Source organism: Botryllus schlosseri, chromosome 15 (assembly GCF_051294905.1).
Source record: "Botryllus schlosseri isolate E-star chromosome 15, Bs_hap1, whole genome shotgun sequence".
Taxonomy (NCBI): Eukaryota; Metazoa; Chordata; class Ascidiacea; order Stolidobranchia; family Styelidae; genus Botryllus; species Botryllus schlosseri.
The window spans coordinates 4887457-4959545 of NC_137250.1; positions in this window are offsets into that span (position 1 = coordinate 4887457).

Sequence of the window (72089 nt, forward strand, 5' to 3'; positions counted from 1 at the left end):
ATCGGCGTATTCCTGGCTATTGTAGTTTAGGAGATATTGGCAGATTTAGCCCTTTTGGGGGGTATGAAAATTTATGAAAAGTTCAATTCCACCAAGATTTCTCTATGTTCCCGAGGGCCTACAGTTACAACTCTGCTACCAGATTGTAGCAATTCAAAAGTTACATCGAATGAGCCTATCGGCGTATTCCTGGCTATTGTAGTTTAGGAGATATTGGCAGATTTAGCCCTTTTGGGGGGTATGAAAATTTATGAAAAGTTCAATTCCACCAAGATTTCTCTATGTTCCCGAGGGCCTACAGTTACAACTCTGCTACCAGATTGTAGCAATTCAAATGTTACATCGAATGAGCCTATCGGCGTATTCCTGGCTATTGTAGTTTAGGAGATATTGGCAGATTTAGCCATTTTGGGGGGTATGAAAATTTATGAAAAGTTCAATTCCACCAAGATTTCTCTATGTTCCCGAGGGCCTACAGTTACAACTCTGCTACCAGATTGTAGCAATTCAAAAGTTACATCGAATGAGCCTATCGGCGTATTGCTGGCAATTGTAGTTTAGGAGATTTTGGCAGATTTAGCCATTTTGGGGGGTATGAAAATTTATGAAAAGTTCAATTCCACCAAGATTTCTCTATGTTCCCGAGTGCCTACAGTTACAACTCTGCTACCAGATTGTAGCAATTCAAAAGTTACATCGAATGAGCCTATCGGCGTATTCCTGGCTATTGTAGTTTAGGAGATATTGGCAGATTTAGCCATTTTGGGGGGTATGAAAATTTCTGAAAAGTTCAATTCCACCAAGATTTCTCTATGTTCCCGAGGGCCTACAGTTACAACTCTGCTACCAGATTGTAGCAATTCAAAAGTTACATCGAATGAGCCTATCGGCGTATTCCTGGCTATTGTAGTTTAGGAGATATGGGCAGATTTAGCCATTTTGGGGGGTATGAAAATTTATGAAAAGTTCAATTCCACCTAGATTTCTCTATGTTCATGAGGGCCTACAGTTACAACTCTGCTACCAGATTGTAGCAATTCAAAAGTTACATCGAATGAGCCTATCGGCGTATTCCTGGCTATTGTAGTTTGGGAGATATTGGCAGATTTAGCCATTTTGGGGGGTATGAAAATTTATGAAAAGTTCAATTCCACCAAGATTTCTCTATGTTCCCGAGGGCCTACAGTTACAACTCTGCTACCAGATTGTAGCAATTCAAAAGTTACATCGAATGAGCCTATATCGGCGTATTCCTGGCTATTGTAGTTTAGGAGATATTGGCAGATTTAGCCATTTTGGGGGGTATGAAAATTTATGAAAAGTTCAATTCCACCAAGATTTCTCTATGTTCCCGAGGGCCTACAGTTACAACTCTGCTACCAGATTGTAGCAATTCAAAAGTTACATCGAATGAGCCTATCGGCGTATTCCTGGCTATTGTAGTTTAGGAGATATTGGCTGATTTAGCAATTTTGGGGGTATGAAAATTTATGAAAAGTTCAATTCCACCAAGATTTCTCTATGTTCCCGAGTGCCTACAGTTACAACTCTGCTACCAGATTGTAGCAATTCAAAAGTTACATCGAATGAGCCTATCGGCGTATTCCTGGCTATTGTAGTTTAGGAGATATTGGCAGATTTAGCCATTTTGGGGGGTATGAAAATTTCTGAAAAGTTCAATTCCACCAAGATTTCTCTATGTTCCCGAGGGCCTACAGTTACAACTCTGCTACCAGATTGTAGCAATTCAAAAGTTACATCGAATGAGCCTATCGGCGTATTCCTGGCTATTGTAGTTTAGGAGATATTGGCTGATTTAGCAATTTTGGGGGTATGAAAATTTATGAAAAGTTCAATTCCACCAAGATTTCTCTATGTTCCCGAGTGCCTACAGTTACAACTCTGCTACCAGATTGTAGCAATTCAAAAGTTACATCGAATGAGCCTATCGGCGTATTCCTGGCTATTGTAGTTTAGGAGATATTGGCAGATTTAGCCATTTTGGGGGGTATGAAAATTTATGAAAAGTTCAATTCCACCAAGATTTCTCTATGTTCCCGAGGGCCTACAGTTACAACTCTGCTACCAGATTGTAGCAATTCAAAAGTTACATCGAATGAGCCTATCGGCGTATTCCTGGCTATTGTAGTTTAGGAGATATGGGCAGATTTAGCCATTTTGGGGGGTATGAAAATTTATGAAAAGTTCAATTCCACCAAGATTTCTCTATGTTCCCGAGGGCCTACAGTTACAACTCTGCTACCAGATTGTAGCAATTCAAAAGTTACATCGAATGAGCCTATCGGCGTATTCCTGGCCATTGTAGTTTAGGAGATATTGGCAGATTTAGCCATTTTGGGGGGTATGAAAATTTATGAAAAGTTCAATTCCACCTAGATTTCTCTATGTTCCCGAAGGCCTACAGTTACAACTCTGCTACCAGATTGTAGCAATTCAAAAGTTACATCGAATGAGCCTATCGGCGTATTCCTGGCTATTGTAGTTTAGGAGATATTGGCAGATTTAGCCCTTTTGGGGGGTATGAAAATTTATGAAAAGTTCAATTCCACCAAGATTTCTCTATGTTCCCGAGGGCCTACAGTTACAACTCTGCTACCAGATTGTAGCAATTCAAATGTTACATCGAATGAGCCTATCGGCGTATACCACGCTATTGTAGTTTAGGAGATATTGGCAGATTTAGCCATTTTGGGGGGTATGAAAATTTATGAAAAGTTCAATTCCACCAAGATTTCTCTATGTTCCCGAGGGCCTACAGTTACAACTCTGCTACCAGATTGTAGCAATTCAAAAGTTACATCGAATGAGCCTATCGGCGTATTCCTGGCTATTGTAGTTTAGGAGATATTGGCAGATTTATCCATTTTAGGGGGTATGAAAATTTATGAAAAGTTCAATTCCACCAAGATTTCTCTATGTTCCCGAGGGCCTACAGTTACAACTCTGCTACCAGATTGTAGCAATTCAAAAGTTACATCGAATGAGCCTATCGGCGTATTCCTGGCTATTGTAGTTTAGGAGATATTGGCAGATTTAGCCATTTTGGGGGGTATGAAAATTTATGAAAAGTTCAATTCCACCAAGATTTCTCTATGTTCCCGAGGGCCTACAGTTACAACTCTGCTACCAGATTGTAGCAATTCAAAAGTTACATCGAATGAGCCTATCGGCGTATTGCTGGCAATTGTAGTTTAGGAGATTTTGGCAGATTTAGCCATTTTGGGGGGTATGAAAATTTATGAAAAGTTCAATTCCACCAAGATTTCTCTATGTTCCCGAGGGCCTACAGTTACAACTCTGCTACCAGATTGTAGCAATTCAAAAGTTACATCGAATGAGCCTATCGGCGTATTCCTGGCTATTGTAGTTTGGGAGATATTGGCAGATTTAGCCATTTTGGGGGGTATGAAAATTTATGAAAAGTTCAATTCCACCAAGATTTCTCTATGTTCCCGAGGGCCTACAGTTACAACTCTGCTACCAGATTGTAGCAATTCAAAAGTTACATCGAATGAGCCTATATCGGCGTATTCCTGGCTATTGTAGTTTAGGAGATATTGGCAGATTTAGCCATTTTGGGGGGTATGAAAATTTATGAAAAGTTCAATTCCACCAAGATTTCTCTATGTTCCCGAGGGCCTACAGTTACAACTCTGCTACCAGATTGTAGCAATTCAAAAGTTACATCGAATGAGCCTATCGGCGTATTCCTGGCTATTGTAGTTTAGGAGATATTGGCTGATTTAGCAATTTTGGGGGTATGAAAATTTATGATAAGTTCAATTCCACCAAGATTTCTCTATGTTCCCGAGGGCCTACAGTTACAACTCTGCTACCAGATTGTAGCAATTCAAAAGTTACATCGAATGAGCCTATCGGCGTATTCCTGGCTATTGTAGTTTAGGAGATATTGGCAGATTTAGCCATTTTGGGGGGGTATGAAAATTTATGAAAAGTTCAATTCCACCAAGATTTCTCTATGTTCCCGAGGGCCTACAGTTACAAGTCTGCTACCAGATTGTAGCAATTCAAAAGTTACATCGAATGAACCTATCGGCGTATTCCTGGCTATTGTAGTTTAGGAGATATTGGCAGATTTAGCCATTTTGGGTGGTATGAAAATTTATGAAAAGTTCAATTCCACCAAGATTTCTCTATGTTCCCGAGGGCCTACAGTTACAACTCTGCTACCAGATTGTAGCAATTCAAAAGTTACATCGAATGAGCCTATCGGCGTATTCCTGGCTATTGTAGTTTAGGAGATATTGGCAGATTTAGCCATTTGGGGGGTATGAAAATTTATGAAAAGTTCAATTCCACCAAGATTTCTCTATGTTCCCGAGGGCCTACAGTTACAACTCTGCTACCAGATTGTAGCAATTCAAAAGTTACATCGAATGAGCCTATCGGCGTATTCCTGGCTATTGTAGTTTAGGAGATATTGGCAGATTTAGCCATTTTGGGGGGTATGAAAATTTATGAAAAGTTCAATTCCACCAAGATTTCTCTATGTTCCCGAGGGCCTACAGTTACAACTCTGCTACCAGATTGTAGCAATTTAAAAGTTACATCGAATGAGCCTATCGGCGTATTCCTGGCTATTGTAGTTTAGGAGATATTGGCAGATTTAGCCATTTTGGGGGGTATGAAAATTTCTGAAAAGTTCAATTCCACCAAGATTTCTCTATGTTCCCGAGGGCCTACAGTTACAACTCTGCTACCAGATTGTAGCAATTCAAAAGTTACATCGAATGAGCCTATCGGCGTATTCCTGGCTATTGTAGTTTAGGAGATATTGGCAGATTTAGCCATTTTGGGGGGTATGAAAATTTATGAAAAGTTCAATTCCACCAAGATTTCTCTATGTTCCCGAGGGCCTACAGTTACAACTCTGCTACCAGATTGTAGCAATTCAAAAGTTACATCGAATGAGCCTATCGGCGTATTCCTGGCTATTGTAGTTTAGGAGATATTGGCAGATTTAGCCATTTTGGGGGGTATGAAAATTTATGAAAAGTTCAATTCCACCAAGATTTCTCTATGTTCCCGAGGGCCTACAGTTACAACTCTGCTACCAGATTGTAGCAATTCAAAAGTTACATCGAATGAGCTTATCGGCGTATTCCTGGCTATTGTAGTTTAGGAGATATTGGCAGATTTAGCCATTTTGGGGGGTATGAAAATTTATGAAAAGTTCAATTCCACCAAGATTTCTCTATGTTCCCGAGGGCCTACAGTTACAACTCTGCTACCAGATTGTAGTAATTCAAAAGTTACATCGAATGAGCCTATCGGCGTATTCCTGGCTATTGTAGTTTAGGAGATATTGGCAGATTTAGCCATTTTGGGGGGTATGAAAATTTATGAAAAGTTCAATTCCACCAAGATTTCTCTATGTTCCCGAGGGCCTACAGTTACAACTCTGCTACCAGATTGTAGCAATTCAAAAGTTACATCGAATGAGCCTATCGGCGTATTCCTGGCTATTGTAGTTTAGGAGATATTGGCAGATTTAGCCATTTTGGGGGGTATGAAAATTTATGAAAAGTTCAATTCCACCAATTTTCTCTATGTTCCCGAGGGCCTACAGTTACAACTCTGCTACCAGATTGTAGCAATTCAAAAGTTACATCGAATGTGCCTATCGGCGTATTCCTGGCTATTGTAGTTTAGGAGATATTGGCAGATTTAGCCATTTTGGGGGGTATGAAAATTTATGAAAAGTTCAATTCCACCAAGATTTCTCTATGTTCCCGCGGGCCTACAGTTACAACTCTGCTACCAGATTGTAGCAATTCAAAAGTTACATCGAATGAGCCAATCGGCGTAATGCTGGCAATTGTAGTTTAGGAGATATTGGCAGATTTAGCCATTTTGGGGGGTATGAAAATTTATGAAAAGTTCAATTCCACCAAGATTTCTCTATGTTCCCGAGGGCCTACAGTTACAACTCTGCTACCAGATTGTAGCAATTCAAAAGTTACATCGAATGAGCCTATCGGCGTATTCCTGGCTATTGTAGTTTAGGAGATATTGGCAGATTTAGCCATTTTGGGGGGTATGAAAATTTATGAAAAGTTCAATTCCACCAAGATTTCTCTATGTTCCCGAGGGCCTACAGTTACAACTCTGCTACCAGATTGTAGCAATTCAAAAGTTACATCGAATGAGCCTATCGGCGTATTCCTGGCTATTGTAGTTTAGGAGATATTGGCTGATTTAGCAATTTTGGGGGTATGAAAATTTAGGATAAGTTCAATTCCACCAAGATTTCTCTATGTTCCCGAGGGCCTACAGTTACAACTCTGCTACCAGATTGTAGCAATTCAAAAGTTACATCGAATGAGCCTATCGGCGTATTCCTGGCTATTGTAGTTTAGGAGATATTGGCAGATTTAGCCATTTTGGGGGGTATGAAAATTTATGAAAAGTTCAATTCCACCAAGATTTCTCTATGTTCCCGAGGGCCTACAGTTACAAGTCTGCTACCAGATTGTAGCAATTCAAAAGTTACATCGAATGAGCCTATCGGCGTATTCCTGGCTATTGTAGTTTAGGAGATATTGGCAGATTTAGCCATTTTGGGTGGTATGAAAATTTATGAAAAGTTCAATTCCACCAAGATTTCTCTATGTTCCCGAGGGCCTACAGTTACAACTCTGCTACCAGATTGTAGCAATTCAAAAGTTACATCGAATGAGCCTATCGGCGTATTCCTGGCTATTGTAGTTTAGGAGATATTGGCAGATTTAGCCATTTGGGGGGTATGAAAATTTATGAAAAGTTCAATTCCACCAAGATTTCTCTATGTTCCCGAGGGCCTACAGTTACAACTCTGCTACCAGATTGTAGCAATTCAAAAGTTACATCGAATGAGCCTATCGGCGTATTCCTGGCTATTGTAGTTTAGGAGATATTGGCAGATTTAGCCATTTTGGGGGGTATGAAAATTTATGAAAAGTTCAATTCCACCAATTTTCTCTATGTTCCCGAGGGCCTACAGTTACAACTCTGCTACCAGATTGTAGCAATTCAAAAGTTACATCGAATGTGCCTATCGGCGTATTCCTGGCTATTGTAGTTTAGGAGATATTGGCAGATTTAGCCATTTTGGGGGGTATGAAAATTTATGAAAAGTTCAATTCCACCAAGATTTCTCTATGTTCCCGCGGGCCTACAGTTACAACTCTGCTACCAGATTGTAGCAATTCAAAAGTTACATCGAATGAGCCAATCGGCGTAATGCTGGCAATTGTAGTTTAGGAGATATTGGCAGATTTAGCCATTTTGGGGGGTATGAAAATTTATGAAAAGTTCAATTCCACCAAGATTTCTCTATGTTCCCGAGGGCCTACAGTTACAACTCTGCTACCAGATTGTAGCAATTCAAAAGTTACATCGAATGAGCCTATCGGCGTATTCCTGGCTATTGTAGTTTAGGAGATATTGGCAGATTTAGCCATTTTGGGGGGTATGAAAATTTATGAAAAGTTCAATTCCACCAAGATTTCTCTATGTTCCCGAGGGCCTACAGTTACAACTCTGCTACCAGATTGTAGCAATTCAAAAGTTACATCGAATGAGCCTATCGGCGTATTCCTGGCTATTGTAGTTTAGGAGATATTGGCTGATTTAGCAATTTTGGGGGTATGAAAATTTATGATAAGTTCAATTCCACCAAGATTTCTCTATGTTCCCGAGGGCCTACAGTTACAACTCTGCTACCAGATTGTAGCAATTCAAAAGTTACATCGAATGAGCCTATCGGCGTATTCCTGGCTATTGTAGTTTAGGAGATATTGGCAGATTTAGCCATTTTGGGGGGTATGAAAATTTATGAAAAGTTCAATTCCACCAAGATTTCTCTATGTTCCCGAGGGCCTACAGTTACAAGTCTGCTACCAGATTGTAGCAATTCAAAAGTTACATCGAATGAGCCTATCGGCGTATTCCTGGCTATTGTAGTTTAGGAGATATTGGCAGATTTAGCCATTTGGGGGGTATGAAAATTTATGAAAAGTTCAATTCCACCAAGATTTCTCTATGTTCCCGAGGGCCTACAGTTACAACTCTGCTACCAGATTGTAGCAATTCAAAAGTTACATCGAATGAGCCTATCGGCGTATTCCTGGCTATTGTAGTTTAGGAGATATTGGCAGATTTAGCCATTTTGGGGGGTATGAAAATTTATGAAAAGTTCAATTCCACCAAGATTTCTCTATGTTCCCGAGGGCCTACAGTTACAACTCTGCTACCAGATTGTAGCATTTCAAAAGTTACATCGAATGAGCCTATCGGCGTATTCCTAGCTATTGTAGTTTAGGAGATATTGGCAGATTTAGCCATTTTGGGGGGTATGAAAATTTCTGAAAAGTTCAATTCCACCAAGATTTCTCTATGTTCCCGAGGGCCTACAGTTACAACTCTGCTACCAGATTGTAGCAATTCAAAAGTTACATCGAATGAGCTTATCGGCGTATTCCTGGCTATTGTAGTTTAGGAGATATTGGCAGATTTAGCCATTTTGGGGGGTATGAAAATTTATGAAAAGTTCAATTCCACCAAGATTTCTCTATGTTCCCGAGGGCCTACAGTTACAACTCTGCTACCAGATTGTAGTAATTCAAAAGTTACATCGAATGAGCCTATCGGCGTATTCCTGGCTATTGTAGTTTAGGAGATATTGGCAGATTTAGCCATTTTGGGGGGTATGAAAATTTATGAAAAGTTCAATTCCACCAAGATTTCTCTATGTTCCCGAGGGCCTACAGTTACAACTCTGCTACCAGATTGTAGCAATTCAAAAGTTACATCGAATGAGCCTATCGGCGTATTCCTGGCTATTGTAGTTTAGGAGATATTGGCAGATTTAGCCATTTTGGGTGGTATGAAAATTTATGAAAAGTTCAATTCCACCAAGATTTCTCTATGTTCCCGAGGGCTTACAGTTACAACTCTGCTACCAGATTGTAGCAATTCAAAAGTTACATCGAATGAGCCTATCGGCGTATTCCTGGCTATTGTAGTTTAGGAGATATTGGCAGATTTAGCCATTTTGGGGGGTATGAAAATTTATGAAAAGTTCAATTCCACCAAGATTTCTCTATGTTCCCGAGGGCCTACAGTTACAACTCTGCTACCAGATTGTAGCAATTCAAAAGTTACATCGAATGAGCCTATATCGGCGTGTTCCTGGCTATTGTAGTTTAGGAGATATTGGCAGATTTAGCCATTTTGGGGGGTATGAAAATTTATGAAAAGTTCAATTCCACCAAGATTTCTCTATGTTCCCGAGGGCCTACAGTTACAACTCTGCTACCAGATTGTAGTAATTCAAAAGTTACATCGAATGAGCCTATCGGCGTATTCCTGGCTATTGTAGTTTAGGAGATATTGGCAGATTTAGCCATTTTGGGGGGTATGAAAATTTATGAAAAGTTCAATTCTACCAAGATTTCTCTATGTTCCCGAGGGCCTACAGTTACAACTCTGCTACCAGATTGTAGCAATTCAAAAGTTACATCGAATGAGCCTATCGGCGTATTCCTGGCTATTGTAGTTTAGGAGATATTGGCAGATTTAGCCATTTTGGGTGGTATGAAAATTTATGAAAAGTTCAATTCCACCAAGATTTCTCTATGTTCCCGAGGGCTTACAGTTACAACTCTGCTACCAGATTGTAGCAATTCAAAAGTTACATCGAATGAGCCTATCGGCGTATTCCTGGCTATTGTAGTTTAGGAGATATTGGCAGATTTAGACATTTTGAGGGGTATGAAAATTTATGAAAAGTTCAATTCCACCAAGATTTCTCTATGTTCCCGAGGGCCTACAGTTACAACTCTGCTACCAGATTGTAGCAATTCAAAAGTTACATCGAATGAGCCTATCGGCGTATTCCTGGCTATTGTAGTTTAGGAGATATTGGCAGATTTAGCCATTTTGGGGGGTATGAAAATTTCTGAAAAGTTCAATTCCACCAAGATTTCTCTATGTTCCCGAGGGCCTACAGTTACAACTCTGCTACCAGATTGTAGCAATTCAAAAGTTACATCGAATGAGCCTATCGGCGTATTCCTGGCTATTGTAGTTTAGGAGATATTGGCAGATTTAGCCATTTTGGGGGGTATGAAAATTTATGAAAAGTTCAATTCCACCAAGATTCCTCTATGTTCCCGAGGGCCTACAGTTACAACTCTGCTACCAGATTGTAGCAATTCAAAAGTTACATCGAATGAGCTTATCGGCGTATTCCTGGCTATTGTAGTTTAGGAGATATTGGCAGATTTAGCCATTTTGGGGGGTATGAAAATTTATGAAAAGTTCAATTCCACCAAGATTTCTCTATGTTCCCGAGGGCCTACAGTTACAACTCTGCTACCAGATTGTAGTAATTCAAAAGTTACATCGAATGAGCCTATCGGCGTATTCCTGGCTATTGTAGTTTAGGAGATATTGGCAGATTTAGCCATTTTGGGGGGTATGAAAATTTATGAAAAGTTCAATTCCACCAAGATTTCTCTATGTTCCCGAGGGCCTACAGTTACAACTCTGCTACCAGATTGTAGCAATTCAAAAGTTACATCGAATGAGCCTATCGGCGTATTCCTGGCTATTGTAGTTTAGGAGATATTGGCAGATTTAGCCATTTTGGGGGGTATGAAAATTTATGAAAAGTTCAATTCCACCAATTTTCTCTATGTTCCCGAGGGCCTACAGTTACAACTCTGCTACCAGATTGTAGCAATTCAAAAGTTACATCGAATGTGCCTATCGGCGTATTCCTGGCTATTGTAGTTTAGGAGATATTGGCAGATTTATCCATTTTGGGGGGTATGAAAATTTATGAAAAGTTCAATTCCACCAAGATTTCTTTATGTTCCCGAGGGCCTACAGTTACAACTCTGCTACCAGATTGTAGCAATTCAAAAGTTACATCGAATGAGCCTATCGGCGTATTCCTGGCTATTGTAGTTTAGGAGATATTGGCAGATTTAGCCATTTTGGGGGGTATGAAAATTTATGAAAAGTTCAATTCCACCAAGATTTCTCTATGTTCCCGAGGGCCTACAGTTAAAACTCTGCTACCAGATTGTAGCAATTCAAAAGTTACATCGAATGAGCCTATCGGCGTATTCCTGGCTATTGTAGTTTAGGAGATATTGGCAGATTTAGCCATTTTGGGGGGTATGAAAATTTATGAAAAGTTCAATTCCACCAAGATTTCTCTATGTTCCCGCGGGCCTACAGTTACAACTCTGCTACCAGATTGTAGCAATTCAAAAGTTACATCGAATGAGCCAATCGGCGTAATGCTGGCAATTGTAGTTTAGGAGATTTTGGCAGATTTAGCCATTTTGGGGGGTATGAAAATTTATGAAAAGTTCAATTCCACCAAGATTTCTCTATGTTCCCGAGGGCCTACAGTTACAACTCTGCTACCAGATTGTAGCAATTCAAAAGTTACATCGAATGAGCCTATCGGCGTATTCCTGGCTATTGTAGTTTGGGAGATATTGGCAGATTTAGCCATTTTGGGGGTTATGAAAATTTATGAAAAGTTCAATTCCACCAAGATTTCTCTATGTTCCCGAGGGCCTACAGTTACAACTCTGCTACCAGATTGTAGCAATTCAAAAGTTACATCGAATGAGCCTATATCGGCGTGTTCCTGGCTATTGTAGTTTAGGAGATATTGGCAGATTTAGCCATTTTGGGGGGTATGAAAATTTATGAAAAGTTCAATTACACCAAGATTTCTCTATGTTCCCGAGGGCCTACAGTTACAACTCTGCTACCAGATTGTAGCAATTCAAAAGTTACATCGAATGAGCCTATCGGCGTATTCCTGGCTATTGTAGTTTAGGAGATATTGGCAGATTTAGCCATTTTGGGGGGTATGAAAATTTCTGAAAAGTTCAATTCCACCAAGATTTCTCTATGTTCCCGAGGGCCTACAGTTACAACTCTGCTACCAGATTGTAGCAATTCAAAAGTTACATCGAATGAGCCTATCGGCGTATTCCTGGCTATTGTAGTTTAGGAGATATTGGCAGATTTAGCCATTTTGGGGGGTATGAAAATTTATGAAAAGTTCAATTCCACCAAGATTCCTCTATGTTCCCGAGGGCCTACAGTTACAACTCTGCTACCAGATTGTAGCAATTCAAAAGTTACATCGAATGAGCTTATCGGCGTATTCCTGGCTATTGTAGTTTAGGAGATATTGGCAGATTTAGCCATTTTGGGGGGTATGAAAATTTATGAAAAGTTCAATTCCACCAAGATTTCTCTATGTTCCCGAGGGCCTACAGTTACAACTCTGCTACCAGATTGTAGTAATTCAAAAGTTACATCGAATGAGCCTATCGGCGTATTCCTGGCTATTGTAGTTTAGGAGATATTGGCAGATTTAGCCATTTTGGGGGGTATGAAAATTTATGAAAAGTTCAATTCCACCAAGATTTCTCTATGTTCCCGAGGGCCTACAGTTACAACTCTGCTACCAGATTGTAGCAATTCAAAAGTTACATCGAATGAGCCTATCGGCGTATTCCTGGCTATTGTAGTTTAGGAGATATTGGCAGATTTAGCCATTTTGGGGGGTATGAAAATTTATGAAAAGTTCAATTCCACCAATTTTCTCTATGTTCCCGAGGGCCTACAGTTACAACTCTGCTACCAGATTGTAGCAATTCAAAAGTTACATCGAATGTGCCTATCGGCGTATTCCTGGCTATTGTAGTTTAGGAGATATTGGCAGATTTATCCATTTTGGGGGGTATGAAAATTTATGAAAAGTTTAATTCCACCAAGATTTCTTTATGTTCCCGAGGGCCTACAGTTACAACTCTGCTACCAGATTGTAGCAATTCAAAAGTTACATCGAATGAGCCTATCGGCGTATTCCTGGCTATTGTAGTTTAGGAGATATTGGCAGATTTAGCCATTTTGGGGGGTATGAAAATTTATGAAAAGTTCAATTCCACCAAGATTTCTCTATGTTCCCGAGGGCCTACAGTTAAAACTCTGCTACCAGATTGTAGCAATTCAAAAGTTACATCGAATGAGCCTATCGGCGTATTCCTGGCTATTGTAGTTTAGGAGATATTGGCAGATTTAGCCATTTTGGGGGGTATGAAAATTTATGAAAAGTTCAATTCCACCAAGATTTCTCTATGTTCCCGCGGGCCTACAGTTACAACTCTGCTACCAGATTGTAGCAATTCAAAAGTTACATCGAATGAGCCAATCGGCGTAATGCTGGCAATTGTAGTTTAGGAGATTTTGGCAGATTTAGCCATTTTGGGGGGTATGAAAATTTATGAAAAGTTCAATTCCACCAAGATTTCTCTATGTTCCCGAGGGCCTACAGTTACAACTCTGCTACCAGATTGTAGCAATTCAAAAGTTACATCGAATGAGCCTATCGGCGTATTCCTGGCTATTGTAGTTTGGGAGATATTGGCAGATTTAGCCATTTTGGGGGGTATGAAAATTTATGAAAAGTTCAATTCCACCAAGATTTCTCTATGTTCCCGAGGGCCTACAGTTACAACTCTGCTACCAGATTGTAGCAATTCAAAAGTTACATCGAATGAGCCTATATCGGCGTGTTCCTGGCTATTGTAGTTTAGGAGATATTGGCAGATTTAGCCATTTTGGGGGGTATGAAAATTTATGAAAAGTTCAATTCCACCAAGATTTCTCTATGTTCCCGAGGGCCTACAGTTACAACTCTGCTACCAGATTGTAGCAATTCAAAAGTTACATCGAATGAGCCTATCGGCGTATTCCTGGCTATTGTAGTTTAGGAGATATTGGCAGATTTAGCCATTTTGGGGGGTATGAAAATTTATGAAAAGTTCAATTCCACCAAGATTTCTCTATGTTCCCGCGGGCCTACAGTTACAACTCTGCTACCAGATTGTAGCAATTCAAAAGTTACATCGAATGAGCCAATCGGCGTAATGCTGGCAATTGTAGTTTAGGAGATTTTGGCAGATTTAGCCATTTTGGGGGGTATGAAAATTTATGAAAAGTTCAATTCCACCAAGATTTCTCTATGTTCCCGAGGGCCTACAGTTACAACTCTGCTACCAGATTGTAGCAATTCAAAAGTTACATCGAATGAGCCTATCGGCGTATTCCTGGCTATTGTAGTTTGGGAGATATTGGCAGATTTAGCCATTTTGGGGGGTATGAAAATTTATGAAAAGTTCAATTCCACCAAGATTTCTCTATGTTCCCGAGGGCCTACAGTTACAACTCTGCTACCAGATTGTAGCAATTCAAAAGTTACATCGAATGAGCCTATATCGGCGTGTTCCTGGCTATTGTAGTTTAGGAGATATTGGCAGATTTAGCCATTTTGGGGGGTATGAAAATTTATGAAAAGTTCAATTACACCAAGATTTCTCTATGTTCCCGAGGGCCTACAGTTACAACTCTGCTACCAGATTGTAGCAATTCAAAAGTTACATCGAATGAGCCTATCGGCGTATTCCTGGCTATTGTAGTTTAGGAGATATTGGCAGATTTAGCCATTTTGGGGGGTATGAAAATTTCTGAAAAGTTCAATTCCACCAAGATTTCTCTATGTTCCCGAGGGCCTACAGTTACAACTCTGCTACCAGATTGTAGCAATTCAAAAGTTACATCGAATGAGCCTATCGGCGTATTCCTGGCTATTGTAGTTTAGGAGATATTGGCAGATTTAGCCATTTTGGGGGGTATGAAAATTTATGAAAAGTTCAATTCCACCAAGATTCCTCTATGTTCCCGAGGGCCTACAGTTACAACTCTGCTACCAGATTGTAGCAATTCAAAAGTTACATCGAATGAGCTTATCGGCGTATTCCTGGCTATTGTAGTTTAGGAGATATTGGCAGATTTAGCCATTTTGGGGGGTATGAAAATTTATGAAAAGTTCAATTCCACCAAGATTTCTCTATGTTCCCGAGGGCCTACAGTTACAACTCTGCTACCAGATTGTAGTAATTCAAAAGTTACATCGAATGAGCCTATCGGCGTATTCCTGGCTATTGTAGTTTAGGAGATATTGGCAGATTTAGCCATTTTGGGGGGTATGAAAATTTATGAAAAGTTCAATTCCACCAAGATTTCTCTATGTTCCCGAGGGCCTACAGTTACAACTCTGCTACCAGATTGTAGCAATTCAAAAGTTACATCGAATGAGCCTATCGGCGTATTCCTGGCTATTGTAGTTTAGGAGATATTGGCAGATTTAGCCATTTTGGGGGGTATGAAAATTTATGAAAAGTTCAATTCCACCAATTTTCTCTATGTTCCCGAGGGCCTACAGTTACAACTCTGCTACCAGATTGTAGCAATTCAAAAGTTACATCGAATGTGCCTATCGGCGTATTCCTGGCTATTGTAGTTTAGGAGATATTGGCAGATTTATCCATTTTGGGGGGTATGAAAATTTATGAAAAGTTCAATTCCACCAAGATTTCTTTATGTTCCCGAGGGCCTACAGTTACAACTCTGCTACCAGATTGTAGCAATTCAAAAGTTACATCGAATGAGCCTATCGGCGTATTCCTGGCTATTGTAGTTTAGGAGATATTGGCAGATTTAGCCATTTTGGGGGGTATGAAAATTTATGAAAAGTTCAATTCCACCAAGATTTCTCTATGTTCCCGAGGGCCTACAGTTAAAACTCTGCTACCAGATTGTAGCAATTCAAAAGTTACATCGAATGAGCCTATCGGCGTATTCCTGGCTATTGTAGTTTAGGAGATATTGGCAGATTTAGCCATTTTGGGGGGTATGAAAATTTATGAAAAGTTCAATTCCACCAAGATTTCTCTATGTTCCCGCGGGCCTACAGTTACAACTCTGCTACCAGATTGTAGCAATTCAAAAGTTACATCGAATGAGCCAATCGGCGTAATGCTGGCAATTGTAGTTTAGGAGATTTTGGCAGATTTAGCCATTTTGGGGGGTATGAAAATTTATGAAAAGTTCAATTCCACCAAGATTTCTCTATGTTCCCGAGGGCCTACAGTTACAACTCTGCTACCAGATTGTAGCAATTCAAAAGTTACATCGAATGAGCCTATCGGCGTATTCCTGGCTATTGTAGTTTGGGAGATATTGGCAGATTTAGCCATTTTGGGGGGTATGAAAATTTATGAAAAGTTCAATTCCACCAAGATTTCTCTATGTTCCCGAGGGCCTACAGTTACAACTCTGCTACCAGATTGTAGCAATTCAAAAGTTACATCGAATGAGCCTATATCGGCGTGTTCCTGGCTATTGTAGTTTAGGAGATATTGGCAGATTTAGCCATTTTGGGGGGTATGAAAATTTATGAAAAGTTCAATTCCACCAAGATTTCTCTATGTTCCCGAGGGCCTACAGTTACAACTCTGCTACCAGATTGTAGCAATTCAAAAGTTACATCGAATGAGCCTATCGGCGTATTCCTGGCTATTGTAGTTTAGGAGATATTGGCAGATTTAGCCATTTTGGGGGGTATGAAAATTTATGAAAAGTTCAATTCCACCAAGATTTCTCTATGTTCCCGCGGGCCTACAGTTACAACTCTGCTACCAGATTGTAGCAATTCAAAAGTTACATCGAATGAGCCAATCGGCGTAATGCTGGCAATTGTAGTTTAGGAGATTTTGGCAGATTTAGCCATTTTGGGGGGTATGAAAATTTATGAAAAGTTCAATTCCACCAAGATTTCTCTATGTTCCCGAGGGCCTACAGTTACAACTCTGCTACCAGATTGTAGCAATTCAAAAGTTACATCGAATGAGCCTATCGGCGTATTCCTGGCTATTGTAGTTTGGGAGATATTGGCAGATTTAGCCATTTTGGGGGGTATGAAAATTTATGAAAAGTTCAATTCCACCAAGATTTCTCTATGTTCCCGAGGGCCTACAGTTACAACTCTGCTACCAGATTGTAGCAATTCAAAAGTTACATCGAATGAGCCTATATCGGCGTGTTCCTGGCTATTGTAGTTTAGGAGATATTGGCAGATTTAGCCATTTTGGGGGGTATGAAAATTTATGAAAAGTTCAATTCCACCAAGATTTCTCTATGTTCCCGAGGGCCTACAGTTACAACTCTGCTACCAGATTGTAGCAATTCAAAAGTTACATCGAATGAGCCTATCGGCGTATTCCTGGCTATTGTAGTTTAGGAGATATTGGCAGATTTAGCCATTTTGGGGGGTATGAAAATTTCTGAAAAGTTCAATTCCACCAAGATTTCTCTATGTTCCCGAGGGCCTACAGTTACAACTCTGCTACCAGATTGTAGCAATTCAAAAGTTACATCGAATGAGCCTATCGGCGTATTCCTGGCTATTGTAGTTTAGGAGATATTGGCAGATTTAGCCATTTTGGGGGGTATGAAAATTTATGAAAAGTTCAATTCCACCAAGATTCCTCTATGTTCCCGAGGGCCTACAGTTACAACTCTGCTACCAGATTGTAGCAATTCAAAAGTTACATCGAATGAGCTTATCGGCGTATTCCTGGCTATTGTAGTTTAGGAGATATTGGCAGATTTAGCCATTTTGGGGGGTATGAAAATTTATGAAAAGTTCAATTCCACCAAGATTTCTCTATGTTCCCGAGGGCCTACAGTTACAACTCTGCTACCAGATTGTAGTAATTCAAAAGTTACATCGAATGAGCCTATCGGCGTATTCCTGGCTATTGTAGTTTAGGAGATATTGGCAGATTTAGCCATTTTGGGGGGTATGAAAATTTATGAAAAGTTCAATTCCACCAAGATTTCTCTATGTTCCCGAGGGCCTACAGTTACAACTCTGCTACCAGATTGTAGCAATTCAAAAGTTACATCGAATGAGCCTATCGGCGTATTCCTGGCTATTGTAGTTTAGGAGATATTGGCAGATTTAGCCATTTTGGGGGGTATGAAAATTTATGAAAAGTTCAATTCCACCAATTTTCTCTATGTTCCCGAGGGCCTACAGTTACAACTCTGCTACCAGATTGTAGCAATTCAAAAGTTACATCGAATGTGCCTATCGGCGTATTCCTGGCTATTGTAGTTTAGGAGATATTGGCAGATTTATCCATTTTGGGGGGTATGAAAATTTATGAAAAGTTCAATTCCACCAAGATTTCTTTATGTTCCCGAGGGCCTACAGTTACAACTCTGCTACCAGATTGTAGCAATTCAAAAGTTACATCGAATGAGCCTATCGGCGTATTCCTGGCTATTGTAGTTTAGGAGATATTGGCAGATTTAGCCATTTTGGGGGGTATGAAAATTTATGAAAAGTTCAATTCCACCAAGATTTCTCTATGTTCCCGAGGGCCTACAGTTAAAACTCTGCTACCAGATTGTAGCAATTCAAAAGTTACATCGAATGAGCCTATCGGCGTATTCCTGGCTATTGTAGTTTAGGAGATATTGGCAGATTTAGCCATTTTGGGGGGTATGAAAATTTATGAAAAGTTCAATTCCACCAAGATTTCTCTATGTTCCCGCGGGCCTACAGTTACAACTCTGCTACCAGATTGTAGCAATTCAAAAGTTACATCGAATGAGCCAATCGGCGTAATGCTGGCAATTGTAGTTTAGGAGATTTTGGCAGATTTAGCCATTTTGGGGGGTATGAAAATTTATGAAAAGTTCAATTCCACCAAGATTTCTCTATGTTCCCGAGGGCCTACAGTTACAACTCTGCTACCAGATTGTAGCAATTCAAAAGTTACATCGAATGAGCCTATCGGCGTATTCCTGGCTATTGTAGTTTGGGAGATATTGGCAGATTTAGCCATTTTGGGGGGTATGAAAATTTATGAAAAGTTCAATTCCACCAAGATTTCTCTATGTTCCCGAGGGCCTACAGTTACAACTCTGCTACCAGATTGTAGCAATTCAAAAGTTACATCGAATGAGCCTATATCGGCGTGTTCCTGGCTATTGTAGTTTAGGAGATATTGGCAGATTTAGCCATTTTGGGGGGTATGAAAATTTATGAAAAGTTCAATTCCACCAAGATTTCTCTATGTTCCCGAGGGCCTACAGTTACAACTCTGCTACCAGATTGTAGCAATTCAAAAGTTACATCGAATGAGCCTATCGGCGTATTCCTGGCTATTGTAGTTTAGGAGATATTGGCAGATTTAGCCATTTTGGGGGGTATGAAAATTTATGAAAAGTTCAATTCCACCAAGATTTCTCTATGTTCCCGCGGGCCTACAGTTACAACTCTGCTACCAGATTGTAGCAATTCAAAAGTTACATCGAATGAGCCAATCGGCGTAATGCTGGCAATTGTAGTTTAGGAGATTTTGGCAGATTTAGCCATTTTGGGGGGTATGAAAATTTATGAAAAGTTCAATTCCACCAAGATTTCTCTATGTTCCCGAGGGCCTACAGTTACAACTCTGCTACCAGATTGTAGCAATTCAAAAGTTACATCGAATGAGCCTATCGGCGTATTCCTGGCTATTGTAGTTTGGGAGATATTGGCAGATTTAGCCATTTTGGGGGGTATGAAAATTTATGAAAAGTTCAATTCCACCAAGATTTCTCTATGTTCCCGAGGGCCTACAGTTACAACTCTGCTACCAGATTGTAGCAATTCAAAAGTTACATCGAATGAGCCTATATCGGCGTGTTCCTGGCTATTGTAGTTTAGGAGATATTGGCAGATTTAGCCATTTTGGGGGGTATGAAAATTTATGAAAAGTTCAATTCCACCAAGATTTCTCTATGTTCCCGAGGGCCTACAGTTACAACTCTGCTACCAGATTGTAGCAATTCAAAAGTTACATCGAATGAGCCTATCGGCGTATTCCTGGCTATTGTAGTTTAGGAGATATTGGCAGATTTAGCCATTCTGGGGGGTATGAAAATTTATGAAAAGTTCAATTCCACCAAGATTTCTCTATGTTCCCGAGGGCCTACAGTTACAACTCTGCTACCAGATTGTAGCAATTCAAAAGTTACATCGAATGTGCCTATCGGCGTATTCCTGGCTATTGTAGTTTAGGAGATATTGGCAGATTTAGCCATTTTTGGGGGTATGAAAATTTATGAAAAGTTCAATTCCACCAAGATTTCTCTATGTTCCCGAGGGCCTACAGTTACAACTCTGCTACCAGATTGTAGCAATTTAAAAGTTACATCGAATGTGCCTATCGGCGTATTCCTGGCTATTGTAGTTTAGGAGATATTGGCAGATTTAGCCATTTTGGGGGGTATGAAAATTTATGAAAAGTTCAATTCCACCAAGATTTCTTTATGTTCCCGAGGGCCTACAGTTACAACTCTGCTACCAGATTGTAGCAATTCAAAAGTTACATCGAATGAGCCTATCGGCGTATTCCTGGCTATTGTAGTTTAGGAGATATTGGCAGATTTAGCCATTTTGGGGGGTATGAAAATTTATGAAAAGTTCAATTCCACCAAGATTTCTCTATGTTCCCGAGGGCCTACAGTTACAACTCTGCTACCAGATTGTAGCAATTCAAAAGTTACATCGAATGAGCCTATCGGCGTATTCCTGGCTATTGTAGTTTAGGAGATATTGGCAGATTTAGCCATTTTGGGGGGTATGAAAATTTATGAAAAGTTCAATTCCACCAAGATTTCTCTATGTTCCCGAGGGCCTACAGTTACAACTCTGCTACCAGATTGTAGCAATTCAAAAGTTACATCGAATGAGCCTATCGGCGTATTCCTGGCTATTGTAGTTTAGGAGATATTGGCAGATTTAGCCATTTTGGGGGGTATGAAAATTTATGAAAAGTTCAATTCCACCAAGATTTCACTATGTTCCCGAGTGCCTACAGTTACAACTCTGCTACCAGATTGTAGCAATTCAAAAGTTACATCGAATGTGCCTATCGGCGTATTCCTGGCTATTGTAGTTTAGGAGATATTGGCAGATTTAGCCATTTTGGGGGGTATGAAAATTTATGAAAAGTTCAATTCCACCAAGATTTCTTTATGTTCCCGAGGGCCTACAGTTACAACTCTGCTACCAGATTGTAGCAATTCAAAAGTTACATCGAATGAGCCTATCGGCGTATTCCTGGCTATTGTAGTTTAGGAGATATTGGCAGATTTAGCCATTTTGGGGGGTATGAAAATTTATGAAAAGTTCAATTCCACCAAGATTTCTCTATGTTCCCGAGGGCCTCCAGTTACAACTCTGCTACCAGATTGTAGCAATTCAAAAGTTACATCGAATGAGCCTATCGGCGTATTCCTGGCTATTGTAGTTTAGGAGATATTGGCAGATTTAGCCATTTTGGGGGGTATGAAAATTTATGAAAAGTTCAATTCCACCAAGATTTCTCTATGTTCCCGAGGGCCTACAGTTACAACTCTGCTACCAGATTGTAGCAATTCAAAAGTTATATCGAATGAGCCTATCGGCGTATTCCTGGCTATTGTAGTTTAGGAGATATTGGCAGATTTAGCCATTTTGGGGGGTATGAAAATTTATGAAAAGTTCAATTCCACCAAGATTTCTCTATGTTCCCGAGGGCCTACAGTTACAACTCTGCTACCAGATTGTAGCAATTCAAAAGTTACATCGAATGACCCTATCGGCGTATTCCTGGCTATTATAGTTTAGGAGATATTGGCAGATTTAGCCATTTTGGGGGGTATGAAAATTTATGAAAAGTTCAATTCCACCAAGATTTCTCTATGTTCCCGAGGGCCTACAGTTACAACTCTGCTACCAGATTGTAGCAATTCAAAAGTTACATCGAATGAGCCTATCGGCGTATTCCTGGCTATTGTAGTTTAGGACATATTGGCAGATTTAGCCATTTTGGGGGGTATGAAAATTTATGAAAAGTTCAATTCCACCAAGATTTCTCTATGTTCCCGAGGGCCTACAGTTACAACTCTGCTACCAGATTGTAGCAATTCAAAAGTTACATCGAACGAGCCTATCGGCGTATTCCTGGCTATTGTAGTTTAGGAGATATTGGCAGATTTAGCCATTTTGGGGGGTATGAAAATTTATGAAAAGTTCAATTCCACCAAGATTTCTCTATGTTCCCGAGGGCCTACAGTTACAACTCTGCTACCAGATTGTAGCAATTCAAAAGTTACATCGAATGAGCCTATCGGCGTATTCCTGGCTATTGTAGTTTAGGAGATATTGGCAGATTTAGCCATTTTGGGGGGTATGAAAATTTATGAAAAGTTCAATTCCACAAAGATTTCTCTATGTTCCCGAGGGCCTACAGTTACAACTCTGCTACCAGATTGTAGCAATTCAAAAGTTACATCGAATGACCCTATCGGCGTATTCCTGGCTATTGTAGTTTAGGAGATATTGGCAGATTTAGCCATTTTGGGGGGTATGAAAATTTATGAAAAGTTCAATTCCACCAACATTTCTCTATGTTCCCGAGGGCCTACAGTTACAACTCTGCTACCATATTGTAGCAATTCAAAAGTTACATCGAATGAGCCTATCGGCGTATTCCTGGCTATTGTAGTTTAGGACATATTGGCAGATTTAGCCATTTTGGGGGGTATGAAAATTTATGAAAAGTTCAATTCCACCAAGATTTCTCTATGTTCCCGAGGGCCTACAGTTACAACTCTGCTACCAGATTGTAGCAATTCAAAAGTTACATCGAATGAGCCTATCGGCGTATTCCTGGCTATTGTAGTTTAGGAGATATTGGCAGATTTAGCCATTTTGGGGGGTATGAAAATTTATGAAAAGTTCAATTCCACCAAGATTTCTCTATGTTCCCGAGGGCCTACAGTTACAACTCTGCTACCAGATTGTAGCAATTCAAAAGTTACATCGAATGAGCCTATCGGCGTATTCCTGGCTATTAAAGTTTAGGAGATATTGGCAGATTTAGCCATTTTGGGGGGTATGAAAATTTATGAAAAGTTCAATTCCACCAAGATTTCTCTATGTTCCCGAGGGCCTACAGTTACAACTCTGCTACCAGATTGTAGCAATTCAAAAGTTACATCGAATGACCCTATCGGCGTATTCCTGGCTATTGTAGTTTAGGAGATATTGGCAGATTTAGCCATTTTGGGGGGTATGAAAATTTATGAAAAGTTAAATTCCACCAAGATTTCTCTATGTTCCCGAGGGCCTACAGTTACAACTCTGCTACCAGATTGTAGCAATTCAAAAGTTACATCGAATGAGCCTATCGGCGTATTCCTGGCTATTGTAGTATAGGAGATATTGGCAGATTTAGCCATTTTGGGGGGTATGAAAATTTATGAAAAGTTCAATTCCACCAAGATTTCTCTATGTTCCCGAGGGCCTACAGTTACAACTCTGCTACCAGATTGTAGCAATTCAAAAGTTACATCGAATGAGCCTATCGGCGTATTCCTGGCTATTGTAGTTTAGGAGATATTGGCAGATTTAGCCATTTTGGGGGGTATGAAAATTTATGAAAAGTTCAATTCCACCAAGATTTCTCTATGTTCCCGAGGGCCTACAGTTACAACTCTGCTACCAGATTGTAGCAATTCAAAAGTTACATCGAATGAGCCTATCGGCGTATTCCTGGCTATTGTAGTTTAGGAGATATTGGCAGATTTAGCCATTTTGGGGGGTATGAAAATTTATGAAAAGTTCAATTCCACCAAGATTTCTCTATGTTCCCGAGGGCCTACAGTTACAACTCTGCTACCAGATTGTAGCAATTCAAAAGTTACATCGAATGACCCTATCGGCGTATTCCTGGCTATTGTAGTTTAGGAGATATTGGCAGATTTAGCCATTTTGGGGGGTATGAAAATTTATGAAAAGTTCAATTCCACCAAGATTTCTCTATGTTCCCGAGGGCCTACAGTTACAACTCTGCTACCAGATTGTAGCAATTCAAAAGTTACATCGAATGAGCCTATCGGCGTATTCCTGGCTATTGTAGTTTAGGAGATATTGGCAGATTTAGCCATTTTGGGGGGTATGAAAATTTATGAAAAGTTCAATTCCACCAAGATTTCTCTATGTTCCCGAGGGCCTACAGTTACAACTCTGCTACCAGATTGTAGCAATTCAAAAGTTACATCGAATGAGCCTATCGGCGTATTCCTGGCTATTGTAGTTTAGGAGATATTGGCAGATTTAGCCATTTTGGGGGGTATGAAAATTTATGAAAAGTTCAATTCCACCAAGATTTCTCTATGTTCCTGAGGGCCTACAGTTACAACTCTGCTACCAGATTGTAGCAATTCAAAAGTTACATCGAATGAGCCTATCGGCGTATTCCTGGCTATTGTAGTTTAGGAGATATTGGCAGATTTAGCCATTTTGGGGGGTATGAAAATTTATGAAAAGTTCAATTCCACCAAGATTTCTCTATGTTCCCGAGGGCCTACAGTTACAACTCTGCTACCAGATTGTAGCAATTCAAAAGTTACATCGAATGAGCCTATCGGCGTATTCCTGGCTATTGTAGTTTAGGAGATATTGGCAGATTTAGCCATTTTGGGGGGTATGAAAATTTATGAAAAGTTCAATTCCACCAAGATTTCTCTATGTTCCCGAGGGCCTACAGTTACAACTCTGCTACCAGATTGTAGCAATTCAAAAGTTACATCGAATGACCCTATCGGCGTATTCCTGGCTATTGTAGTTTAGGAGATATTGGCAGATTTAGCCATTTTGGGGGGTATGAAAATTTATGAAAAGTTCAATTCCACCAAGATTTCTCTATGTTCCCGAGGGCCTACAGTTACAACTCTGCTACCAGATTGTAGCAATTCAAAAATTACATCGAATGAGCCTATCGGCGTATTCCTGGCTATTGTAGTATAGGAGATATTGGCAGATTTAGCCATTTTGGGGGGTATGAAAATTTATGAAAAGTTCAATTCCACCAAGATTTCTCTATGTTCCCGAGGGCCTACAGTTACAACTCTGCTACCAGATTGTAGCAATTCAAAAGTTACATCGAATGAGCCTATCGGCGTATTCCTGGCTATTGTAGTTTAGGAGATATTGGCAGATTTAGCCATTTTGGGGGGTATGAAAATTTATGAAAAGTTCAATTCCACCAAGATTTCTCTATGTTCCCGAGGGCCTACAGTGACAACTCTGCTACCAGATTGTAGCAATTCAAAAGTTACATCGAATGAGCCTATCGGCGTATTCCTGGCTATTGTAGTTTAGGAGATATTGGCAGATTTAGCCATTTTGGGGGGTATGAAAATTTATGAAAAGTTAAATTCCACCAAGATTTCTCTATGTTCCCGAGGGCCTACAGTTACAACTCTGCTACCAGATTGTAGCAATTCAAAAGTTACATCGAATGAGCCTATCGGCGTATTCCTGGCTATTGTAGTATAGGAGATATTGGCAGATTTAGCCATTTTGGGGGGTATGAAAATTTATGAAAAGTTCAATTCCACCAAGATTTCTCTATGTTCCCGAGGGCCTACAGTTACAACTCTGCTACCAGATTGTAGCAATTCAAAAGTTACATCGAATGAGCCTATCGGCGTATTCCTGGCTATTGTAGTTTAGGAGATATTGGCAGATTTAGCCATTTTGGGGGGTATGAAAATTTATGAAAAGTTCAATTCCACCAAGATTTCTCTATGTTCCCGAGGGCCTACAGTTACAACTCTGCTACCAGATTGTAGCAATTCAAAAGTTACATCGAATGAGCCTATCGGCGTATTCCTGGCTATTGTAGTTTAGGAGATATTGGCAGATTTAGCCATTTTGGGGGGTATGAAAATTTATGAAAAGTTCAATTCCACCAAGATTTCTCTATGTTCCCGAGGGCCTACAGTTACAACTCTGCTACCAGATTGTAGCAATTCAAAAGTTACATCGAATGACCCTATCGGCGTATTCCTGGCTATTGTAGTTTAGGAGATATTGGCAGATTTAGCCATTTTGGGGGGTATGAAAATTTATGAAAAGTTCAATTCCACCAAGATTTCTCTATGTTCCCGAGGGCCTACAGTTACAACTCTGCTACCAGATTGTAGCAATTCAAAAGTTACATCGAATGAGCCTATCAGCGTATTCCTGGCTATCGTAGTTTAGGAGATATTATCAGATTTAGCCATTTTGGGGGGTATGAAAATTTATGAAAAGTTCAATTCCACCAAGATTTCTCTATGTTCCCGAGGGCCTACAGTTACAACTCTGCTACCAGATTGTAGCAATTCAAAAGTTACATCGAATGAGCCTATCGGCGTATTCCTGGCTATTGTAGTTTAGGAGATATTGGCAGATTTAGCCATTTTAGGGGGTATGAAAATTTATGAAAAGTTCAATTCCACCAAGATTTCTCTATGTTCCCGAGGGCCTACAGTTACAACTCTGCTACCAGATTGTAGCAATTCAAAAGTTACATCGAATGAGCCTATCGGCGTATTCCTGGCTATTGTAGTTTAGGAGATATTGGCAGATTTAGCCATTTTGGGGGGTATGAAAATTTATGAAAAGTTCAATTCCACCAAGATTTCTCTATGTTCCCGAGGGCCTACAGTTACAACTCTGCTACCAGATTGTAGCAATTCAAAAGTTACTTCGAATGAGCCTATCGGCGTATTCCTGGCTATTGTAGTTTAGGAGATATTGGCAGATTTAGCCATTTTGGGGGGTATGAAAATTTATGAAAAGTTCAATTTCACCAAGATTTCTCTATGTTCCCGAGGGCCTACAGTTACTACTCTGCTACCAGATTGTAGCAATTCAAAAGTTACATCGAATGAGCCTATCGGCGTCTTCCTGGCTATTGTAGTTTAGGAGATATTGGCAGATTTAGCCATTTTGAGGGGTATGAAAATTTATGAAAAGTTCAATTCCACCAAGATTTCTCTATGTTCCCGAGGGCCTACAGTTACAACTCTGCTACCAGATTGTAGCAATTCAAAAGTTACATCGAATGAGCCTATCAGCGTATTCCTGGCTATCGTAGTTTAGGAGATATTATCAGATTTAGCCATTTTGGGGGGTATGAAAATTTATGAAAAGTTCAATTCCACCAAGATTTCTCTATGTTCCCGAGGGCCTACAGTTACAACTCTGCTACCAGATTGTAGCAATTCAAAAGTTACATCGAATGAGCCTATCGGCGTATTCCTGGCTATTGTAGTTTAGGAGATATTGGCAGATTTAGCCATTTTAGGGGGTATGAAAATTTATGAAAAGTTCAATTCCACCAAGATTTTTCTATGTTCCCGAGGGCCTACAGTTACAACTCTGCTACCAGATTGTAGCAATTCAAAAGTTACATCGAATGAGCCTATCGGCGTATTCCTGGCTATTGTAGTTTAGGAGATATTGGCAGATTTAGCCATTTTGGGGGGTATGAAAATTTATGAAAAGTTCAATTCCACCAAGATTTCTCTATGTTCCCGAGGGCCTACAGTTACAACTCTGCTACCAGATTGTAGCAATTCAAAAGTTACTTCGAATGAGCCTATCGGCGTATTCCTGGCTATTGTAGTTTAGGAGATATTGGCAGATTTAGCCATTTTGGGGGGTATGAAAATTTATGAAAAGTTCAATTTCACCAAGATTTCTCTATGTTCCAGAGAGCCTACAGTTACAACTCTGCTACCAGATTGTAGCAATTCAAAAGTTACATCGAATGAGCCTATCGGCGTATTCCTAGCTATCGTAGTTTAGGAGATATTGGCAGATTTAGCTATTTTGGGGGGTATGAAAATTTATGAAAAGTTCAATTCCACCAAGATTTCTCTATGTTCCCGAGGGCCTACAGTTACAACTCTGCTACCAGATTGTAGCAATTCAAAAGTTACATCGAATGAGCCTATCGGCGTTTTCCTGGCTATTGTAGTTTAGGAGATATTGGCAGATTTAGCCATTTTGGGGGGTATGAAAATTTATGAAAAGTTCAATTCCACCAAGATTTCTCTATGTTCCCGATGGCCTACAGTTACAACTCTGCTACCAGATTGTTGCAATTCAAAAGTTACATCGAATGAGCCTATCGGCGTATTCCTGGCTATTGTAGTTTAGGAGATATTGGCAGATTTAGCCATTTTGGGGGGTATGAAAATTTATGAAAAGTTCAATTCCACCAAGATTTCTCTATGTTCCCGAGGGCCTACAGTTACAACTCTGCTACCAGATTGTAGCAATTCAAAAGTTACATCGAATGAGCCTATCGACGTATTCCTGGCTATTGTAGTTTAGGAGATATTGGCAGATTTAGCCATTTTGGGGGGTATGAAAATTTATGAAAAGTTTAATTCCACCAAGATTTCGCTATGTTCTCGAGGGCCTACAGTTACAACTCTGCTACCAGATTGTAGCAATTCAAAAGTTACATCGAATGAGCCTATCGGCGTATTCCTGGCTATTGTAGTTTAGGAGATATTGGCAGATTTAGCCATTTTGGGGGGTATGAAAATTTATAAAAAGTTCAATTCCACCAAGATTTCTCTATGTTCCCGAGGGCCTGCAGTTACAACTCTGCTACCAGATTGTCGCAATGCAAAAGTTACATCGAATGAGCCTATCGGCGTATTCCTGGCTATTGTAGTTTAGGAGATATTGGCAGATTTAGCCATTTTGGGGGGTATGAAGATTTATGAAAAGTTCAATTCCACCAAGATTTCTCTATGTTCCCGAGGGCCTACAGTTACAACTCTGCTACCAGATTGTAGCAATTCAAAAGTTACATCGAATGAGCCTATCGGCGTATTCCTGGCTATCGTAGTTTAGGAGATATTGGCAGATTTAGCCATTTTATGGGGTATGAAAATTTATGAAAAGTTCAATTCCACCAAGATTTCTCTATGTTTCCGAGGGCCTACAGTTACAACTCTGCTACCAGATTGTAGCAATTCAAAAGTTACATCGAATGAGCCTATCGGCGTATTCCTGGCTATTGTAATTTAGGAGATATTGGCAGATTTAGCCATTTTGGGGGGTATGAACATTTATGAAAAGTTCAATTCCACCAAGATTTCTCTATGTTCCCGAGAGCCTACAGTTACAACTCTGCTACCAGATTGTAGCAATTCAAAAGTTACATCGAATGAGCCTATCGGCGTCTTCCTGGCTATTGTAGTTTAGGAGATATTGGCAGATTTAGCCATTTTGAGGGGTATGAAAATTTATGAAAAGTTCAATTCCACCAAGATTTCTCTATGTTCCCGAGGGCCTACAGTTACAACTCTGCTACCAGATTGTAGCAATTCAAAAGTTACATCGAATGAGCCTATCAGCGTATTCCTGGCTATCGTAGTTTAGGAGATATTATCAGATTTAGCCATTTTGGGGGGTATGAAAATTTATGAAAAGTTCAATTCCACCAAGATTTCTCTATGTTCCCGAGGGCCTACAGTTACAACTCTGCTACCAGATTGTAGCAATTCAAAAGTTACATCGAATGAGCCTATCGGCGTATTCCTGGCTATTGTAATTTAGGAGATATTGGCAGATTTAGCCATTTTGGGGGGTATGAACATTTATGAAAAGTTCAATTCCACCAAGATTTCTCTATGTTCCCGAGAGCCTACAGTTACAACTCTGCTACCAGATTGTAGCAATTCAAAAGTTACATCGAATGAGCCTATCGGCGTCTTCCTGGCTATTGTAGTTTAGGAGATATTGGCAGATTTAGCCATTTTGAGGGGTATGAAAATTTATGAAAAGTTCAATTCCACCAAGATTTCTCTATGTTCCCGAGGGCCTACAGTTACAACTCTGCTACCAGATTGTAGCAATTCAAAAGTTACATCGAATGAGCCTATCAGCGTATTCCTGGCTATCGTAGTTTAGGAGATATTATCAGATTTAGCCATTTTGGGGGGTATGAAAATTTATGAAAAGTTCAATTCCACCAAGATTTCTCTATGTTCCCGAGGGCCTACAGTTACAACTCTGCTACCAGATTGTAGCAATTCAAAAGTTACATCGAATGAGCCTATCGGCGTATTCCTGGCTATTGTAGTTTAGGAGATATTGGCAGATTTAGCCATTTTAGGGGGTATGAAAATTTATGAAAAGTTCAATTCCACCAAGATTTCTCTATGTTCCCGAGGGCCTACAGTTACAACTCTGCTACCAGATTGTAGCAATTCAAAAGTTACATCGAATGAGCCTATCGGCGTATTCCTGGCTATTGTAGTTTAGGAGATATTGGCAGATTTAGCCATTTTGGGGGGTATGAAAATTTATGAAAAGTTCAATTCCACCAAGATTTCTCTATGTTCCCGAGGGCCTGCAGTTACAACTCTGCTACCAGATTGTAGCAATGCAAAAGTTACATCGAATGAGCCTATCGGCGTATTCCTGGCTATTGTAGTTTAGGAGATATTGGCAGATTTAGCCATTTTGGGGGGTATGAAGATTTATGAAAAGTTCAATTCCACCAAGATTTCTCTATGTTCCCAAGGGCCTACAGTTACAACTCTGCTACCAGATTGTAGCAATTCAAAAGTTACATCGAATGAGCCTATCGGCGTATTCCTGGCTATCGTAGTTTAGGAGATATTGGCAGATTTAGCCATTTTGGGGGGTATGAAAATTTATGAAAAGTTCAATTCCACCAAGATTTCTCTCTGTTCCCGAGGGCCTACAGTTACAACTCTGCTACCAGATTGTAGCAATTCAAAAGTTACATCGAATGAGCCTATCGGCGTATTCCTGGCTATTGTAGTTTAGGAGATATTGGCAGATTTAGCCATTTTTGGGGGTATGAAAATTTATGAAAAGTTCAATTCCACCAAGATTTCTCTATGTTCCCGAGGGCCTGCAGTTACAACTCTGCTACCAGATTGTAGCAATGCAAAAGTTACATCGAATGAGCCTATCGGCGTATTCCTGGCTATTGTAGTTTAGGAGATATTGGCAGATTTAGCCATTTTGGGGGGTATGAAGATTTATGAAAAGTTCAATTCCACCAAGATTTCTCTATGTTCCCGAGGGCCTACAGTTACAACTCTGCTACCAGATTGTAGCAATTCAAAAGTTACATCGAATGAGCCTATCGGCGTATTCCTGGCTATCGTAGTTTAGGAGATATTGGCAGATTTAGCCATTTTATGGGGTATGAAAATTTATGAAAAGTTCAATTCCACCAAGATTTCTCTATGTTCCCGAGGGCCTACAGTTACAACTCTGCTACCAGATTGTAGCAATTCAAAAGTTACATCGAATGAGCCTATCGGCGTATTCCTGGCTATTGTAGTTTAGGAGATATTGGCAGATTTAGCCATTTTGGGGGGTATGAAAATTTATGAAAAGTTCAATTCCACCAAGATTTCTCTATGTTCCCGAGGGCCTACAGTTACAACTCTGCTACCAGATTGTAGCAATTCAAAAGTTACATCGAATGAGCCTATCGGCGTATTCCTGGCTATTGTAGTTTAGGAGATATTGGCAGATTTAGCCATTTGTCGGGGTATGAAAATTTATGAAAAGTTCAATTCCACCAAGATTTCTCTATGTTCCCGAGGGCCTACAGTTACAACTCTGCTACCAGATTGTAGCAATTCAAAAGTTACATCGAATGAGCCTATCGGCGTTTTCCTGGCTATTGTAGTTTAGGAGATATTGGCAGATTTAGCCATTTTGAGGGGTATGAAAATTTATGAAAAGTTCAATTCCACCAAGATTTCTCTATGTTCCCGAGGGCCTACAGTTACAACTCTGCTACCAGATTGTAGCAATTCAAAAGTTACATCGAATGAGCCTATCGGCGTCTTCCTGGCTATTGTAGTTTAGGAGATATTGGCAGATTTAGCCATTTTGAGGGGTATGAAAATTTATGAAAAGTTCAATTCCACCAAGATTTCTCTATGTTCCCGAGGGCCTACAGTTACAACTCTGCTACCAGATTGTAGCAATTCAAAAGTTACATCGAATGAGCCTATCAGCGTATTCCTGGCTATCGTAGTTTAGGAGATATTATCAGATTTAGCCATTTTGGGGGGTATGAAAATTTATGAAAAGTTCAATTCCACCAAGATTTCTCTATGTTCCCGAGGGCCTACAGTTACAACTCTGCTACCAGATTGTAGCAATTCAAAAGTTACATCGAATGAGCCTATCGGCGTATTCCTGGCTATTGTAGTTTAGGAGATATTGGCAGATTTAGCCATTTTAGGGGGTATGAAAATTTATGAAAAGTTCAATTCCACCAAGATTTCTCTATGTTCCCGAGGGCCTACAGTTACAACTCTGCTACCAGATTGTAGCAATTCAAAAGTTACATCGAATGAGCCTATCGGCGTATTCCTGGCTATTGTAGTTTAGGAGATATTGGCAGATTTAGCCATTTTGGGGGGTATGAAAATTTATGAAAAGTTCAATTCCACCAAGATTTCTCTATGTTCCCGAGGGCCTGCAGTTACAACTCTGCTACCAGATTGTAGCAATGCAAAAGTTACATCGAATGAGCCTATCGGCGTATTCCTGGCTATTGTAGTTTAGGAGATATTGGCAGATTTAGCCATTTTGGGGGGTATGAAGATTTATGAAAAGTTCAATTCCACCAAGATTTCTCTATGTTCCCAAGGGCCTACAGTTACAACTCTGCTACCAGATTGTAGCAATTCAAAAGTTACATCGAATGAGCCTATCGGCGTATTCCTGGCTATCGTAGTTTAGGAGATATTGGCAGATTTAGCCATTTTGGGGGGTATGAAAATTTATGAAAAGTTCAATTCCACCAAGATTTCTCTCTGTTCCCGAGGGCCTACAGTTACAACTCTGCTACCAGATTGTAGCAATTCAAAAGTTACATCGAATGAGCCTATCGGCGTATTCCTGGCTATTGTAGTTTAGGAGATATTGGCAGATTTAGCCATTTTTGGGGGTATGAAAATTTATGAAAAGTTCAATTCCACCAAGATTTCTCTATGTTCCCGAGGGCCTGCAGTTACAACTCTGCTACCAGATTGTAGCAATGCAAAAGTTACATCGAATGAGCCTATCGGCGTATTCCTGGCTATTGTAGTTTAGGAGATATTGGCAGATTTAGCCATTTTGGGGGGTATGAAGATTTATGAAAAGTTCAATTCCACCAAGATTTCTCTATGTTCCCGAGGGCCTACAGTTACAACTCTGCTACCAGATTGTAGCAATTCAAAAGTTACATCGAATGAGCCTATCGGCGTATTCCTGGCTATCGTAGTTTAGGAGATATTGGCAGATTTAGCCATTTTATGGGGTATGAAAATTTATGAAAAGTTCAATTCCACCAAGATTTCTCTATGTTCCCGAGGGCCTACAGTTACAACTCTGCTACCAGATTGTAGCAATTCAAAAGTTACATCGAATGAGCCTATCGGCGTATTCCTGGCTATTGTAGTTTAGGAGATATTGGCAGATTTAGCCATTTTGGGGGGTATGAAAATTTATGAAAAGTTCAATTCCACCAAGATTTCTCTATGTTCCCGAGGGCCTACAGTTACAACTCTGCTACCAGATTGTAGCAATTCAAAAGTTACATCGAATGAGCCTATCGGCGTATTCCTGGCTATTGTAGTTTAGGAGATATTGGCAGATTTAGCCATTTGTCGGGGTATGAAAATTTATGAAAAGTTCAATTCCACCAAGATTTCTCTATGTTCCCGAGGGCCTACAGTTACAACTCTGCTACCAGATTGTAGCAATTCAAAAGTTACATCGAATGAGCCTATCGGCGTTTTCCTGGCTATTGTAGTTTAGGAGATATTGGCAGATTTAGCCATTTTGAGGGGTATGAAAATTTATGAAAAGTTCAATTCCACCAAGATTTCTCTATGTTCCCGAGGGCCTACAGTTACAACTCTGCTACCAGATTGTAGCAATTCAAAAGTTACATCGAATGAGCCTATCAGCGTATTCCTGGCTATCGTAGTTTAGGAGATATTATCAGATTTAGCCATTTTGGGGGGTATGAAAATTTATGAAAAGTTCAATTCCACCAAGATTTCTCTATGTTCCCGAGAGCCTACAGTTACAACTCTGCTACCAGATTGTAGCAATTCAAAAGTTACATCGAATGAGCCTATCGGCGTATTCCTGGCTATTGTAGTTTAGGAGATATTATCAGATTTAGCCATTTTAGGGGGTATGAAAATTTATGAAAAGTTCAATTCCACCAAGATTTCTCTATGTTCCCGAGGGCCTACAGTTACAACTCTGCTACCAGATTGTAGCAATTCAAAAGTTACATCGAATGAGCCTATCGGCGTATTCCTGGCTATTGTAGTTTAGGAGATATTGGCAGATTTAGCCATTTTGGGGGGTATGAAAATTTATGAAAAGTTCAATTCCACCAAGATTTCTCTATGTTCCCGCGGGCCTACAGTTACAACTCTGCTACCAGATTGTAGCAATTCAAAAGTTACTTCGAATGAGCCTATCGGCGTATTCCTGGCTATTGTAGTTTAGGAGATATTGGCAGATTTAGCCATTTTGGGGGGTATGAAAATTTATGAAAAGTTCAATTTCACCAAGATTTCTCTATGTTCCCGAGGGCCTACAGTTACAACTCTGCTACCAGATTGTAGCAATTCAAAAGTTACATCGAATGAGCCTATCGGCGTATTCCTGGCTATCGTAGTTTAGGAGATATTGGCAGATTTAGCCATTTTGGGGGGTATGAAAATTTATGAAAAGTTCAATTCCACCAAGATTTCGCTATGTTCTCGAGGGCCTACAGTTACAACTCTGCTACCAGATTGTAGCAATTCAAAAGTTACATCGAATGAGCCTATCGGCGTATTCCTGGCTATTGTAGTTTAGGAGATATTGGCAGATTTAGCCATTTTGGGGGGTATGAAAATTTATAAAAAGTTCAATTCCACCAAGATTTCTCTATGTTCCCGAGGGCCTGCAGTTACAACTCTGCTACCAGATTGTCGCAATGCAAAAGTTACATCGAATGAGCCTATCGGCGTATTCCTGGCTATTGTAGTTTAGGAGATATTGGCAGATTTAGCCATTTTGGGGGGTATGAAGATTTATGAAAAGTTCAATTCCACCAAGATTTCTCTATGTTCCCGAGGGCCTACAGTTACAACTCTGCTACCAGATTGTAGCAATTCAAAAGTTACATCGAATGAGCCTATCGGCGTATTCCTGGCTATCGTAGTTTAGGAGATATTGGCAGATTTAGCCATTTTATGGGGTATGAAAATTTATGAAAAGTTCAATTCCACCAAGATTTCTCTATGTTTCCGAGGGCCTACAGTTACAACTCTGCTACCAGATTGTAGCAATTCAAAAGTTACATCGAATGAGCCTATCAGCGTATTCCTGGCTATCGTAGTTTAGGAGATATTATCAGATTTAGCCATTTTGGGGGGTATGAAAATTTATGAAAAGTTCAATTCCACCAAGATTTCTCTATGTTCCCGAGAGCCTACAGTTACAACTCTGCTACCAGATTGTAGCAATTCAAAAGTTACATCGAATGAGCCTATCGGCGTATTCCTGGCTATCGTAGTTTAGGAGATATTGGCAGATTTAGCCATTTTGGGGGGTATGAAAATTTATGAAAAGTTCAATTCCACCAAGATTTCTCTCTGTTCCCGAGGGCCTACAGTTACAACTCTGCTACCAGATTGTAGCAATTCAAAAGTTACATCGAATGAGCCTATCGGCGTATTCCTGGCTATTGTAGTTTAGGAGATATTGGCAGATTTAGCCATTTTGGGGGGTATGAAAATTTATGAAAAGTTCAATTCCACCAAGATTTCTCTATGTTCCCGCGGGCCTACAGTTACAACTCTGCTACCAGATTGTAGCAATTCAAAAGTTACTTCGAATGAGCCTATCGGCGTATTCCTGGCTATTGTAGTTTAGGAGATATTGGCAGATTTAGCCATTTTGGGGGGTATGAAAATTTATGAAAAGTTCAATTTCACCAAGATTTCTCTATGTTCCCGAGGGCCTACAGTTACAACTCTGCTACCAGATTGTAGCAATTCAAAAGTTACATCGAATGAGCCTATCGGCGTATTCCTGGCTATCGCAGTTTAGGAGATATTGGCAGATTTAGCCATTTTGGGGGGTATGAAAATTTATGAAAAGTTCAATTCCACCAAGATTTCGCTATGTTCTCGAGGGCCTACAGTTACAACTCTGCTACCAGATTGTAGCAATTCAAAAGTTACATCGAATGAGCCTATCGGCGTATTCCTGGCTATTGTAGTTTAGGAGATATTGGCAGATTTAGCCATTTTGGGGGGTATGAAAATTTATAAAAAGTTCAATTCCACCAAGATTTCTCTATGTTCCCGAGGGCCTGCAGTTACAACTCTGCTACCAGATTGTCGCAATGCAAAAGTTACATCGAATGAGCCTATCGGCGTATTCCTGGCTATTGTAGTTTAGGAGATATTGGCAGATTTAGCCATTTTGGGGGGTATGAAGATTTATGAAAAGTTCAATTCCACCAAGATTTCTCTATGTTCCCGAGGGCCTACAGTTACAACTCTGCTACCAGATTGTAGCAATTCAAAAGTTACATCGAATGAGCCTATCGGCGTATTCCTGGCTATCGTAGTTTAGGAGATATTGGCAGATTTAGCCATTTTATGGGGTATGAAAATTTATGAAAAGTTCAATTCCACCAAGATTTCTCTATGTTTCCGAGGGCCTACAGTTACAACTCTGCTACCAGATTGTAGCAATTCAAAAGTTACATCGAATGAGCCTATCGGCGTATTCCTGGCTATTGTAATTTAGGAGATATTGGCAGATTTAGCCATTTTGGGGGGTATGAACATTTATGAAAAGTTCAATTCCACCAAGATTTCTCTATGTTCCCGAGAGCCTACAGTTACAACTCTGCTACCAGATTGTAGCAATTCAAAAGTTACATCGAATGAGCCTATCGGCGTCTTCCTGGCTATTGTAGTTTAGGAGATATTGGCAGATTTAGCCATTTTGAGGGGTATGAAAATTTATGAAAAGTTCAATTCCACCAAGATTTCTCTATGTTCCCGAGGGCCTACAGTTACAACTCTGCTACCAGATTGTAGCAATTCAAAAGTTACATCGAATGAGCCTATCAGCGTATTCCTGGCTATCGTAGTTTAGGAGATATTATCAGATTTAGCCATTTTGGGGGGTATGAAAATTTATGAAAAGTTCAATTCCACCAAGATTTCTCTATGTTCCCGAGGGCCTACAGTTACAACTCTGCTACCAGATTGTAGCAATTCAAAAGTTACATCGAATGAGCCTATCGGCGTATTCCTGGCTATTGTAGTTTAGGAGATATTGGCAGATTTAGCCATTTTAGGGGGTATGAAAATTTATGAAAAGTTCAATTCCACCAAGATTTCTCTATGTTCCCGAGGGCCTACAGTTACAACTCTGCTACCAGATTGTAGCAATTCAAAAGTTACATCGAATGAGCCTATCGGCGTATTCCTGGCTATTGTAGTTTAGGAGATATTGGCAGATTTAGCCATTTTGGGGGGTATGAAAATTTATGAAAAGTTCAATTCCACCAAGATTTCTCTATGTTCCCGAGGGCCTGCAGTTACAACTCTGCTACCAGATTGTAGCAATGCAAAAGTTACATCGAATGAGCCTATCGGCGTATTCCTGGCTATTGTAGTTTAGGAGATATTGGCAGATTTAGCCATTTTGGGGGGTATGAAGATTTATGAAAAGTTCAATTCCACCAAGATTTCTCTATGTTCCCAAGGGCCTACAGTTACAACTCTGCTACCAGATTGTAGCAATTCAAAAGTTACATCGAATGAGCCTATCGGCGTATTCCTGGCTATCGTAGTTTAGGAGATATTGGCAGATTTAGCCATTTTGGGGGGTATGAAAATTTATGAAAAGTTCAATTCCACCAAGATTTCTCTCTGTTCCCGAGGGCCTACAGTTACAACTCTGCTACCAGATTGTAGCAATTCAAAAGTTACATCGAATGAGCCTATCGGCGTATTCCTGGCTATTGTAGTTTAGGAGATATTGGCAGATTTAGCCATTTTTGGGGGTATGAAAATTTATGAAAAGTTCAATTCCACCAAGATTTCTCTATGTTCCCGAGGGCCTGCAGTTACAACTCTGCTACCAGATTGTAGCAATGCAAAAGTTACATCGAATGAGCCTATCGGCGTATTCCTGGCTATTGTAGTTTAGGAGATATTGGCAGATTTAGCCATTTTGGGGGGTATGAAGATTTATGAAAAGTTCAATTCCACCAAGATTTCTCTATGTTCCCGAGGGCCTACAGTTACAACTCTGCTACCAGATTGTAGCAATTCAAAAGTTACATCGAATGAGCCTATCGGCGTATTCCTGGCTATCGTAGTTTAGGAGATATTGGCAGATTTAGCCATTTTATGGGGTATGAAAATTTATGAAAAGTTCAATTCCACCAAGATTTCTCTATGTTCCCGAGGGCCTACAGTTACAACTCTGCTACCAGATTGTAGCAATTCAAAAGTTACATCGAATGAGCCTATCGGCGTATTCCTGGCTATTGTAGTTTAGGAGATATTGGCAGATTTAGCCATTTTGGGGGGTATGAAAATTTATGAAAAGTTCAATTCCACCAAGATTTCTCTATGTTCCCGAGGGCCTACAGTTACAACTCTGCTACCAGATTGTAGCAATTCAAAAGTTACATCGAATGAGCCTATCGGCGTATTCCTGGCTATTGTAGTTTAGGAGATATTGGCAGATTTAGCCATTTGTCGGGGTATGAAAATTTATGAAAAGTTCAATTCCACCAAGATTTCTCTATGTTCCCGAGGGCCTACAGTTACAACTCTGCTACCAGATTGTAGCAATTCAAAAGTTACATCGAATGAGCCTATCGGCGTTTTCCTGGCTATTGTAGTTTAGGAGATATTGGCAGATTTAGCCATTTTGAGGGGTATGAAAATTTATGAAAAGTTCAATTCCACCAAGATTTCTCTATGTTCCCGAGGGCCTACAGTTACAACTCTGCTACCAGATTGTAGCAATTCAAAAGTTACATCGAATGAGCCTATCGGCGTCTTCCTGGCTATTGTAGTTTAGGAGATATTGGCAGATTTAGCCATTTTGAGGGGTATGAAAATTTATGAAAAGTTCAATTCCACCAAGATTTCTCTATGTTCCCGAGGGCCTACAGTTACAACTCTGCTACCAGATTGTAGCAATTCAAAAGTTACATCGAATGAGCCTATCAGCGTATTCCTGGCTATCGTAGTTTAGGAGATATTATCAGATTTAGCCATTTTGGGGGGTATGAAAATTTATGAAAAGTTCAATTCCACCAAGATTTCTCTATGTTCCCGAGGGCCTACAGTTACAACTCTGCTACCAGATTGTAGCAATTCAAAAGTTACATCGAATGAGCCTATCGGCGTATTCCTGGCTATTGTAGTTTAGGAGATATTGGCAGATTTAGCCATTTTAGGGGGTATGAAAATTTATGAAAAGTTCAATTCCACCAAGATTTCTCTATGTTCCCGAGGGCCTACAGTTACAACTCTGCTACCAGATTGTAGCAATTCAAAAGTTACATCGAATGAGCCTATCGGCGTATTCCTGGCTATTGTAGTTTAGGAGATATTGGCAGATTTAGCCATTTTGGGGGGTATGAAAATTTATGAAAAGTTCAATTCCGCCAAGATTTCTCTATGTTCCCGAGGGCCTGCAGTTACAACTCTGCTACCAGATTGTAGCAATGCAAAAGTTACATCGAATGAGCCTATCGGCGTATTCCTGGCTATTGTAGTTTAGGAGATATTGGCAGATTTAGCCATTTTGGGGGGTATGAAGATTTATGAAAAGTTCAATTCCACCAAGATTTCTCTATGTTCCCAAGGGCCTACAGTTACAACTCTGCTACCAGATTGTAGCAATTCAAAAGTTACATCGAATGAGCCTATCGGCGTATTCCTGGCTATCGTAGTTTAGGAGATATTGGCAGATTTAGCCATTTTGGGGGGTATGAAAATTTATGAAAAGTTCAATTCCACCAAGATTTCTCTCTGTTCCCGAGGGCCTACAGTTACAACTCTGCTACCAGATTGTAGCAATTCAAAAGTTACATCGAATGAGCCTATCGGCGTATTCCTGGCTATTGTAGTTTAGGAGATATTGGCAGATTTAGCCATTTTTGGGGGTATGAAAATTTATGAAAAGTTCAATTCCACCAAGATTTCTCTATGTTCCCGAGGGCCTGCAGTTACAACTCTGCTACCAGATTGTAGCAATGCAAAAGTTACATCGAATGAGCCTATCGGCGTATTCCTGGCTATTGTAGTTTAGGAGATATTGGCAGATTTAGCCATTTTGGGGGGTATGAAGATTTATGAAAAGTTCAATTCCACCAAGATTTCTCTATGTTCCCGAGGGCCTACAGTTACAACTCTGCTACCAGATTGTAGCAATTCAAAAGTTACATCGAATGAGCCTATCGGCGTATTCCTGGCTATCGTAGTTTAGGAGATATTGGCAGATTTAGCCATTTTATGGGGTATGAAAATTTATGAAAAGTTCAATTCCACCAAGATTTCTCTATGTTCCCGAGGGCCTACAGTTACAACTCTGCTACCAGATTGTAGCAATTCAAAAGTTACATCGAATGAGCCTATCGGCGTATTCCTGGCTATTGTAGTTTAGGAGATATTGGCAGATTTAGCCATTTTGGGGGGTATGAAAATTTATGAAAAGTTCAATTCCACCAAGATTTCTCTATGTTCCCGAGGGCCTACAGTTACAACTCTGCTACCAGATTGTAGCAATTCAAAAGTTACATCGAATGAGCCTATCGGCGTATTCCTGGCTATTGTAGTTTAGGAGATATTGGCAGATTTAGCCATTTGTCGGGGTATGAAAATTTATGAAAAGTTCAATTCCACCAAGATTTCTCTATGTTCCCGAGGGCCTACAGTTACAACTCTGCTACCAGATTGTAGCAATTCAGAAGTTACATCGAATGAGCCTATCGGCGTTTTCCTGGCTATTGTAGTTTAGGAGATATTGGCAGATTTAGCCATTTTGAGGGGTATGAAAATTTATGAAAAGTTCAATTCCACCAAGATTTCTCTATGTTCCCGAGGGCCTACAGTTACAACTCTGCTACCAGATTGTAGCAATTCAAAAGTTACATCGAATGAGCCTATCGGCGTTTTCCTGGCTATTGTAGTTTAGGAGATATTGGCAGATTTAGCCATTTTGGGGGGTATGAAAATTTATGAAAAGTTCAATTCCACCAAGATTTCTCTATGTTCCCGAGGGCCTACAGATACAACTCTGCTACCAGATTGTAGCAATTAAAAAGTTACATCGAATGAGCCTATCGACGTATTCCTGGCTATTGTAGTTTAGGAGATATTGGCAGATTTAGCCATTTTGGGGGGTATGAAAATTTATGAAAAGTTCAATTCCACCAAGATTTCGCTATGTTCTCGAGGGCCTACAGTTACAACTCTGCTACCAGATTGTAGCAATTCAAAAGTTACATCGAATGAGCCTATCGGCGTATTCCTGGCTATTGTAGTTTAGGAGATATTGGCAGATTTAGCCATTTTGGGGGGTATGAACATTTATGAAAAGTTCAATTCCACCAAGATTTCTCTATGTTCCCGAGGGCCTACAGTTACAACTCTGCTACCAGATCGTAGCAATTCAAAAGTTACATCGAATGAGCCTATCGGCGTCTTCCTGGCTATTGTAGTTTAGGAGATATTGGCAGATTTAGCCATTTTGAGGGGTATGAAAATTTATGAAAAGTTCAATTCCACCAAGATTTCTCTATGTTCCCGAGGGCCTACAGTTACAACTCTGCTACCAGATTGTAGCAATTCAAAAGTTACATCGAATGAGCCTATCAGCGTATTCCTGGCTATCGTAGTTTAGGAGATATTATCAGATTTAGCCATTTTGGGGGGTATGAAAATTTATGAAAAGTTCAATTCCACCAAGATTTCTCTATGTTCCCGAGGGCCTACAGTTACAACTCTGCTGCCAGATTGTAGCAATTCAAAAGTTACATCGAATGAGCCTATCGGCGTATTCCTGGCTATTGTAGTTTAGGAGATATTGGCAGATTTAGCCATTTTAGGGGGTATGAAAATTTATGAAAAGTTCAATTCCACCAAGATTTCTCTATGTTCCCGAGGGCCTACAGTTACAACTCTGCTACCAGATTGTAGCAATTCAAAAGTTACATCGAATGAGCCTATCGGCGTATTCCTGGCTATTGTAGTTTAGGAGATATTGGCAGATTTAGCCATTTTGGGGGGTATGAAAATTTATGAAAAGTTCAATTCCACCAAGATTTCTCTATGTTCCCGAGGGCCTGCAGTTACAACTCTGCTACCAGATTGTAGCAATGCAAAAGTTACATCGAATGAGCCTATCGGCGTATTCCTGGCTATTGTAGTTTAGGAGATATTGGCAGATTTAGCCATTTTGGGGGGTATGAAGATTTATGAAAAGTTCAATTCCACCAAGATTTCTCTATGTTCCCGAGGGCCTACAGTTACAACTCTGCTACCAGATTGTAGCAATTCAAAAGTTACATCGAATGAGCCTATCGGCGTATTCCTGGCTATCGTAGTTTAGGAGATATTGGCAGATTTAGCCATTTTGGGGGGTATGAAAATTTATGAAAAGTTCAATTCCACCAAGATTTCTCTCTGTTCCCGAGGGCCTACAGTTACAACTCTGCTACCAGATTGTAGCAATTCAAAAGTTACATCGAATGAGCCTATCGGCGTATTCCTGGCTATTGTAGTTTAGGAGATATTGGCAGATTTAGCCATTTTTGGGGGTATGAAAATTTATGAAAAGTTCAATTCCACCAAGATTTCTCTATGTTCCCGAGGGCCTGCAGTTACAACTCTGCTACCAGATTGTAGCAATTCAAAAGTTACATCGAATGAGCCTATCGGCGTTTTCCTGGCTATTGTAGTTTAGGAGATATTGGCAGATTTAGCCATTTTGGGGGGTATGAAAATTTATAAAAAGTTCAATTCCACCAAGATTTCTCTATGTTCCCGAGGGCCTGCAGTTACAACTCTGCTAACAGATTGTCGCAATGCAAAAGTTACATCGAATGAGCCTATCGGCGTATTCCTGGCTATTGTAGTTTAGGAGATATTGGCAGATTTAGCCATTTTGGGGGGTATGAATATTTATGAAAAGTTCAATTCCACCAAGATTTCTCTATGTTCCCGAGGGCCTACAGTTACAACTCTGCTACCAGATTGTAGCAATTCAAAAGTTACATCGAATGAGCCTATCGGCGTATTCCTGGCTATCGTAGTTAAGGAGATATTGGCAGATTTAGCCATTTTATGGGGTATGAAAATTTATGAAAAGTTCAATTCCACCAAGATTTCTCTATGTTCCCGAGGGCCTACAGTTACAACTCTGCTACCAGATTGTAGCAATTCAAAAGTTACATCGAATGAGCCTATCGGCGTATTCCTGGCTATTGTAGTTTAGGAGATATTGGCAGATTTAGCCATTTTGGGGGGTATGAAAATTTATGAAAAGTTCAATTCCACCAAGATTTCTCTATGTTCCCGAGGGCCTACAGTTAAAACTCTGCTACCAGATTGTAGCAATTCAAAAGTTACATCGAATGAGCCTATCGGCGTATTCCTGGCTATTGTAGTTTAGGAGATATTGACAGATTTAGCCATTTTGGGGGGTATGAAAATTTATGAAAAGTTCAATTCCACCAAGATTTCTCTATGTTTCCGAGGGCCTACAGTTACAACTCTGCTACCAGATTGTAGCAATTCAAAAGTTACATCGAATGAGCCTATCGGCGTATTCCTGGCTATTGTAGTTTAGGAGATATTGGCAGATTTAGCCATTTTGGGGGGTATGAACATTTATGAAAAGTTCAATTCCACCAAGATTTCTCTATGTTCCCGAGGGCCTACAGTTACAACTCTGCTACCAGATCGTAGCAATTCAAAAGTTACATCGAATGAGCCTATCGGCGTCTTCCTGGCTATTGTAGTTTAGGAGATATTGGCAGATTTAGCCATTTTGAGGGGTATGAAAATTTATGAAAAGTTCAATTCCACCAAGATTTCTCTATGTTCCCGAGGGCCTACAGTTACAACTCTGCTACCAGATTGTAGCAATTCAAAAGTTACATCGAATGAGCCTATCAGCGTATTCCTGGCTATCGTAGTTTAGGAGATATTATCAGATTTAGCCATTTTGGGGGGTATGAAAATTTATGAAAAGTTCAATTCCACCAAGATTTCTCTATGTTCCCGAGGGCCTACAGTTACAACTCTGCTGCCAGATTGTAGCAATTCAAAAGTTACATCGAATGAGCCTATCGGCGTATTCCTGGCTATTGTAGTTTAGGAGATATTGGCAGATTTAGCCATTTTAGGGGGTATGAAAATTTATGAAAAGTTCAATTCCACCAAGATTTCTCTATGTTCCCGAGGGCCTACAGTTACAACTCTGCTACCAGATTGTAGCAATTCAAAAGTTACATCGAATGAGCCTATCGGCGTATTCCTGGCTATTGTAGTTTAGGAGATATTGGCAGATTTAGCCATTTTGGGGGGTATGAAAATTTATGAAAAGTTCAATTCCACCAAGATTTCTCTATGTTCCCGAGGGCCTGCAGTTACAACTCTGCTACCAGATTGTAGCAATGCAAAAGTTACATCGAATGAGCCTATCGGCGTATTCCTGGCTATTGTAGTTTAGGAGATATTGGCAGATTTAGCCATTTTGGGGGGTATGAAGATTTATGAAAAGTTCAATTCCACCAAGATTTCTCTATGTTCCCGAGGGCCTACAGTTACAACTCTGCTACCAGATTGTAGCAATTCAAAAGTTACATCGAATGAGCCTATCGGCGTATTCCTGGCTATCGTAGTTTAGGAGATATTGGCAGATTTAGCCATTTTGGGGGGTATGAAAATTTATGAAAAGTTCAATTCCACCAAGATTTCTCTCTGTTCCCGAGGGCCTACAGTTACAACTCTGCTACCAGATTGTAGCAATTCAAAAGTTACATCGAATGAGCCTATCGGCGTATTCCTGGCTATTGTAGTTTAGGAGATATTGGCAGATTTAGCCATTTTTGGGGGTATGAAAATTTATGAAAAGTTCAATTCCACCAAGATTTCTCTATGTTCCCGAGGGCCTGCAGTTACAACTCTGCTACCAGATTGTAGCAATGCAAAAGTTACATCGAATGAGCCTATCGGCGTATTCCTGGCTATTGTAGTTTAGGAGATATTGGCAGATTTAGCCATTTTGGGGGGTATGAAAATTTATAAAAAGTTCAATTCCACCAAGATTTCTCTATGTTCCCGAGGGCCTGCAGTTACAACTCTGCTACCAGATTGTCGCAATGCAAAAGTTACATCGAATGAGCCTATCGGCGTATTCCTGGCTATTGTAGTTTAGGAGATATTGGCAGATTTAGCCATTTTGGGGGGTATGAAGATTTATGAAAAGTTCAATTCCACCAAGATTTCTCTATGTTCCCGAGGGCCTACAGTTACAACTCTGCTACCAGATTGTAGCAATTCAAAAGTTACATCGAATGAGCCTATCGGCGTATTCCTGGCTATCGTAGTTTAGGAGATATTGGCAGATTTAGCCATTTTATGGGGTATGAAAATTTATGAAAAGTTCAATTCCACCAAGATTTCTCTATGTTCCCGAGGGCCTACAGTTACAACTCTGCTACCAGATTGTAGCAATTTAAAAGTTGCATCGAATGAGCCTATCGGCGTATTCCTGGCTATTGTAGTTTAGGAGATATTGGCAGATTTAGCCATTTTGGGGGGTATGAAAATTTATGAAAAGTTCAATTCCACCAAGATTTCTCTATGTTCCCGAGGGCCTACAGTTACAACTCTGCTACCAGATTGTAGCAATTCAAAAGTTACATCGAATGAGCCTATCGGCGTATTCCTGGCTATTGTAGTTTAGGAGATATTGACAGATTTAGCCATTTTGGGGGGTATGAAAATTTATGAAAAGTTCAATTCCACCAAGATTTCTCTATGTTCCCGAGGGCCTACAGTTACAACTCTGCTACCAGATTGTAGCAATTCAAAAGTTACATCGAATGAGCCTATCGGCGTTTTCCTGGCTATTGTAGTTTAAGAGATATTGGCAGATTTAGCCATTTTGGGGGGTATGAAAATTTATGAAAAGTTCAATTCCACCAAGATTTCTCTATGTTCCCGAGGGCCTACAGTTACAACTCTGCTACCAGATTGTAGCAATTCAAAAGTTACATCGAATGAGCCTATCGGCGTATTCCTGGCTATTGTAGTTTAGGAGATATTGGCAGATTTAGCCATTTTGGGGGGTATGAAAATTTATGAAAAGTTCAATTCCACCAAGATTTCTCTATGTTCCCGAGGGCCTACAGTTACAACTCTGCTACCAGATTGTAGCAATTCAGAAGTTACATCGAATGAGCCTATCGACGTATTCATGGCTATTGTAGTTTAGGAGATATTGGCAGATTTAGCCATTTTGGGGGGTATGAAAATTTATGAAAAGTTCAATTCCACCAAGATTTCGCTATGTTCTCGAGGGCCTACAGTTACAACTCTGCTACCAGATTGTAGCAATTCAAAAGTTACATCGAATGAGCCTATCGGCGTATTCCTGGCTATTGTAGTTTAGGAGATATTGGCAGATTTAGCCATTTTGGGGGGTATGAAAATTTATAAAAAGTTCAATTCCACCAAGATTTCTCTATGTTCCCGAGGGCCTGCAGTTACAACTCTGCTACCAGATTGTCGCAATGCAAAAGTTACATCGAATGAGCCTATCGGCGTATTCCTGGCTATTGTAGTTTAGGAGATATTGGCAGATTTAGCCATTTTGGGGGGGTATGAAGATTTATGAAAAGTTCAATTCCACCAAGATTTCTCTATGTTCCCGAGGGCCTACAGTTACAACTCTGCTACCAGATTGTAGCAATTCAAAAGTTACATCGAATGAGCCTATCGGCGTATTCCTGGCTATCGTAGTTTAGGAGATATTGGCAGATTTAGCCATTTTATGGGGTATGAAAATTTATTAAAAGTTCAATTCCACCAAGATTTCTCTATGTTCCCGAGGGCCTACAGTTACAACTCTGCTACCAGATTGTAGCAATTCAAAAGTTACATCGAATGAGCCTATCGGCGTATTCCTGGCTATTGTAGTTTAGGAGATATTGGCAGATTTAGCCATTTTGGGGGGTATGAAAATTTATGAAAAGTTCAATTCCACCAAGATTTCTCTATGTTCCCGAGGGCCTACAGTTACAACTCTGCTACCAGATTGTAGCAATTCAAAAGTTACATCGAATGAGCCTATCGGCGTCTTCCTGGCTATTGTAGTTTAGGAGATATTGGCAGATTTAGCCATTTTGAGGGGTATGAAAATTTATGAAAAGTTCAATTCCACCAAGATTTCTCTATGTTCCCGAGGGCCTACAGTTACAACTCTGCTACCAGATTGTAGCAATTCAAAAGTTACATCGAATGAGCCTATCAGCGTATTCCTGGCTATCGTAGTTTAGGAGATATTATCAGATTTAGCCATTTTGGGGGGTATGAAAATTTATGAAAAGTTCAATTCCACCAAGATTTCTCTATGTTCCCGAGGGCCTACAGTTACAACTCTGCTACCAGATTGTAGCAATTCAAAAGTTACATCGAATGAGCCTATCAGCGTATTCCTGGCTATTGTAGTTTAGGAGATATTGGCAAATTTAGCCATTTTAGGGGGTATGAAAATTTATGAAAAGTTCAATTCCACCAAGATTTCTCTATGTTCCCGAGGGCCTACAGTTACAACTCTGCTACCAGATTGTAGCAATTCAAAAGTTACATCGAATGAGCCTATCGGCGTATTCCTGGCTATCGTAGTTTAGGAGATATTGGCAGATTTAGCCATTTTATGGGGTATGAAAATTTATGAAAAGTTCAATTCCACCAAGATTTCTCTATGTTTCCGAGGGCCTACAGTTACAACTCTGCTACCAGATTGTAGCAATTCAAAAGTTACATCGAATGAGCCTATCGGCGTATTCCTGGCTATTGTAGTTTAGGAGATATTGGCAGATTTAGCCATTTTGGGGGGTATGAACATTTATGAAAAGTTCAATTCCACCAAGATTTCTCTATGTTCCCGAGGGCCTACAGTTACAACTCTGCTACCAGATTGTAGCAATTCAAAAGTTACATCGAATGAGCCTATCGGCGTCTTCCTGGCTATTGTAGTTTAGGAGATATTGGCAGATTTAGCCATTTTGAGGGGTATGAAAATTTATGAAAAGTTCAATTCCACCAAGATTTCTCTATGTTCCCGAGGGCCTACAGTTACAACTCTGCTACCAGATTGTAGCAATTCAAAAGTTACATCGAATGAGCCTATCAGCGTATTCCTGGCTATCGTAGTTTAGGAGATATTATCAGATTTAGCCATTTTGGGGGGTATGAAAATTTATGAAAAGTTCAATTCCACCAAGATTTCTCTATGTTCCCGAGGGCCTACAGTTACAACTCTGCTACCAGATTGTAGCAATTCAAAAGTTACATCGAATGAGCCTATCGGCGTATTCCTGGCTATTGTAGTTTAGGAGATATTGGCAGATTTAGCCATTTTGGGGGGTATGAACATTTATGAAAAGTTCAATTCCACCAAGATTTCTCTATGTTCCCGAGGGCCTACAGTTACAACTCTGCTACCAGATTGTAGCAATTCAAAAGTTACATCGAATGAGCCTATCAGCGTATTCCTGGCTATCGTAGTTTAGGAGATATTATCAGATTTAGCCATTTTGGGGGGTATGAAAATTTATGAAAAGTTCAATTCCACCAAGATTTCTCTATGTTCCCAAGGGCCTACAGTTACAACTCTGCTACCAGATTGTAGCACAGGGGTCGGCAACCTTTTGCTGGTCGCGGGCCAAATTTCGAGTGTGCAACTTTTTGGCGGGCCGGAATTTTTCTTAATAATATATTTTACGCTTACTTCGGTATATTATTCTACATTGCTGCAATCTTTATCATACCAATCATAAAACACATGTATTTTCACTTCAACGACGCAGAATAAATGTGACAATTGACGCAGCTTGCTTTGTGAAAGGTTTTCAACTTCTGATAACAAGTCAGATGAAGCAAGAATCAGACCATATTCTAAATTGGCGTCCGAAATACGTGATCTTAGCTTGCTCTTCGTGAATTTTATTGTTCAAAACTATTGCTCACATGCGTACGTGCTACCAAAAATAGATGCAATGTCTTCTGCATTGTTGGACAAGCTGGGATAAAGATAAATTTCAAGAACGTACGCGTTATCAAAGTCATGCAGCGATATGCTCTTTGTATTAAATTTGTCATTTAATCCAACTGCATCGCATTTCAAAAAATCCCATTTGAAATTTTCAGGCAATGCTATTGGCGTCCACATTAAATGGAATTTATTTTGTATAGAAGGAAAGTCGGTAAAGCGGGTGAATATTCAGTAATTAAATTTCGTATCACAGTTACAAATATAGCGTCGGTACCAGGTTTTCTCTCCTCCAGTATAGGAAAGTGAGCATAATTTTCTTCGTACTGTTGAAATTCCCCGAGACGCAGATTTGTTTCGAATGCGCCTCAACATCTCATGTATTCAGTAGTTTTCCCCCCGATGTTGCAAATTCAATTTGTTCAGATGTGACGTTAAATGTACCAGGAGAGCAAGATTTGATACCCATTTTCGATTATAAGATTATGAGTCGGCGATATTTGTATTTTCGAGGAAAGGTGCTATTTCATTTCTCAGTTCATAGACTCGTGCAAGAATAGCTGCTCGACTTAATGCGTGAACACTGAACATGGTAGATATACATTACAACGTCATATTGGTTCTATGCTTCTAGTAATATTTGGCGTAACAATGTTGGTGATTCAGTTTGTGAGACAAAATCATATTAACAGTTTTCATCATTGTGGCCAAAACACTTCAGGTTTTTTGTCTTGGCGCACGATGCCTTTTGGGAATTAAATTATGGATAACTAACCTACGGAGGCTAGTTATCTGTAATTAAGCAGTGTAAGTTTGAGATTTTGTCATTGCGTCTGAGATGTTCCAAGCGTTTTTGAAGCAGAGGAAGGACACCTTTATTGTCTCACCCCATCGGTAAACCCGTTAAAAAGTATGGTACACTTTCGGTGGCGAGATACACCCGATTGAAAAGCACTGATCTATTCTACTCTAAACAGACAATCTTCATCTCCTACTTTAACCGCCTTCGTTTTATGGCGTCAAAATAGACTAATACGATGTCGTAGCAATACCGCATTCTTTCCTAGCAGTGCGGCACTGCAGATTGAAAAGCATTGTGAAACGGCGGGCCGTATTCTTGTGATAACGAATTATTATGTCGCGGGCCGGACGATTTCGCTTGGCGGGCCGGATCCGGCCCGCGGGCCGTAGGTTGCCGACCCTTGTTGTAGCAATTCAAAAGTTACATCGAATGAGCCTATCGGCGTATTCCTGGCTATCGTAGTTTAGGAGATATTGGCAGATTTAGCCATTTTGGGGGGTATGAAAATTTATGAAAAGTTCAATTCCACCAAGATTTCTCTCTGTTCCCGAGGGCCTACAGTTACAACTCTGCTACCAGATTGTAGCAATTCAAAAGTTACATCGAATGAGCCTATCGGCGTATTCCTGGCTATTGTAGTTTAGGAGATATTGGCAGATTTAGCCATTTTTGGGGGTATGAAAATTTATGAAAAGTTCAATTCCACCAAGATTTCTCTATGTTCCCGAGGGCCTGCAGTTACAACTCTGCTACCAGATTGTAGCAATGCAAAAGTTACATCGAATGAGCCTATCGGCGTATTCCTGGCTATTGTAGTTTAGGAGATATTGGCAGATTTAGCCATTTTGGGGGGTATGAAGATTTATGAAAAGTTCAATTCCACCAAGATTTCTCTATGTTCCCGAGGGCCTACAGTTACAACTCTGCTACCAGATTGTAGCAATTCAAAAGTTACATCGAATGAGCCTATCGGCGTATTCCTGGCTATCGTAGTTTAGGAGATATTGGCAGATTTAGCCATTTTATGGGGTATGAAAATTTATGAAAAGTTCAATTCCACCATGATTTCTCTATGTTCCCGAGGGCCTACAGTTACAACTCTGCTACCAGATTGTAGCAATTCAAAAGTTACATCGAATGAGCCTATCGGCGTATTCCTGGCTATTGTAGTTTAGGAGATATTGGCAGATTTAGCCATTTTGGGGGGTATGAAAATTTATGAAAAGTTCAATTCCACCAAGATTTCTCTATGTTCCCGAGGGCCTACAGTTACAACTCTGCTACCAGATTGTAGCAATTCAAAAGTTACATCGAATGAGCCTATCGGCGTATTCCTGGCTATTGTAGTTTAGGAGATATTGGCAGATTTAGCCATTTGTCGGGGTATGAAAATTTATGAAAAGTTCAATTCCACCAAGATTTCTCTATGTTCCCGAGGGCCTACAGTTACAACTCTGCTACCAGATTGTAGCAATTCAAAAGTTACATCGAATGAGCCTATCAGCGTATTCCTGGCTATCGTAGTTTAGGAGATATTATCAGATTTAGCCATTTTGGGGGGTATGAAAATTTATGAAAAGTTCAATTCCACCAAGATTTCTCTATGTTCCCGAGGGCCTACAGTTACAACTCTGCTACCAGATTGTAGCAATTCAAAAGTTACATCGAATGAGCCTATCGGCGTATTCCTGGCTATTGTAGTTTAGGAGATATTGGCAGATTTAGCCATTTTTGGGGGTATGAAAATTTATGAAAAGTTCAATTCCACCAAGATTTCTCTATGTTCCCGAGGGCCTGCAGTTACAACTCTGCTACCAGATTGTAGCAATGCAAAAGTTACATCGAATGAGCCTATCGGCGTATTCCTGGCTATTGTAGTTTAGGAGATTTTGGCAGATTTAGCCATTTTGGGGGGTATGAAGATTTATGAAAAGTTCAATTCCACCAAGATTTCTCTATGTTCCCGAGGGCCTACAGTTACAACTCTGCTACCAGATTGTAGCAATTCAAAAGTTACATCGAATGAGCCTATCGGCGTATTCCTGGCTATCGTAGTTTAGGAGATATTGGCAGATTTAGCCATTTTATGGGGTATGAAAATTTATGAAAAGTTCAATTCCACCAAGATTTCTCTATGTTCCCGAGGGCCTACAGTTACAACTCTGCTACCAGATTGTAGCAATTCAAAAGTTACATCGAATGAGCCTATCGGCGTATTCCTGGCTATTGTAGTTTAGGAGATATTGGCAGATTTAGCCATTTTGGGGGGTATGAAAATTTATGAAAAGTTCAATTCCACCAAGATTTCTCTATGTTCCCGAGGGCCTACAGTTACAACTCTGCTACCAGATTGTAGCAATTCAAAAGTTACATCGAATGAGCCTATCGGCGTATTCCTGGCTATTGTAGTTTAGGAGATATTGGCAGATTTAGCCATTTGTCGGGGTATGAAAATTTATGAAAAGTTCAATTCCACCAAGATTTCTCTATGTTCCCGAGGGCCTACAGTTACAACTCTGCTACCAGATTGTAGCAATTCAAAAGTTACATCGAATGAGCCTATCAGCGTATTCCTGGCTATCGTAGTTTAGGAGATATTATCAGATTTAGCCATTTTGGGGGGTATGAAAATTTATGAAAAGTTCAATTCCACCAAGATTTCTCTATGTTCCCGAGGGCCTACAGTTACAACTCTGCTACCAGATTGTAGCAATTCGAAAGTTACATCGAATGAGCCTATCGGCGTATTCCTGGCTATTGTAGTTTAGGAGATATTGGCAGATTTAGCCATTTTAGGGGGTATGAAAATTTATGAAAAGTTCAATTCCACCAAGATTTCTCTATGTTCCCGAGGGCCTACAGTTACAACTCTGCTACCAGATTGTAGCAATTCAAAAGTTACATCGAATGAGCCTATCGGCGTATTCCTGGCTATTGTAGTTTAGGAGATATTGGCAGATTTAGCCATTTTGGGGGGTATGAAAATTTATGAAAAGTTCAATTCCACCAAGATTTCTCTATGTTCCCGAGGGCCTACAGTTACAACTCTGCTACCAGATTGTAGCAATTCAAAAGTTACTTCGAATGAGCCTATCGGCGTATTCCTGGCTATTGTAGTTTAGGAGATATTGGCAGATTTAGCCATTTTGGGGGGTATGAAAATTTATGAAAAGTTCAATTTCACCAAGATTTCTCTATGTTCCCGAGGGCCTACAGTTACAACTCTGCTACCAGATTGTAGCAATTCAAAAGTTACATCGAATGAGCCTATCGGCGTATTCCTGGCTATCGTAGTTTAGGAGATATTGGCAGATTTAGCTATTTTGGGGGGTATGAAATTTTATGAAAAGTTCAATTCCACCAAGATTTCTCTATGTTCCCGAGGGCCTACAGTTACAACTCTGCTACCAGATTGTAGCAATTCAAAAGTTATATCGAATGAGCCTATCGGCGTTTTCCTGGCTATTGTAGTTTAGGAGATATTGGCAGATTTAGCCATTTTGGGGGGTATGAAAATTTATGAAAAGTTCAATTCCACCAAGATTTCTCTATGTTCCCGAGGGCCTACAGTTACAACTCTGCTACCAGGTTGTAGCAATTCAAAAGTTACATCGAATGAGCCTATCGACGTATTCCTGGCTATTGTAGTTTAGGAGATATTGGCAGATTTAGCCATTTTGGGGGGTATGAAAATTTATGAAAAGTTCAATTCCACCAAGATTTCGCTATGTTCTCGAGGGCCTACAGTTACAACTCTGCTACCAGATTGTAGCAATTCAAAAGTTACATCGAATGAGCCTATCGGCGTATTCCTGGCTATTGTAGTTTAGGAGATATTGGCAGATTTAGCCATTTTGGGGGGTATGAAAATTTATAAAAAGTTCAATTCCACCAAGATTTCTCTATGTTCCCGAGGGCCTGCAGTTACAACTCTGCTACCAGATTGTCGCAATGCAAAAGTTACATCGAATGAGCCTATCGGCGTATTCCTGGCTATTGTAGTTTAGGAGATATTGGCAGATTTAGCCATTTTGGGGGGTATGAAGATTTATGAAAAGTTCAATTCCACCAAGATTTCTCTATGTTCCCGAGGGCCTACAGTTACAACTCTGCTACCAGATTGTAGCAATTCAAAAGTTACATCGAATGAGCCTATCGGCGTATTCCTGGCTATCGTAGTTTAGGAGATATTGGCAGATTTAGCCATTTTGGGGGGTATGAAAATTTATGAAAAGTTCAATTCCACCAAGATTTCTCTCTGTTCCCGAGGGCCTACAGTTACAACTCTGCTACCAGATTGTAGCAATTCAAAAGTTACATCGAATGAGCCTATCGGCGTATTCCTGGCTATTGTAGTTTAGGAGATATTGGCAGATTTAGCCATTTTTGGGGGTATGAAAATTTATGAAAAGTTCAATTCCACCAAGATTTCTCTATGTTCCCGAGGGCCTGCAGTTACAACTCTGCTACCAGATTGTAGCAATTCAAAAGTTACATCGAATGAGCCTATCGGCGTTTTCCTGGCTATTGTAGTTTAGGAGATATTGGCAGATTTAGCCATTTTGGGGGGTATGAAAATTTATAAAAAGTTCAATTCCACCAAGATTTCTCTATGTTCCCGAGGGCCTGCAGTTACAACTCTGCTACCAGATTGTCGCAATGCAAAAGTTACATCGAATGAGCCTATCGGCGTATTCCTGGCTATTGTAGTTTAGGAGATATTGGCAGATTTAGCCATTTTGGGGGGTATGAAGATTTATGAAAAGTTCAATTCCACCAAGATTTCTCTATGTTCCCGAGGGCCTACAGTTACAACTCTGCTACCAGATTGTAGCAATTCAAAAGTTACATCGAATGAGCCTATCGGCGTATTCCTGGCTATCGTAGTTTAGGAGATATTGGCAGATTTAGCCATTTTATGGGGTATGAAAATTTATGAAAAGTTCAATTCCACCAAGATTTCTCTATGTTCCCGAGGGCCTACAGTTACAACTCTGCTACCAGATTGTAGCAATTCAAAAGTTACATCGAATGAGCCTATCGGCGTATTCCTGGCTATTGTAGTTTAGGAGATATTGGCAGATTTAGCCATTTTGGGGGGTATGAAAATTTATGAAAAGTTCAATTCCACCAAGATTTCTCTATGTTCCCGAGGGCCTACAGTTACAACTCTGCTACCAGATTGTAGCAATTCAAAGGTTACATCGAATGAGCCTATCGGCGTATTCCTGGCTATTGTAGTTTAGGAGATATTGACAGATTTAGCCATTTTGGGGGGTATGAAAATTTATGAAAAGTTCAATTCCACCAAGATTTCTCTATGTTTCCGAGGGCCTACAGTTACAACTCTGCTACCAGATTGTAGCAATTCAAAAGTTACATCGAATGAGCCTATCGGCGTATTCCTGGCTATTGTAGTTTAGGAGATATTGGCAGATTTAGCCATTTTGGGGGGTATGAACATTTATGAAAAGTTCAATTCCACCAAGATTTCTCTATGTTCCCGAGGGCCTACAGTTACAACTCTGCTACCAGATCGTAGCAATTCAAAAGTTACATCGAATGAGCCTATCGGCGTCTTCCTGGCTATTGTAGTTTAGGAGATATTGGCAGATTTAGCCATTTTGAGGGGTATGAAAATTTATGAAAAGTTCAATTCCACCAAGATTTCTCTATGTTCCCGAGGGCATACAGTTACAACTCTGCTACCAGATTGTAGCAATTCAAAAGTTACATCGAATGAGCCTATCAGCGTATTCCTGGCTATCGTAGTTTAGGAGATATTATCAGATTTAGCCATTTTGGGGGGTATGAAAATTTATGAAAAGTTCAATTCCACCAAGATTTCTCTATGTTCCCGAGGGCCTACAGTTACAACTCTGCTGCCAGATTGTAGCAATTCAAAAGTTACATCGAATGAGCCTATCGGCGTATTCCTGGCTATTGTAGTTTAGGAGATATTGGCAGATTTAGCCATTTTAGGGGGTATGAAAATTTATGAAAAGTTCAATTCCACCAAGATTTCTCTATGTTCCCGAGGGCCTACAGTTACAACTCTGCTACCAGATTGTAGCAATTCAAAAGTTACATCGAATGAGCCTATCGGCGTATTCCTGGCTATTGTAGTTTAGGAGATATTGGCAGATTTAGCCATTTTGGGGGGTATGAAAATTTATGAAAAGTTCAATTCCACCAAGATTTCTCTATGTTCCCGAGGGCCTGCAGTTACAACTCTGCTACCAGATTGTAGCAATGCAAAAGTTACATCGAATGAGCCTATCGGCGTATTCCTGGCTATTGTAGTTTAGGAGATATTGGCAGATTTAGCCATTTTGGGGGGTATGAAGATTTATGAAAAGTTCAATTCCACCAAGATTTCTCTATGTTCCCGAGGGCCTACAGTTACAACTCTGCTACCAGATTGTAGCAATTCAAAAGTTACATCGAATGAGCCTATCGGCGTATTCCTGGCTATCGTAGTTTAGGAGATATTGGCAGATTTAGCCATTTTGGGGGGTATGAAAATTTATAAAAAGTTCAATTCCACCAAGATTTCTCTATGTTCCCGAGGGCCTGCAGTTACAACTCTGCTACCAGATTGTCGCAATGCAAAAGTTACATCGAATGAGCCTATCGGCGTATTCCTGGCTATTGTAGTTTAGGAGATATTGGCAGATTCAGCCATTTTGGGGGGTATGAAGATTTATGAAAAGTTCAATTCCACCAAGATTTCTCTATGTTCCCGAGGGCCTACAGTTACAACTCTGCTACCAGATTGTAGCAATTCAAAAGTTACATCGAATGAGCCTATCGGCGTATTCCTGGCTATCGTAGTTTAGGAGATATTGGCAGATTTAGCCATTTTATGGGGTATGAAAATTTATGAAAAGTTCAATTCCACCAAGATTTCTCTATGTTCCCGAGGGCCTACAGTTACAACTCTGCTACCAGATTGTAGCAATTCAAAAGTTGCATCGAATGAGCCTATCAGCGTATTCCTGGCTATTGTAGTTTAGGAGATATTGGCAGATTTAGCCATTTTGGGGGGTATGAAAATTTATGAAAAGTTCAATTCCACCAAGATTTCTCTATGTTCCCGAGGGCCTACAGTTACAACTCTGCTACCAGATTGTAGCAATTCAAAAGTTACATCGAATGAGCCTATCGGCGTATTCCTGGCTATTGTAGTTTAGGAGATATTGACAGATTTAGCCATTTTGGGGGGTATGAAAATTTATGAAAAGTTCAATTCCACCAAGATTTCTCTATGTTCCCGAGGGCCTACAGTTACAACTCTGCTACCAGATTGTAGCAATTCAAAAGTTACATCGAATGAGCCTATCGGCGTTTTCCTGGCTATTGTAGTTTAAGAGATATTGGCAGATTTAGCCATTTTGGGGGGTATGAAAATTTATGAAAAGTTCAATTCCACCAAGATTTCTCTATGTTCCCGAGGGCCTACAGTTACAACTCTGCTACCAGATTGTAGCAATTCAAAAGTTACATCGAATGAGCCTATCGGCGTATTCCTGGCTATTGTAGTTTAGGAGATATTGGCAGATTTAGCCATTTTGGGGGGTATGAAAATTTATGAAAAGTTCAATTCCACCAAGATTTCTCTATGTTCCCGAGGGCCTACAGTTACAACTCTGCTACCAGATTGTAGCAATTCAGAAGTTACATCGAATGAGCCTATCGACGTATTCCTGGCTATTGTAGTTTAGGAGATATTGGCAGATTTAGCCATTTTGGGGGGTATGAAAATTTATGAAAAGTTCAATTCCACCAAGATTTCGCTATGTTCTCGAGGGCCTACAGTTACAACTCTGCTACCAGATTGTAGCAATTCAAAAGTTACATCGAATGAGCCTATCGGCGTATTCCTGGCTATTGTAGTTTAGGAGATATTGGCAGATTTAGCCATTTTGGGGGTATGAAAATTTATAAAAAGTTCAATTCCACCAAGATTTCTCTATGTTCCCGAGGGCCTGCAGTTACAACTCTGCTACCAGATTGTCGCAATGCAAAAGTTACATCGAATGAGCCTATCGGCGTATTCCTGGCTATTGTAGTTTAGGAGATATTGGCAGATTTAGCCATTTTGGGGGGTATGAAGATTTATGAAAAGTTCAATTCCACCAAGATTTCTCTATGTTCCCGAGGGCCTACAGTTACAACTCTGCTACCAGATTGTAGCAATTCAAAAGTTACATCGAATGAGCCTATCGGCGTATTCCTGGCTATCGTAGTTTAGGAGATATTGGCAGATTTAGCCATTTTATGGGGTATGAAAATTTATTAAAAGTTCAATTCCACCAAGATTTCTCTATGTTCCCGAGGGCCTACAGTTACAACTCTGCTACCAGATTGTAGCAATTCAAAAGTTACATCGAATGAGCCTATCGGCGTATTCCTGGCTATTGTAGTTTAGGAGATATTGGCAGATTTAGCCATTTTGGGGGGTATGAAAATTTATGAAAAGTTCAATTCCACCAAGATTTCTCTATGTTCCCGAGGGCCTACAGTTACAACTCTGCTACCAGATTGTAGCAATTCAAAAGTTACATCGAATGAGCCTATCGGCGTCTTCCTGGCTATTGTAGTTTAGGAGATATTGGCAGATTTAGCCATTTTGAGGGGTATGAAAATTTATGAAAAGTTCAATTCCACCAAGATTTTTCTATGTTCCCGAGGGCCTACAGTTACAACTCTGCTACCAGATTGTAGCAATTCAAAAGTTACATCGAATGAGCCTATCAGCGTATTCCTGGCTATCGTAGTTTAGGAGATATTATCAGATTTAGCCATTTTGGGGGGTATGAAAATTTATGAAAAGTTCAATTCCACCAAGATTTCTCTATGTTCCCGAGGGCCTACAGTTACAACTCTGCTACCAGATTGTAGCAATTCAAAAGTTACATCGAATGAGCCTATCGGCGTATTCCTGGCTATTGTAGTTTAGGAGATATTGGCAAATTTAGCCATTTTAGGGGGTATGAAAATTTATGAAAAGTTCAATTCCACCAAGATTTCTCTATGTTCCCGAGGGCCTACAGTTACAACTCTGCTACCAGATTGTAGCAATTCAAAAGTTACATCGAATGAGCCTATCGGCGTATTCCTGGCTATTGTAGTTTAGGAGATATTGGCAGATTTAGCCATTTTGGGGGGTATGAAAATTTATGAAAAGTTCAATTCCACCAAGATTTCTCTATTTTCCCGAGGGCCTACAGTTACAACTCTGCTACCAGATTGTAGCAATTCAAAAGTTACTTCGAATGAGCCTATCGGCGTATTCCTGGCTATTGTAGTTTAGGAGATATTGGCAGATTTAGCCATTTTGGGGGGTATGAAAATTTATGAAAAGTTCAATTTCACCAAGATTTCTCTATGTTCCCGAGGGCCTACAGTTACAACTCTGCTACCAGATTGTAGCAATTCAAAAGTTACATCGAATGAGCCTATCGGCGTATTCCTGGCTATCGTAGTTTAGGAGATATTGGCAGATTTAGCTATTTCGGGGGGTATGAAATTTTATGAAAAGTTCAATTCCACCAAGATTTCTCTATGTTCCCGAGGGCCTACAGTTACAACTCTGCTACCAGATTGTAGCAATTCAAAAGTTACATCGAATGAGCCTATCGGCGTTTTCCTGGCTATTGTAGTTTAGGAGATATTGGCAGATTTAGCCATTTTGGGGGGTATGAAAATTTATGAAAAGTTCAATTCCACCAAGATTTCTCTATGTTCCCGAGGGCCTACAGTTACAACTCTGCTACCAGATTGTAGCAATTCAAAAGTTACATCGAATGAGCCTATCGGCGTATTCCTGGCTATTGTAGTTTAGGAGATATTGGCAGATTTAGCCATTTTGGGGGGTATGAAAATTTATGAAAAGTTCAATTCCACCAAGATTTCTCTATGTTCCCGAGGGCCTACAGTTACAACTCTGCTACCAGATTGTAGCAATTCAAAAGTCACATCGAATGAGCCTATCGGCGTATTCCTGGCTATTGTAGTTTAGGAGATATTGGCAGATTTAGCCATTTTGGGGGGTATGAAAATTTATGAAAAGTTCAATTCCACCCAGATTTCTCTATGTTCCCGAGGGCCTACAGTTACAACTCTGCTACCAGATTGTAGCAATTTAAAAGTTACATCGAATGAGCCTATCGGCATATTCCTGGCTATTGTAGTTTAGGAGATATTGGCAGATTTAGCCATTTTGGGGGGTATGAAAATTTATGAAAAGTTCAATTCCACCAAGATTTCTCTATGTTCCCGAGGGCCTACAGTTACAACTCTGCTACCAGATTGTAGCAATTCAAAAGTTACATCGAATGAGCCTATCGGCGTATTCCTGGCTATTGTAGTTTAGGAGATATTGGCAGATTTAGACATTTTGGGGGGTATGAAAATTTATGAAAAGTTCAATTCCACCAAGATTTCTCTATGTTCCCGAGGGCCTACGGTTACAACTCTGCTACCAGATTGTAGCAATTCAAAAGTTACTTCGAATGACCCTATCGGCGTATTCCTGGCTATTGTAGTTTAGGAGATATTGGCAGATTTAGCCATTTTGGGGGGTATGAAAATTTATGAAAAGTTCAATTCCACCAAGATTTCTCTATGTTCCCGAGGGCCTACAGTTACAACTCTGCTACCAGATTGTAGCAATTCAAAAGTTACATCGAATGAGCCTATCGGCGTATTCCTGGCTATCGTAGTTTAGGAGATATTGGCAGATTTAGCTATTTTGGGGGGTATGAAAATTTATGAAAAGTTCAATGCCACCAAGATTTCTCTATGTTCCCGAGGGCCTACAGTTACAACTCTGCTACCAGATTGTAGCAATTCAAAAGTTACATCGAATGAGCCTATCATCGTATTCCTGGTTATTGTAGTTTAGGAGATATTGGCAGATTTAGCCATTTTGGGGGGTATGAAAATTTATGAAAAGTTCAATTCCACCAAGATTTCTCTATGTTCCCGAGGGCCTACAGTTACAACTCTGCTACCAGATTGTAGCAATTCAAAAGTTACATCGAATGAGCCTATCGGCGTATTCCTGGCTATTGTAGTTTAGGAGATACTGGCAGATTTAGCCATTTTGGGGGGTATGAAAATTTATGAAAAGTTCAATTCCACCAAGATTTCTCTATGTTCCCGAGGGCCTACAGTTACAACTCTGCTACCAGATTGTAGCAATTCAAAAGTTACATCGAATGAGTCTATCAGCGTATTCCTGGCTATTGTAGTGTAGGAGATATTGGCAGATTTAGTCATTTTGTGGGGTATGAAAATTTATGAAAAGTTCAATTCCACCAAGATTTCTCTATGTTCCCGAGGGCCTAAAGTTACAACTCTGCTACCAGATTGTAGCAATTTAAAAGTTACATCGAATGAGCCTATCGGCATATTCCTGGCTATTGTAGTTTAGGAGATATTGGCAGATTTAGTCATTTTGGGGGGTATGAAAATTTATGAAAAGTTCAATTCCAACAAGATTTCTCTATGTTCCCGAGGGCCTACAGTTACAACTCTGCTACCAGATTGTAGCAATTCAAAAGTTACATCGAATGAGCTTATCGGCGTATTCCTGGCTATTGTAGTTTAGGAGATATTGGCAGATTTAGCCATTTTGGGGGGTATGAAAATTTATGAAAAGTTCAATTCCACCAAGATTTCTCTATGTTCCCGAGGGCCTACAGTTACAACTCTGCTACCAGATTGTAGCAATTCAAAAGTTACATCGAATGAGCCTATCGGCGTATTCCTGGCTATTGTGGTTTAGGAGATATGGGCAGATTTAGCCATTTTGGGGGGTATGAAAATTTATGAAAAGTTCAATTCCACCAAGATTTCTCTATGTTCCCGAGGGCCTACAGTTACAACTCTGCTACCAGATTGTAGCAATTCAAAAGTTACATCGAATGAGCCTATCGGCGTATTCCTGGCTATCGTAGTTTAGGAGATATTGGCAGATTTAGCTATTTTGGGGGGTATGAAAATTTATGAAAAGTTCAATGCCACCAAGATTTCTCTATGTTCCCGAGGGCCTACAGTTACAACTCTGCTACCAGATTGTAGCAATTCAAAAGTTACATCGAATGAGCCTATCATCGTATTCCTGGTTATTGTAGTTTAGGAGATATTGGCAGATTTAGCCATTTTGGGGGGTATGAAAATTTATGAAAAGTTCAATTCCAGCAAGATTTCTCTATGTTCCCAAGGGCCTACAGTTACAACTCTGCTACCAGATAGTAGCAATTCAAAAGTTACATCGAATGAGCCTATCGGCGTTTTCCTGGCTATTGTAGTTTAGGAGATATTGGCAGATTTAGCCATTTTGGGGGGTATGAAAATTTATGAAAAGTTCAATTCCACCAAGATTTCTCTATGTTCCCGAGGGCCTACAGTTACAACTCTGCTACCGGATTGTAGCAATTCAAAAGTTACATCGAATGAGCCTATCGGCGTATTCCTGGCTATTGTAGTTTAGGAGATACTGGCAGATTTAGCCATTTTGGGGGGTATGAAAATTTATGAAAAGTTCAATTCCACCAAGATTTCTCTATGTTCCCGAGGGCCTACAGTTACAACTCTGCTACCAGATTGTAGCAATTCAAAAGTTACATCGAATGAGTCTATCAGCGTATTCCTGGCTATTGTAGTGTAGGAGATATTGGCAGATTTAGCCATTTTGTGGGGTATGAAAATTTATGAAAAGTTCAATTCCACCAAGATTTCTCTATGTTCCCGAGGGCCTAAAGTTACAACTCTGCTACCAGATTGTAGCAATTTAAAAGTTACATCGAATGAGCCTATCGGCATATTCCTGGCTATTGTAGTTTAGGAGATATTGGCAGATTTAGTCATTTTGGGGGGTATGAAAATTTATGAAAAGTTCAATTCCAACAAGATTTCTCTATGTTCCCGAGGGCCTACAGTTACAACTCTGCTACCAGATTGTAGCAATTCAAAAGTTACATCGAATGAGCCTATCGGCGTATTCCTGGCTATTGTAGTTTAGGAGATATTGGCAGATTTAGCCATTTTGGGGGGTATGAAAATTTATGAAAAGTTCAATTCCACCAAGATTTCTCTATGTTCCCGAGGGCCTACAGTTACAACTCTGCTACCAGATTGTAGCAATTCAAAAGTTACATCGAATGAGCCTATCGGCGTATTCCTGGCTATTGTGGTTTAGGAGATATGGGCAGATTTAGCCATTTTGGGGGGTATGAAAATTTATGAAAAGTTCAATTCCACCAAGATTTCTCTATGTTCCCGAGGGCCTACAGTTACAACTCTGCTACCAGATTGTAGCAATTCAAAAGTTACATCGAATGAGCCTATCGGCGTATTCCTGGCTATTGTAGTTTAGGAGATATTGGCAGATTTAGCCATTTTGGGGGGTATGAAAATTTATGAAAAGTTCATTTCCACCAAGATTTCTCTATGTTCCCGAGGGCCTACAGTTACAACTCTGCTACCAGATTGTAGCAATTCAAAAGTTACATCGAATGAGCCTATCGGCGTATTCCTGGCTATTGTAGTTTAGGAGATATTGGCAGATTTAGCCATTTTGGGGGGTATGAAAATTTATGAAAAGTTCAATTCCACCAAGATTTCTCTATGTTCCCGAGGGCCTACAGTTACAACTCTGCTACCAGATTGTAGCAATTCAAAAGTTACATCGAATGAGCCTATCGGCGTATTCCTGGCTATTGTAGTTTAGGAGATATTGGCAGATTTAGCCATTTTGGGGGGTATGAAAATTTATGAAAAGTTCAATTCCACCAAGATTTCTCTATGTTCCCGAGGGCCTACAGTTACAACTCTGCTACCAGATTGTAGCAATTTAAAAGTTACATCGAATGAGCCTATCGGCGTATTCCTGGCTATTGTAGTTTAGGAGATATTGGCAGATTTAGCCATTTTGGGGGGTATGAAAATTTATGAAAAGTTCAATTCCAGCAAGATTTCTCTATGTTCCCAAGGGCCTACAGTTACAACTCTGCTACCAGATAGTAGCAATTCAAAAGTTACATCGAATGAGCCTATCGGCGTTTTCCTGGCTATTGTAGTTTAGGAGATATTGGCAGATTTAGCCATTTTGGGGGGTATGAAAATTTATGAAAAGTTCAATTCCACCAAGATTTCTCTATGTTCCCGAGGGCCTACAGTTACAACTCTGCTACCAGATTGTAGCAATTCAAAAGTTACATCGAATGAGCCTATCGGCGTATTCCTGGCTATTGTAGTTTAGGAGATACTGGCAGATTTAGCCATTTTGGGGGGTATGAAAATTTATGAAAAGTTCAATTCCACCAAGATTTCTCTATGTTCCCGAGGGCCTACAGTTACAACTCTGCTACCAGATTGTAGCAATTCAAAAGTTACATCGAATGAGTCTATCAGCGTATTCCTGGCTATTGTAGTGTAGGAGATATTGGCAGATTTAGCCATTTTGTGGGGTATGAAAATTTATGAAAAGTTCAATTCCACCAAGATTTCTCTATGTTCCCGAGGGCCTAAAGTTACAACTCTGCTACCAGATTGTAGCAATTTAAAAGTTACATCGAATGAGCCTATCGGCATATTCCTGGCTATTGTAGTTTAGGAGATATTGGCAGATTTAGTCATTTTGGGGGGTATGAAAATTTATGAAAAGTTCAATTCCAACAAGATTTCTCTATGTTCCCGAGGGCCTACAGTTACAACTCTGCTACCAGATTGTAGCAATTCAAAAGTTACATCGAATGAGCTTATCGGCGTATTCCTGGCTATTGTAGTTTAGGAGATATTGGCAGATTTAGCCATTTTGGGGGGTATGAAAATTTATGAAAAGTTCAATTCCACCAAGATTTCTCTATGTTCCCGAGGGCCTACAGTTACAACTCTGCTACCAGATTGTAGCAATTCAAAAGTTACATCGAATGAGCCTATCGGCGTATTCCTGGCTATTGTGGTTTAGGAGATATGGGCAGATTTAGCCATTTTGGGGGGTATGAAAATTTATGAAAAGTTCAATTCCACCAAGATTTCTCTATGTTCCCGAGGGCCTACAGTTACAACTCTGCTACCAGATTGTAGCAATTCAAAAGTTACATCGAATGAGCCTATCGGCGTATTCCAGGCTATTGTAGTTTAGGAGATATTGGCAGATTTAGCCATTTTGGGGGGTATGAAAATTTATGAAAAGTTCATTTCCACCAAGATTTCTCTATGTTCCCGAGGGCCTACAGTTACAACTCTGCTACCAGATTGTAGCAATTCAAAAGTTACATCGAATGAGCCTATCGGCGTATTCCTGGCTATTGTAGTTTAGGAGATATTGGCAGATTTAGCCATTTTGGGGGGTATGAAATTTTATGAAAAGTTCAATTCCACCAAGATTTCTCTATGTTCCCGAGGGCCTACAGTTACAACTCTGCTACCAGATTGTAGCAATTCAAAAGTTACATCGAATGAGCCTATCGGCGTATTCCTGGCTATTGTAGTTTAGGAGATATTGGCAGATTTAGCCATTTTGGGGGGTATGAAAATTTATGAAAAGTTCAATTCCAGCAAGATTTCTCTATGTTCCCAAGGGCCTACAGTTACAACTCTGCTACCAGATAGTAGCAATTCAAAAGTTACATCGAATGAGCCTATCGGCGTTTTCCTGGCTATTGTAGTTTAGGAGATATTGGCAGATTTAGCCATTTTGGGGGGTATGAAAATTTATGAAAAGTTCAATTCCACCAAGATTTCTCTATGTTCCCGAGGGCCTACAGTTACAACTCTGCTACCAGATTGTAGCAATTCAAAAGTTACATCGAATGAGCCTATCGGCGTATTCCTGGCTATGGTAGTTTAGGAGATATTGGCAGATTTAGCCATTTTGGGGGGTATGAAAATTTATGAAAAGTTCAATTCCACCAAGATTTCTCTATGTTCCCGAGGGCCTACAGTTACAACTCTGCTACCAGATTGTAGCAATTCAAAAGTTACATCGAATGAGCCTATCGGCGTATTCCTGGCTATTGTAGTTTAGGAGATATTGGCAGATATAGCCATTTTGGGGGGTATGAAAATTTATGAAAAGTTCAATTCCACCAAGATTTCTCTATGTTCCCGAGGGCCTACAGTTACAACTCTGCTACCAGATTGTAGCAATTTAAAAGTTACATCGAATGAGCCTATCGGCATATTCCTGGCTATTGTAGTTTAGGAGATATTGGCAGATTTAGCCATTTTGGGGGGTATGAAAATTTATGAAAAGTTCAATTCCACCAAGATTTCTCTATGTTCCCGAGGGCCTACAGTTACAACTCTGCTACCAGATTGTAGCAATTCAAAAGTTACATCGAATGAGCCTATCGGCGTATTCCTGGCTATTGTAGTTTAGGAGATATTGGCAGATTTAGCCATTTTGGGGGGTATGAAAATTTATGAAAAGTTCAATTCCACCAAGATTTCTCTATGTTCCCGAGGGCCTACAGTTACAACTCTGCTACCAGATTGTAGCAATTCAAAAGTTACATCGAATGAGCCTATCGGCGTATTCCTGGCTATTGTAGTTTAGGAGATATTGGCAGATTTAGCCATTTTGGGGGGTATGAAAATCTATGAAAAGTTCAATTCCACCAAGATTTCTCTATGTTCCCGAGGGCCTACAGTTACAACTCTGCTACCAGATTGTAGCAATTCAAAAGTTACATCGAATGAGCCTATCGACGTATTCCTGGCTATTGTAGTTTAGGAGATATTGGCAGATTTAGCCATTTTGGGGGGTATGAAAATTTATGAAAAGTTCAATTCCACCAAGATTTCGCTATGTTCCCGAGGGCCTACAGTTACAACTCTGCTACCAGATTGTAGCAATTCAAAAGTTACATCGAATGAGCCTATCGGCGTATTCCTGGCTATTGTAGTTTAGGAGATATTGGCAGATTTAGCCATTTTGGGGGGTATGAAAATCTATGAAAAGTTCAATTCCACCAAGATTTCTCTATGTTCCCGAGGGCCTACAGTTACAACTCTCCTACCAGATTGTAGCAATTCAAAAGTTACATCGAATGAGCCTATCGACGTATTCCTGGCTATTGTAGTTTAGGAGATATTGGCAGATTTAGCCATTTTGGGGGGTATGAAAATTTATGAAAAGTTCAATTCCACCAAGATTTCGCTATGTTCCCGAGGGCCTACAGTTACAACTCTGCTACCAGATTGTAGCAATTCAAAAGTTACATCGAATGAGCCTATCGGCGTATTCCTGGCTATTGTAGTTTAGGAGATATTGGCAGATTTAGCCATTTTGGGGGGTATGAAAATTTATGAAAAGTTCAATTCCACCAAGATTTCTCTATGTTCCCGAGGGCCTGCAGTTACAACTCTGCTACCAGATTGTAGCAATGCAAAAGTTACATCGAATGAGCCTATCGGCGTATTCCTGGCTATTGTAGTTTAGGAGATATTGGCAGATTTAGCCATTTTGGGGGGTATGAAGATTTATGAAAAGTTCAATTCCACCAAGATTTCTCTATGTTCCCGAGGGCCTACAGTTACAACTCTGCTACCAGATTGTAGCAATTCAAAAGTTACATCGAATGAGCCTATCGGCGTATTCCTGGCTATCGTAGTTTAGGAGATATTGGCAGATTTAGCCATTTTATGGGGTATGAAAATTTATGAAAAGTTCAATTCCACCAAGATTTCTCTATGTTCCCGAGGGCCTACAGTTACAACTCTGCTACCAGATTGTAGCAATTCAAAAGTTACATCGAATGAGCCTATCGGCGTATTCCTGGCTATTGTAGTTTAGGAGATATTGGCAGATTTAGACATTTTGGGGGGTATGAAAATTTATGAAAAGTTCAATTCCACCAAGATTTCTCTATGTTCCCGAGGGCCTACGGTTACAACTCTGCTACCAGATTGTAGCAATTCAAAAGTTACTTCGAATGAGCCTATCGGCGTATTCCTGGCTATTGTAGTTTAGGAGATATTGGCAGATTTAGCCATTTTGGGGGGTATGAAAATTTATGAAAAGTTCAATTCCACCAAGATTTCTCTATGTTCCCGAGGGCCTACAGTTACAACTCTGCTACCAGATTGTAGCAATTCAAAAGTTACATCGAATGAGCCTATCGGCGTATTCCTGGCTATCGTAGTTTAGGAGATATTGGCAGATTTAGCTATTTTGGGGGGTATGAAAATTTATGAAAAGTTCAATGCCACCAAGATTTCTCTATGTTCCCGAGGGCCTACAGTTACAACTCTGCTACCAGATTGTAGCAATTCAAAAGTTACATCGAATGAGCCTATCATCGTATTCCTGGTTATTGTAGTTTAGGAGATATTGGCAGATTTAGCCATTTTGTGGGGTATGAAAATTTATGAAAAGTTCAATTCCACCAAGATTTCTCTATGTTCCCGAGGGCCTACAGTTACAACTCTGCTATCAGATTGTAGCAATTCAAAAGTTACATCGAATGAGCCTATCGGCGTATTCCTGGCTATTGTAGTTTAGGAGATACTGGCAGATTTAGCCATTTTGGGGGGTATGAAAATTTATGAAAAGTTCAATTCCACCAAGATTTCTCTATGTTCCCGAGGGCCTACAGTTACAACTCTGCTACCAGATTGTAGCAATTCAAAAGTTACATCGAATGAGTCTATCAGCGTATTCCTGGCTATTGTAGTGTAGGAGATATTGGCAGATTTAGCCATTTTGGGGGGTATGAAAATTTATGAAAAGTTCAATTCCACCAAGATTTCTCTATGTTCCCGAGGGCCTAAAGTTACAACTCTGCTACCAGATTGTAGCAATTTAAAAGTTACATCGAATGAGCCTATCGGCATATTCCTGGCTATTGTAGTTTAGGAGATATTGGCAGATTTAGTCATTTTGGGGGGTATGAAAATTTATGAAAAGTTCAATTCCAACAAGATTTCTCTATGTTCCCGAGGGCCTACAGTTACAACTCTGCTACCAGATTGTAGCAATTCAAAAGTTACATCGAATGAGCTTATCGGCGTATTCCTGGCTATTGTAGTTTAGGAGATATTGGCAGATTTAGCCATTTTGGGGGGTATGAAAATTTATGAAAAGTTCAATTCCACCAAGATTTCTCTATGTTCCCGAGGGCCTACAGTTACAACTCTGCTACCAGATTGTAGCAATTCAAAAGTTACATCGAATGAGCCTATCGGCGTATTCCTGGCTATTGTGGTTTAGGAGATATGGGCAGATTTAGCCATTTTGGGGGGTATGAAAATTTATGAAAAGTTCAATTCCACCAAGATTTCTCTATGTTCCCGAGGGCCTACAGTTACAACTCTGCTACCAGATTGTAGCAATTCAAAAGTTACATCGAATGAGCCTATCGGCGTATTCCTGGCTATTGTAGTTTAGGAGATATTGGCAGATTTAGCCATTTTGGGGGGTATGAAAATTTATGAAAAGTTCATTTCCACCAAGATTTCTCTATGTTCCCGAGGGCCTACAGTTACAACTCTGCTACCAGATTGTAGCAATTCAAAAGTTACATCGAATGAGCCTATCGGCGTATTCCTGGCTATTGTAGTTTGGGAGATATTGGCAGATTTAGCCATTTTGGGGGGCATGAAAATTTATGAAAAGTTCAATTCCACCAAGATTTCTCTATGTTCCCGAGGGCCTACAGTTACAACTCTGCTACCAGATTGTAGCAATTCAAAAGTTACATCGAATGAGCCTATCGGCGTATTCCTGGCTATTGTAGTTTAGGAGATATTGGCAGATTTAGCCATTTTGGGGGGTATGAAAATAAATGAAAAGTTCAATTCCAGCAAGATTTCTCTATGTTCCCAAGGGCCTACAGTTACAACTCTGCTACCAGATAGTAGCAATTCAAAAGTTACATCGAATGAGCCTATCGGCGTTTTCCTGGCTATTGTAGTTTAGGAGATATTGGCAGATTTAGCCATTTTGGGGGGTATGAAAATTTATGAAAAGTTCAATTCCACCAAGATTTCTCTATGTTCCCGAGGGCCTACAGTTACAACTCTGCTACCAGATTGTAGCAATTCAAAAGTTACATCGAATGAGCCTATCGGCGTATTCCTGGCTATGGTAGTTTAGGAGATATTGGCAGATTTAGCCATTTTGGGGGGTATGAAAATTTATGAAAAGTTCAATTCCACCAAGATTTCTCTATGTTCCCGAGGGCCTACAGTTACAACTCTGCTACCAGATTGTAGCAATTCAAAAGTTACATCGAATGAGCCTATCGGCGTATTCCTGGCTATTGTAGTTTAGGAGATATTGGCAGATATAGCCTTTTTGGGGGGTATGAAAATTTATGAAAAGTTCAATTCCACCAAGATTTCTCTATGTTCCCGAGGGCCTACAGTTACAACTCTGCTACCAGATTGTAGCAATTTAAAAGTTACATCGAATGAGCCTATCGGCATATTCCTGGCTATTGTAGTTTAGGAGATATTGGCAGATTTAGCCATTTTGGGGGGTATGAAAATTTATGAAAAGTTCAATTCCACCAAGATTTCGCTATGTTCCCGAGGGCCTACAGTTACAACTCTGCTACCAGATTGTAGCAATTCAAAAGTTACATCGAATGAGCCTATCGGCGTATTCCTGGCTATTGTAGTTTAGGAGATATTGGCAGATTTAGCCATTTTGGGGGGTATGAAAATTTATGAAAAGTTCAATTCCACCAAGATTTCGCTATGTTCCCGAGGGCCTACAGTTACAACTCTGCTACCAGATTGTAGCAATTCAAAAGTTACATCGAATGAGCCTATCGGCGTATTCCTGGCTATTGTAGTTTAGGAGATATTGGCAGATTTAGCCATTTTGGGGGGTATGAAAATTTATGAAAAGTTCAATTCCACCAAGATTTCTCTATGTTCCCGAGGGCCTACAGTTACAACTCTGCTACCAGATTGTAGCAATTCAAAAGTTACATCGAATGAGCCTATCGGCGTATTCCTGGCTATTGTAGTTTAGGAGATATTGGCAGATTTAGCCATTTTGGGGGGTATGAAAATCTATGAAAAGTTCAATTCCACCAAGATTTCTCTATGTTCCCGAGGGCCTACAGTTACAACTCTGCTACCAGATTGTAGCAATTCAAAAGTTACATCGAATGAGCCTATCGACGTATTCCTGGCTATTGTAGTTTAGGAGATATTGGCAGATTTAGCCATTTTGGGGGGTATGAAAATTTATGAAAAGTTCAATTCCACCAAGATTTCTCTATGTTCCCGAGGGCCTACAGTTACAACTCTGCTACCAGATTGTAGCAATTCAAAAGTTACATCGAATGAGCCTATCGGCGTATTCCTGGCTATTGTAGTTTAGGAGATATTGGCAGATTTAGCCATTTTATGGGGTATGAAAATTTATGAAAAGTTCAATTCCACCAAGATTTCTCTATGTTCCCGAGGGCCTACAGTTACAACTCTGCTACCAGATTGTAGCAATTCAAAAGTTACATCGAATGAGCCTATCGGCGTATTCCTGGCTATTGTAGTTTAGGAGATATTGGCAGATTTAGCCATTTTGGGGGGTATGAAAATTTATGAAAAGTTCAATTCCACCAAGATTTCTCTATGTTCCCGAGGGCCTACAGTTACAACTCTGCTACCAGATTGTAGCAATTCAAAAGTTACATCGAATGAGCCTATCGGCGTATTCCTGGCTATTGTAGTTTAGGAGATATTGGCAGATTTAGCCATTTTGGGGGGTATGAAAATTTATGAAAAGTTCAATTCCACCAAGATTTCTCTATGTTCCCGAGGGCCTACAGTTACAACTCTGCTACCAGATTGTAGCAATTCAAAAGTTACATCGAATGAGCCTATCGGCGTATTCCTGGCTATTGTAGTTTAGGAGATATTGGCAGATTTAGCCATTTTGGGGGGTATGAAAATCTATGAAAAGTTCAATTCCACAAAGATTTCTCTATGTTCCCGAGGGCCTACAGTTACAACTCTGCTACCAGATTGTAGCAATTCAAAAGTTACATCGAATGAGCCTATCGACGTATTCCTGGCTATCGTAGTTTAGGAGATATTGGCAGATTTAGCCATTTTGGGGGGTAT